General features: G+C 42.0%; 1 protein-coding gene across 1 annotated transcript; it reads right to left on the bottom strand.

Moving 5' to 3' along the window:
* Positions 1-20,688: 20,688 nt before the first annotated feature.
* On the bottom strand, positions 20,689-50,052 carry LOC126355268 (uncharacterized). Its single transcript, XM_050005554.1, has 3 exons — positions 49,966-50,052; positions 45,672-45,846; positions 20,689-20,945 (listed from the first exon to the last, which is right to left on the bottom strand). Exons 1-3 carry the CDS (start codon positions 50,050-50,052, stop codon positions 20,689-20,691), a joined length of 519 nt encoding a protein of 172 aa, XP_049861511.1.
* Positions 50,053-72,089: the final 22,037 nt, after the last annotated feature.

Below are 72,089 nucleotides of genomic sequence, written 5' to 3'. Positions count from 1 at the left end.
TTCGAGTCTCGGTCGGGCACACAGTTTTAATCTGCCAGGAAGTTTCATATCAGCGCACACTCCGCTGCAGAGTGAAAATCTCATTCTGGAACTAACAATAACACTAGGACTGACCGCTGTGAATGTTAAAATACACCTGGGTGAGTGAGCCCATGTCATGCTATTCACAAACTTCGGATTAAAGGTCTCATTCAATCTCCGCTGCAGTTGATGCCTGCCTTCATTTGAAATGAGTCAACACCGCGACTCGTCGAACTACGCTACACGACTACAGCTGTCCGTTGTATGCACCTCCCTTAGCAGTGTTCCCTAGGAAACTGGTTGGTTTGGACATGCGCTCACTAACAGCAGCGTATTCTGTATTATTTGAATGTGACTGTCATTGACATGGAACAACACTCGTCTCCGCCACCCGTCGATCGGGATTTTTTTTACGACCACCGTTGTTGCATCGTGTTACACGGCCGTAAGAGGTGTGCCATTACTGGTAGATACGCTGGACCAGGTGCACTGATACCCCAACAAATCGGACAGTTTCAGTCACGATGTGGACGTGTCCAAACACGAGCATGGCCTGTAGGTACCTGTGCTACCCCGCGTACTCACCTCTGCAGCAAATAGTTCACTCTTTTAATAGGATGACTACCAATTTGTGTGAAATGATCGTTTCTTAACCTCTTTGTCTGTTACGCTGCTTCCTTCCTCATGTGTACTTTTAAGAGTTTATACACACAACAAAAAATGTTTTGCATCCCCCCGATTCCCAGGACTCCTGAAGATAGACGTCGACTGTGGATATTGTATCACAGACACAGTCCCTTCTACGGTCCAGAGATGCCACTAAGCCGGCCGCGGTGGTCTCGCGGTTCTAGGCGCTCAGTCCGGAGCCGCGCGACTGCTACAGTCGCAGGTTCGAATCCTGCCTCCGGCATGGATGTGTGTGATGTCCTTAGGTTAGTTAGGTTTAAGCAGTTCTACGTTCTAGGGGACTGATGACCACAGATGTTAAGTCCCATAGTGATCAGAGCCATTTGCACCAAGATGCCACTAAACCCGCACAAAGATGTAAATAACCTTGCATGAGCAGCGCCTATTAGGCGGAGGGGGTCCGACACCCGATCACTTCCAGTCATTCCACCAGGAAGGAGGTACACGGTTCGTGTTCCCTGTAGTTCAGCCGTGCCTACACGGTCAATACCGCGGCTCGATCGCTTCGGCATTGTTACTTTGCGCCAGGAAGAGCACTCAACAAAGAAAGTGTCCAAGCGTCTCGGGATTAACCAAAGCGATGTTGTTCGGACATGGAAGAGATACTGAGAGACAGGAACTGTCGATGACATGCCTCGCTCGGGCCGCCCAAGGGCTACTACTGCAGTGGATGACCGCTACCTACGGATTACGGCTAGAAGAAACCCTAAAAGCAACGTCACCATGTTGAATAATGCTTTTAGTGCAGCCACACGACGTCGTGTTACGACTCAAACTGTGCGCAGTAGGCTGCATGATGCACAACTTCACTCCCGACATCCATGGCGAGGTTCATCTTTGCAACCACGACATCATGAATTGCGGTACAATTGGGCCCAACAACATGCCGAATGGGCCGCTCAGGACTGGCATCACGTTCTCTTCACTAGTGAGTCTCGCATACGCCTTCAACCAGACAATCGTCGGAGACGTGTTTGGAGGCAACCCGGTCAGGATGAACGCCTTAGAAACACTTTCCAACGAGTGCAGCAAGGTGCAGGTTCCCTGCTGTTTTGAGGTGGCATTATGTGGGGCCGACGTACGCCGCTGGTGGTCATGGAAGGCGTTATAACGGCTGCACGATACGTGAATGCCATCCTCTGAACGACAGTCCAACCATATCGGCAGCATATTGGCGAGGCATTCGTCAATTCGCGCCCCCAACGTGCACATCTCGTGAATGACTTCCTTCAGGACAACGACATCGCTCGACTAGAGTGGCCAGCATGTTCTCCAGACATGACCCCTATAGAACATGTCTGGGATAGATTGAAAAGGACTGTTTATGGACGACGTGACCCACCAACAACTCTGAGGAATCCACCCCCAATCGCCGTTGAGGAGTGGGACAATCTTGACCAATAGTGTCTTCTGCAATTCATCTGCACTTGCAGCTGAAAGCTGTCGAAAAGTTCATCCAGGTGTCAGGAATTTCCTTAAGCTGTCTCGACCTTACGACTGTCTTAGCAGTAACGAACAGATTGTAGAAACGTCTTGCATGATGAAGTATTTTTCGACACACATCAGTGTTTATGACGTCATATCTCTTAAACTATGTGCCGTACAATGATATTTTTGTCCAGGTACATTCAGCATATGTGGATACCATCTGTGAGTCTTGTTATGAATAGAGTTATTAGCAATATAAATTTATACGTCTTGCATGATGCGTCAGTTTTTCACGCATCTCAGTGTTTATTACGTCACATACAGGTAGGTGGCTCTTACCCCGACAGCGACTGTTGACTAACAGTAAGGGATATGTGTACCAAATGTGGTTGAAATCTATGCAGGAGGATATGTGGTGCTCACACGCACATACAAATACATAGATACATTCTTGTAATATGTATGCGTTACTAGTTTCTAGAATTCAGGCTCTTTAGCCATCAAAAATTAGAAGTATTGACAATTATAGCAAGATAACATCCGACTTTCATCATTCGAACATTTTATCACATACATTCGTAAATGTAGTTTCAGACTGAAATTATTACACGTGTTTCGTTAAATCACTAGATACAGTTTGTATTACTAGATACAGTCCGTACTGAAGCAGTTAATTCAGTTTGGTAATTAAATACTGTGCATTACTGCCAGTCACCCCTTCTCCTACCACAGTCGCAGTCGTAGTGGGGGGGGGGGGGGGGGAGGATGCTTGTTTGTTTGCCTCAGTACGAGCCCAGCTATCTCCTATTTCCACCGTATGGTGAACGATTGAGACTGCCGAGTTTGGTTTTCTAAGCTTCCTCAACGCTCAACAGCCTTTCACTGTGCGATTACCTCCCTCTCCCAAAGGAATCTGGCTTGTACTTGTAGTTCAGTACCACGGTGTGAACTATGAAGGCTAATCTATAGACTCAAAGATGTTCGTTTACAATAAACAAATACTTTATTCTCGTAATATCTGGCAACACAGAACAAAACGTTGCATTAGCCGTGGCGTCAGAAATAATATAAATTAACTTTTGACTACTGGAACGTATGTGGTAATGAGATTTCTAGTTTTACATAAGACAGACAAGAGTGAGATCAAGAGTACTCGAATACTCGAGTAACATTTTGACAATTATGCACACAAATTTCTGTTTTATTTGTCGCTGTTAATTCACAGTTAATGAAAGTATGCATTAAGCTGCGTTGAGAAGCGTTACAAACCTGTCTGCGTCTGTGTTCCCAAATTAGAAAATGCGTATAATGATGGTTTTGTAAATTTTAAAATAAATAAGAATGAAAAAGTGGATATAAACTCCAAAACAAATTGAAATGATAACTTAAATTTAAAAAGTGCTTCCATAAACGCTGTTTAATTAATCACCTGTCTATGTGTAGGTGCGAAAGACACGTTTCTAAATATGTTCAGTATCACAAACACGCAGAACTGTCACCCATAATGTCAGATGTTCGTCCCATACAGATGACGTATATTCAAAGGTTACTGTCAAAACTTTCTGATGAAATGAGTTGATAGATCGATACTTATTATGCTGCTTGATGCAAGCGGTGACAGCCAGACCTGCAACAACACAAGGTTCTATGATACTTATATATTTACGCTTATCACTTACGAACTATGATACAGAAAATTTAATGTAACATACACGGCTTATTTTTACACCATCAGAAATATTTAATTTTCATCTGCACTTTTGTGAATATTGGAAGTATAAAGGTATAGATGAACATTGTATTAATATAGGTAGTGTCAGGTCCACATAGGAGAAATTCTTTCCTATTCAGGTATTTTTATATTACAGCAAATGATACGGTAACTGATTATCTATCATTTAATCTTGGAGATAACCGGTCTCGGCCGTTACACGTCATCTAGAGATGTTTTCAGACTGATTACTGTGCAACACAAACTTCGTTTCCACGCTACACTGTAAAGGTTGGTGACTGTAATAAATAATTCTTCACACCTTTCCAATAGTTGCTGCATCTCTCGATAGACTGGAGTAGTTGGTATGAAATGACGACCCTACAAGATCGCTGAGGTACGTAACCGTGGACACAAGGTGTATTACACGTTTTATATTTACAATATGGCGGATGTCACAAAAACTAGTAATTATTATCGCTAAAAACATTCGTTATTACACGATACTTTCATTATTACTGGAATAAGCAGATGTCCGTTGAGACATTTTTATCCTAAGCATGTTTACAGGGTAACCACGAAACATGGCTGTTGCCGCTGAGGCATGTTTTCAGTGCCTCAGTGATACAAACAGGTGCGACCACGTCGGAGGTGAATGCCTACGTTTTACCTGAAGAAGAGCTGTAGTCAGTTCAGTAGTTGCGGGGCGAACAATCTGGATGATTCACTGCTGTTGCCTTGTAACATTACCAACACTGCCTTTGTAATGTTGGCACTGTGAATAGCTGGAAGCAAATGAACAGTAGGAGGTGAAGCTCTACTTTTTGGTTCAATGCTGATGATATCCAGTTGGGTAAAATATTTCGTAGGTAAAATAGCCTCCTATTCTAATCTCTGATCGGAAACTAATCACGAGGATGTTTTCATCACGAAAAACAAATTTCGTTCTCTATGCGTTGTAATATTTTTAGGGTTACAAAAGTTCCTTTTTTTACGAGTCGATCTCTTCAATTGCGTTCGTGAAGTAGTGTCAGTAAGTTCATTGTCATTTTCCAATGTGGAATTCGGTTAAACCACCCCCTATGACGGAGAAGTTGTTTAAATAAAGGTGATGTGTGTGCTTTTGTCTCATCCAGACTGGCTCCTTAATACATTCTTCTAATCACTGAGACCATCCAAAGTTTGTAAACAATTGCAACTTGAGAGATGGGAGAAATATCTGACAGAATGTTGTAAACCGTTTCAAGTAATGTGAAACAACTTAGTAGCCATATAGTGAATGACAGCAATATGTTTCAGTTGTATGAGTCAAATCAGAAAATACTCACTTGTTAATAAGCTCATGAGAATTTTTTACAAAGGACGTAACCGAGTTCAGAAAGTGTGGATTAAATGAATTTGCTGCTGGAGTGTTTATTGCTCTCAGACGTAGTTCAGCTTGCAGTGAAATAGAAGTAGATAGTTCCTGTGAGTTAGTATGGTAGAGGTTGTACTTGACAACCGAAAGAAATTAATGATTGTAATAACTGGTTTCTTTTACCGACCCCTGTCTCAGATGATATAGTTGCTGTTCAAAGAACATAAGAATATCATTACTAATCGATACCTCACTCATAGACTGCAGCTGGAGGTGACTTCAAGCTGCCAAGATATGTTGGTGAAAATACAGTACATGTTTATAGTCGGTGTTAGCTACTGAATGTCGTCCGAAATCGTGCTGAATGGCTCCCCCGAAAAATGTTTTGAGCAGTTAGTCCAGGAGCCCACGCTAAGTGTAAATAGCTGCACAATCATACTTGACACCTTAGCAAAAAATAATCCCGGCCAAATAGGAAGCAACACGATATATACAGGGATTTGTGACTACAAGGTTGTAGTATCCGGACTGATTAACTAACACCCAAATCCATCAAAAATAAAAGCGAAATACATCTATTTAAAAAAGCAGATAAAAATTCGCTTGACACGTTCCAAAGAAACAATCTCCTCTCCTTCAAATCTGACTATGTAAGCGTAGACCAGATGTAGTTTTAAATTAGAAGCAATATATATTACTATATATATCATATGAGTTAATTAGAGATAGTACTGATCCCCCATGGTACCCAAAACAGGGCAGAACACTATTGCAGGAGCAACGAAAAAAGCATACCAAATTTGAAAGAACGCAGAACCTACAACATAGGCGAACTTTCACAGATACTCGAAATTTGGCACGAACTTCGACAAAAGTTGTTTTCAATGGCTTCCACAACGAAACTGACCTCGAAATTTGGCAGGAAACGCAAAGAGATTCTGGTCGTATATAAAGTACAACAGTGGCAATACGCAATCAATACTTTCACTCCGCGATAACAATGGCAATGTTGTTGGTGAAAGTTTCACTAAAGCTGAGTTACTAAACATAGTTTAGCAAAATTCCTTCATCAAAGAAGACAAGGTAAACACTTTAGAATTCTAATCAAGACCAACTGCCAACATGAACCAACATGAGTAACTTACAAATACACTCCTGGAAATTGAAATAAGAACACCGTGAATTCATTGTCCCAGGAAGGGGAAACTTTATTGACACATTCCTGGGGTCAGATACAGCACATGATCACAGTGACAGAACCACAGGCATATAGACACAGGCAACAGAGTATGCACAATGTCGGCACTAGTACAGTGTATATCCACCTTTCGCAGCAATGCAGGCTGCTATTCTCCCATGGAGACGATCGTAGAGATGCTGGATGTAGTAGTCCTGTGGAACGGCTTGCCATGCCATTTCCACCTGGCGCCTCAGTTGGACCAGCGTTCGTGCTGGACGTGCAGACCGCGTGAGACGACGCTTCATCCAGTCCCAAACATGCTCAATGGGGGACTGATCCGGAGATCTTGCTGGCCAGGGTAGTTGACTTACACTTTCTAGAGCACGTTGGATGGCACGGGATACATGCGGACGTGCATTATCCTGTTGGAACAGGTCTAGGAATGGTAGAACGATGGGTTCGATGACGGTTTGGATGTACCGTGCACTATTCAGTGTCCCCTCGACGATCACCAGAGGTGTACGGCCAGTGTAGGAGATCGCTCCCCACACCATGATGCCGGGTGTTGGCCCTGTGTGCCTCGGTCGTATGCAGTCCTGATTGTGGCGCTCACCTGCACGGCGCCAAACACGCATTCGACCATCATTGGCACCAAGGCAGAAGCGACTCTCATCGCTGAAGACTACACGTCTCCATTCGTCCCTCCATTCACGCCTGTCGCGACACCACTGGAGGCGGGCTGCACGATGTTGGGGCGTGAGCGGAAGACGGCCTAACGGTGTGCGGGACCGTAGCCCAGCTTCATGGAGACGGTTTCGAATGGTCCTCGCCGATACCCCAGGAGCAACAGTGTCCCTAATGTGCTGGGAAGTGGCGGTGCGGTCCCCTACGGCACTGCGTAGGATCCTACGGTCTTGGCGTGCATCCGTGCGTCGCTGCGGTCCTGTCCCAGGTCGACGGGCACCTGCACCTTCCGCCGACCACTGGCGACAACATCGATGTACTGTGGAGACCTCACGCGCCCCACGTGTTGAGCAATTCGGCGGTACGTCCACCCGGCCTCCTGCATGCCCACTATACACCCTCGCACAAAGTCCGTCAACTGCACATACGGTTCACGTCCACGCTGTGGCGGCATGCTACCAGTGTTAAAGACTGCGATGGAGCTCCGTATGCCGCGGCAAACTGGCTGACACTGACGGCGGCGGTGCACAAATGCTGCGCAGCTAGCGCCATTCGACGGCCAACACCGCGGTTCCTGGTGTGTGAGCTGTGCCGTGCGTGTGATCATTGCTTGTACAGCCCTCTCGCAGTGTCCGGAGCAAGTATGGTGGGTCTGACACACCGGTGTCAATGTGTTCTTTTTTCCATTTCCAGGAGTGTATTATACAGTGTTTGAAAAAACTGTCATTATGTCATATAATTAATGAGAGATATGGAGTTCAACTTATTATTTCTATAGTCATGTTATATACGTAGTCAGTGATTAAAATTATTAATATTATGGTAGAACAAGAATGTTATTTAGGTCTGTTTTAGAGACTGAAATCCATGTGAAAGAGGATCATACATAACACGCCTTAAATCTGTTCCATTCACATTTTAAAGTACCTGTCTTTTTTATGTCAGACCAAATAATTTAATTAAAATCTTAAAGGGTGGATGGAAAATATGTTCTTGTCAATGTCTAGAGTAATTTTGAAAATAAAAAGTTATGATGTTGAGAATATTTTGTCAACAGTTGCGATAATATCGATATTAATGTACTTTGCTCGCGAAAATCTTAGATAGTAGTTATGAGGTAAAGTATCGAGAATTATTTTCAAGTAATAAGATTTATCGTGAAATGTTAGGATTCTTTGTTGATTATTCTGGGGTTTTGTGATCCTTCGTATACTGTTACAATGATGAGCATGAATATGTGACTCGAATCACTAGCAGTCGAGATGACAAGCATCTTATCCCCATGGCTGTACCGGATGGTGCAGCCACGTCTCGTTCCCTGAGTCAACAGATAGGGACGTTTGTAAGACAACAACCATCTGCACGGACAGATCGACGACGTTTGCAGCAGCATGTACTATCAGCTGCGGTTACCCTTGTTGCTGCGCCACAGACAGGAGCGCCTGCGATGGTGTACTCAACGATGAACCTGGGTGCACGAATGGTAAAACGTCATTTTTTCGGGTGAATCCAGGTTCTGTTTACAGTATCATGATGGTCGCATCCGTGTTTGGCGACATCGCAGTGAACGCACATTGGAAGCGTGTATTCGTCATAGGCATACTGGCGTATCACCCCGGGTGACGGTATGGGGTGGCATTGGTTACACGTCTCGGTCACCTCTTGTTCGTATTGACGGCACTTTGAACAGTGGACGTTACATTTCAGATGTGTTACGACCCGTGGCTCTGCCCTACATTCGATCCTGCATGTTGGCGGTCCTGTACGGGCCCTTCTGCATACAGAAAATGTTCGACTGCTGCCCTGGCCAGCACATTCTCCAGATCTCTCACCAATTGAAAACGTCTGGTCAATGGTGGCCGAGCAACTGGCTCGTCACAATACGCCAGTCACTACTCTTGATGAACTGTGGTATCGTGTTGAAGCTGCATGGGCAGCTGTACCTGTACACGCCGTCCAAGCTCTGTTTGACTCAATGCCCAGGCGTGCCAAGGCCGTTATTGCGGCCAGAGGTGGTTGTTCTGATTACTGATTTCTCAGGATCTATACACCCAAATTGCTTGAAAATGTAATCACATGTCAGTTCTAGTATAATATATTAGTCCAACGAATACCCATTTATAATCTGCATTTCTTTTTGGGGTAGCAATTTTAATGCATAGACGTATATAATAAAACAGGGTCGACACCAGGCTTAGCACTTCGTAAGTATTAATAATGACTGGACTGGAACATCAGTTGAATAATCAGTTCAGTGGTAAATATAAATTTCTTAAAGTAATCGATGTAACTGATGAACGTAATTGATATGCCAATGGCTTGAAATATTAGTCATTCCTCCTCAGCCGAACATGTTATTCTCATGAATTTATCTGGTCTCAGCTCTTCAAAGGCAACAGATTTGAGGACCATAAATTCACAATTTTAAAATGGGAAAGGCATTTAACCAATTGGAAATGAGCGAACAGGACACAGTAGGTTAACTACTTTCACGAATAAGGTTTATTCACTGAGGAAAAAAAACATTAAAATGGTGGGGGGCGGGGTTATTCAGTTAACATTATAACCTGGCGCCTGAACACTAAAGCATTAAGATGATACAATAAGGTGAAGCAACTCATGCTGTAACTTGGGTGAAGGAGCGAAAGAATAAAGTGCGGGAAACACTCACTCGTACACTCATATACAAAACAGATCAAGACGCAATTTGCCACCACTAAATGCACGTCCGACCCCGCAAAGAGATACATAAGTCATACCAAACCATTATGAATCGCGTCCGACAACCAAGAGTCGACCTTCCCATGTGGCAAGTTACCATACATATTTAAACAAAGTGAAACGTTTCCAAGAAAACAGAAACAGCAAGAATACCGGAAAGCTGACTAAAACCACAAGAAGATTAAACGATCGCGAATCACTAGGGAATGAACTAACCTCGCAAAAATGAATACTGAGAACGGGTTTACGATACACGTCACTCTCCACTCTCTCATAAAACGGCCAAATCTGAAAGTCCAAATAATCTACCGGCACAACTGAAATTTAAATCGAATCAAGTAACACAGTTACAAATTAGGAGCAGTACACGTGGTTCGTCGCCTTACGCACATGAAGTTCAAACACGAGCATGAACGAGATACAAAAATCATAAAGAAAAATGCCGAGAATCAGAAAAGTAAATGCACACAGGCATGTAGATCCAATCACATCACACTCACGCGCGATATTTTGAGTTACTGGCTCACATTAAACACCCTCCAATCGTGATTACTGTACCCCGCTGTTTGAAAGGAACAAGGGAAATTTTGCTCACTGATAAACTCCAAACAAACATATCCCAGTTCGAAATCTACAACGAACTAAAAAATAAATACGGCTCTTCAGCTAACTTGAGGGAACTTTAATTCTCAATGGAGAAGAAGTCTTCCGAAGTACGAGTGATTTGAGGTGTGCCGCAGGGGAGTGTCGTGGGACCGTTGCTGTTCACTATATATATATATATATATATATATATATATATATATATATATATATATATATATATATATATATATATATATATGACCTTGTGGATGACATCGGAAGTTCACTGAGGCTTTTTGCTGATGATGCTGTAGTATATCGGGAAGTTGTAACATTGGAAAATTGTACTGAAATGCAGGAAGATCTGCCAACGAATTGACGCATGGTGCAGGGAATGGCAATTGAATCTCAATGTAGACAAGTGTAATGTGCTGCGAATACATAGACGGAAAGATCCTTTATCATTTAGCTACAATATAGCAGGTCAACAACTGGAAGCAGTTAATTGCAAATATTATCTGGGAGTAGGCATTAGGAGGGATTTAAAATGCAATGGCCATATAAAATTAATCATCGGTAAAGCAGACTGAGATTAATTGGAAGAATCCTAAGGAAATGCAATCCGTAAACAAAGGAAGTAGGTTACAGTATACTTGTTCGTCCACTGCTTGAATACTTCTCACCGATGTGAGAAGTACCAGATAGGGTTGATAGAAGAGATAGAGAAGATCCAACGGAGAGCAGCGCGCTTCGCTACAGGATCAATTAGTAATCGCGAAAGCGTTACGGAGATGACAGATTGACTCCAGTGGAAGACTCTGCAAGAGAGGCGCTCAGTAGCTCGATACAGGCTTTAGTTGAAGTTTCGAGGACATACCTTCACCGAGGAGTCAAACAGTATATTGCTCCGTCCAACGTATATCTCGCGAAGAGACCATGAGGATAAAATCAGATAGATTTGAGCCCACACAGATGCATACAGACAATCTTTCGTTCCATGAACAATATGAGACTGGAATAGAAGGGGGAATCGATAGAGGTACTCAAAATACCCTCCGCCACACACCGTCAGGTTGGCTTGAGGAATATGGATGTAGATGTAGATGTAGATTTTTAACAATTTCTTGAGTAACTGCCCACATCCCGTGGTCGTGCGGTAGCGTTCTCGCTTCCCACGCTCGGATTCCCGGGTTCGATTCCCGGAGGGGTCAGGGATTTTCTCTGCCTCGTGATAGCTGGGTGTTGTGTGCTATCCTTAGGTTAGTTAGGTTTAAGTAGTTCTAAGTTCTAGGGGACTGATGACCATAGATGTTAAGTCCCATAGTGCTCAGAGCAACCATTTTTTTCTTTAGTAACTACAAAAGCGCTTCATACCATTTTCTAACTCAGCAGAAGGCTTACTTCTATGACCATACTCACCGGCGACCAGACGAAGGGTGCCGTTCTGCACAAAGCTCCCAGCTACCCCGGATTGCAGACGGAACTCACCAAAGGGACCGCTTCCGCTGCGAACCTAACAGTGAGCAACCCCCATGCATAAACAGTAGGCCTCTGTTCAGATAAGAGACTCTAGTTTGGGCATCCTGTACTCAAAGTAGACGACAAGGAACTTATCTTCTACTCCGAGCAGACGACACTCCACGCAACAACAGCTGCCCAACAAACCGGTAAATATACATAGAAACGCACATTCGTTCACATTCACACAACATACAGTAATATAAGGGAAGAACATGATAGGCAGATGTTCGGATTCAGGTTTCAACACTGAACTGCTGACACAAACACAGGCTGCTTGTATTCATGTCATGCAGGCTTAAAATCTGTCTGATATCTACTTCTCAGTCCTTTCAGGGGAGCTGAAGACCTAAATCACAAAATTAGGCGACACATGGTCACAGGAGGCAGTAGTCTTATGGAACGGCTCTATTGACAATTTTCAGACTTTCTGGATCGCATTCTTGGGGTTTGTACCATGCTCTGCGCACGGTAATTTGGTATTGTTCGTGGATCTTTAATGTCTATCAGGTGCAAGTGCTTTAATTATGTTGAGGAACATTGAGTTATGGTCACAAATATAGGGTTAGGGGTTAAATAGTGATGAAATACAGTGGTTTGCATTCATTGGGCACCAACTGAATCAGATATTAAGTAAAGAGAAGATGTTGTCAGTATCGCTGCAAAACTTTTGTTGTCCTGGAATACTTTCGATACTGTGATCAAACTTTGTTGATTAAGATTCATGCCGGCCGGTGTGACCGTGCGGTTCTAGGCGCTTCAGTCTGGAACCGCGTGACCGCCCTTAAGTTAGTTACGTTTAAGTAGTTCTAAGTTCTAAGAGACTGATGACCTCAGAAGTTACGTCCCATAGTGCTCAGTGCCATTTGAACCACTTTTTTAGAAAAGCTAATAATTTTGTAGCGCAAATTATCCTGAAAGACAATGCACAGCGTAAGTTTTTCTGGACTCGGGCTTTCCCACTGCTTTAAGACAAAATTAGCCAGTGAATTACGAGGGTGATCCCAAAATAAAGGTCTCTTATCTTTTTATAAGTACATAGACCTGCATATTTCTACAATGATTTACATCAGTTTACATCTTGAACATTTAGCTATTTTTCGACATAATCACCATTTCCGTTTATGCATTTTTGTAGACGCTGTGGCAGTTTTTGTATGCCCATCTCATACCAGCTCGCCGCCATGCTGTTCAGAAAGTAATATACCTCTTCTTTCACCTCGTCGTCGGAGCTGAATCGCTGGGACCACAATTAACGCTCACAGGTACTATGAGACTCTGAAAAAACTCAAACGGGCAATTCAGAACCGGAAGAGGGGAATGTTGGGCAAGAGTGTACACATTCTGCATGACAACGCTCGCCCACACATCGCTCGGCAAACCGTTGCTCTCCTGCAACAGTTTCAGTTGAACATAATGACCCACCCACCCTACAGTCCTGACTTGGAGCCCAGTGACTGTCACCTTTTCCCTAAGCTAAAAGAACATTTGGCCGGAAAGCGATTCAGCTCCGACGACGAGGTGAAAGAACTTCTTTAACAGCATGGCGGCGAGCTGGTATGATATGGGCATACAAAAACTGCCAATGCATCGACAGAAATGATGATTATGTCGAAAAATATCTAAATGTTCAAGCTGTAAACTGATGTAAACCATTGTAGAAATACAGTCTATGTGCTTAATAAAAATAGGAGACCTTTTGGGATTACCCTCGTAAAACAACGGTGTGATTGATCAGTGGCCAGGTCTATTGGTTTTGATGCGCAAGCCTTCTGGTCGCGTTCGCATTTCTCTTGACTTCAAAACTACAGTCAATCCACAGACAATAATTGGCACTTATCCATTACGTCGCCCTAAGGAACTTATGCACTTAGTAGATGTTATTTGATCGCCATTGACCACAGAACTTAAGATTGGACATCATTGAAGGTAAGTACTCAATTGCTTCCCGGAACAAAGTATATTTTAACCACGTGTGCATTTTGTGTAGTAGTGAGAGAAAACCTGCCACCCGCCTGTCATACCACGCTTTCCTCATCCAGCCAGGAACCACAGAAGGTTACAGGAGGGCACAGTCACAACAAATATACCGTCCTCAGTCAGCCACAGAAATATCTACATTTATACCCGTTACACCCTATAGACGATAATGCTATCTCTGAATGTTTTGCACTTTACAGACAACATTCGTCTCTGGTTGCTTTTACCTGTGATACACTAGTTTAATTTGGTTTATCAGTTTTGAGTCCATCCATCTATTAAAGTTTGCTTTCAGCTCAAAACAAGCGCGTTTTAAGCTGATTGATCCATGGAGGATGAGATGATAGTTAAGCCAAACATTTTATGATAAAGACATTGTTTCAGATACATTATATAATGGTAATATGGGCATTTAGAAACCAGATTTTAAACTTCATAGTATTTCCAGTGGCGTTCATGGACTCTGCTCATAGCTTATTGGTCATGGACTGCGAATTAAAATTGAAAAACAAGTGTAGAAATGTGAGGAACTGAGGAGATGAACCCTGGATAAACTAAAAGCGGTTACAGAGAAGTTCGAAGAAGCGTTAGGCAGCTATGACTAAAACGGGGAATGTAACACAACAGAAGGGAAACGGTTGCCTTTCAGAGATGAGATGCTGAAAGGAGCAACGTATCAAATGGATATAAATTCAGTGTCAATAAGAATTATCGGATAACATATGTGATACTGAATTTCACAAAGTGAACACTAAAATGCGGCAAATAAAGCAGAGAAAAGGATAGTGAAAGTCTAAAAAAAGACGGAAAGTGAAAAATCACAAAGAAAGAAATGTAAAAATTGTATATTAATGTGTGTATATTAAAATGATAGATACCGCGTATAGGAAAATTAAAAAGAACTTTGAAGAAAAGAGAAGCTGTTGTGAGAATATCATATACTCAGATGGCAAGGCAGTACTAATCAAAGAAAGGTGGTGCAAATGTATTCAAGGACCGTACAGGGGAAACGAACAAGAAGAGAATATTACAGAAACAGAAGAGGTAGTAAATGAATTTTGAAAGGGAGAATTTTTCAGGTCCTTGGGAGTACCTACCATGACAAAACTACTCCGTCTGATAGAAAAGACATATGAAGCAGGCGAATTGTCCTCATATTTCAAGGAGACTGTATAATTCCTATTCCAAAGAAAGCAAGTGCTGACAGATGTGAATATTATCGAACCATCAGTTATCAAGGTAGGGTTGAAAAACAATGACACGAGCTGTTTACAGAAAAATACAGGGTGTTTCAAAAATGACCGGTATATTTGAAACGGCAATACAAACTAAACGAGCAGCGATAGAAATACACCTTTTGTTGCAATATGCTTGGGACAACAGTACATATTCAGGCAGACAAACTTTCGAAATTACAGTAGTTACAATTGTCAACAACAGATGGCGCTGCGGTCTGGGAAACTCTATAGTACGATATTTTCCACATATCCATCATCATGCGTAGCAATAATATGGCGTAGTCTCTGAATGAAATTACCCGAAACCTCTGACAACGTGTCTGGCGGAATGGCTTCACATGCAGATGAGATGTACTGCTTCAGCTGTTCAATTGTTTCTGGATTCTGGCGGTACACCTGGTCTTTCAAGTGTCTCCACAGAAAGAAGTCACAGGTGTTCATGTCTGGCGAATAGGGAGGCCAATTCACGCCGCCTCCTGTTTGTTAAGGATAGCCCAAAGCAATCACACGATCATCGAAATTTTCATTCAGGAAATTAAAGACGTCGGCCGTGCTATGTGGCCGGGCACCATCTTGCATAAACCACGAGGTTTTCGCAGTGTCGTCTAAGGCAGTTTGTACCGCCACAAATTCACGAAGAATGTCCAGATAGCGTGATGCAGTAATCGTTTCGGATCTGAAAAATGGGCCAATGATTCCTTTGGAAGAAATGGCGGCCCAGACCAGTACTTTTTGAGGATGCAGGGGCGATGGGACTGCAACATGGGGCTTTTCGGTTCCCCATATGCGCCAGTTTTGTTTATTGACGAAGCCGTCCAGGTAAAAATAAGCTTCGTCAGTAAACCAAATGCTGCCCACATGCATATCGCCGTCATCAATCCTGTGCACTATATCGTTAGCGAATGTCTCTCGTGCAGCAATGGTAGCGGCGCTGAGGGGTTGCCGCGTTTGAATTTTGTATGGATAGAGGTGTAAACTTTGGCGCATGAGACGATACGTGGACGTTGGCGTCATTTGGACCGCAGCTGCAACACGGCGAACGGAAACCCGAGGCCGCTGTTGGATCACCTGCTGCACTAGCTGCACGTTGCCCTCTGTGGTTGCCGTACGCGGTCGCCCTGCCTTTCCAGCACGTTCATCCGTCACGTTCCCAGTCCGTTGAAATTATTCAAACAGATCCTTTATTGTATCGCTTTTCGGTCCTTTGAAAACTTCGTCTTGTTGCAACAACACTGTGTTCTAGGCGGTGGAATTCCGACACCAGAAAAGTCCTCTGTTCTAAGGAATAAACCATGTGAACAGCACACGCTTACAGCAGAAAGACGACGTACAGAATGGCGCACCCACAGACTGCGTTGTCTTCTATATCTTTCACATCACTTGCAGCGCCATCTGTTGTTGAAAATTGTAACTACTGTAATTTCGAAAGTTTGTCCGCCTGAAAATGTACTGTTGTCCCAAGCATATTGCAACAAACGGTGTATTTCTATTGCTGCTCGTTTAGTTTTTATTGCCGTTTCAAATATACCCTGTAGAAAGACTGCTAGAAGCTGACCTCGGGAAAGATAAGCTTGGTTTCCGAAGAAATTTACGAACATGTGAGGCCTTTCTGAGCCAATGACAAATCTAAGAAGATGTGTTTATAGCATCTGTGCATTTAGAAACAGCTTTCTACAGTGTTGACTGGAATACGCGCTTTAAAATCCTGAGAGTAGCAATAACAAATTACATGAAGATAAAGGTTTTGAACTACTTGGACAGAAACCAGAACGCAGTTATATGAGTAAGGAAGTGGGAATGAAGCAGTAATTGAGAGCGGAGGAAGACCGTTTTGTGATCTATCCTTAACGTTCTTCAATGTGTACGTTAAGCAAGAAGTAAGACAAACCAAGGGAAAACTGGAAAGGGTATAGATGTTCAGAGAGAAGAATTAAAACATTAGGTTTGTCGATGAAATTGAATGTCGGTCAGTGACAGCAAGGAATAGATGATACATTGAAAATACATCATGAGGTGAATAACAACGAAATTAAAAGAAGGGTAACGGTATATGGTCGAATTAAATCCTGTGATGCCAAGAAATATGAATAGAAAATGAGACGCTGAAAGTAGTAGATGAATTCTGCTATTTGACTACCAAAATAACTTAGTACGTCCGACGAAAAGAAGATGTAAAGTGCAGGCCGTAAATAATATGAAAAGCGGTTCTGCAAAAATAGAAAACTGGTGAATTTCAATATAAACTGAAGTGTTCGGGGAGTCTTTTTTCGAGGTATTTGTCTGTAGTGTAGCTTTGTATGGAACAAACTTCTACAATGCGCAGTTGAGAAAAGAAGAGAACAAAATCTGTTGAAATGTGGTGCTGTAGAAGAATGCTGAAGGTCAGACCGGTAGGTCGAATAACAAATGAGGAGGTGATGAATGGAACTGGGAAAAAGAGGAGTCTTGTGGCACAATATTACTATAAGAAGGGATGATGAGGCGTCGAGCACTAATCAGTATGATAACGAAGTGAAATATGGGGGTAAAAATAGTGAGATCTTGGCACCAATACAGTATGCACGCACAGGTGGTTATAGGTTGCAGTAGTTCTCCAGAGATTACGAAACTTGCGTAGGATAGAACAATTTGGTCCGCTGCATCAGTCTAGACCTCATGCTGAAGACCACAACAGAAACACGAGCTGTGAGCTACCTATTTCACTACCCTACAGTACATCTGACGTCACCGCACAATTGCTTTGTTAGGTACATCGCAGAGGTCGCTACTGTTTGGCTCTACTACTTAAACGAACTGTACCATGAACTAGCGCTGATCTGATCTCAGCAACATACGTACAGGTTCGTTTGTATCTTGTGGCTGAAAACATATTCCCTTGAATGTAGAGGACGATATGTCTTGTGGGCCCTGGTGCAGTTGTCTCGAATGATGATTGGTATGTCATTCACGGACAGTTATTCCAGGCACGAAATTGAAATAAACAACTCGTACAAAATGTTCATTTCTTTGCCTGTACCAACTACACATATCAAACGAAAATCAGTCGTGATGTAGCACAGCTTCCAAGTTCTTAAGGTATCTCATAAATCAAGAGTCGCTTAACTGTTCACAAAGTCTAAATGGAATAATAGTTTCAGCATAAGTGAAATAATATGTGTCCAAGACCAAATTAGAGTCAATACTGGCATCCTATCGCTTTAATTTTCCTTAAGACTCTAGGAACGGCCACCGTTGCTCCTCAAATGCAGTCTACCGTTGCTCCTCAAATGCAGTCTACCGTTGCTCCTCAAATGCAGTCCAGCTCACGACCTTTACTCTTTCAGATCTTAGAACTCGTGTCAAATTTAATAAAGGATAGAAATACACTAAATGTTCGGTACGTTGTGATGATGCCATAATTAGTGTACCGTGGTAAGTCGAAAATTCTCTGGAACTTCCATCGTCAACCTTATTTTTATATGTCACCCTTTTGCACTCATTTTTGACACCTGTCGTTAGATGTTCAAGTGGTATCTTACGCCCATAAATACTAAATCAAATGCGTACCAAGTTTTGTTCTCAAGGCGTTCAAGTTCTACGTATTAACGTAAAACATACATACAAATACATACACCCATTTTTTGTGTTGTAGTCTTCAGTAACAAGACCAGTTTCATGCAGCGCTCTACAGTAGTCTCCTGTGCAAGACCCTTCTTCGCTGTACACGTACTGCAACGAAATTCCATTTGAACAAGCTAACTGTAGCCACAGGTTCGGCTCCTACTAGAATTTTTATCCCTCACTCCTCCGTCCATTACCAAATTAGCCATTCTTTGATGTCTCAGTATTCGAGTTAACAGCATATCACTTCGTTCTGATTCATTACAATACTTCATTCGCCATTCGATGTATCATTCTGCCTTCTGTTTGTTACTTTGCCTGTTCACATTGTATTTCACCCTCAAACTGCACATGTTGTAGGTCTCTGACATATTTTCTCTGTAATTCTACCCTCTGACTGGCTGAATTCCCAATGCAAATAAATTTTCACCTTAAAGGGGGTTTGTGTAAAACTCAGCGGCAACTTAGTCAACCTGTATCCTCTTAAGACTATATATACCTTCATTGTGACAAACAAATTTTCACGACTTGGAGCATGAGAGGCACCACAGGACATTTTAATTTCCACTGTCTATACTTTTACAAACAAATTCATAAAACTTTAACGGCATGACCAGGAAGGAAGGATTCAGGATTCATAGTCATAGCAGTGGAAGCTCAAATACGCAACAAAACACTTTTTTTTGCATGTGGAATTTCATCATTTTTTCACTTCTTACTGGCTGCATTTGTTGCTATAGGTACACTTTTCTTCCTAAGTAAGAGAGATTCTTCGATGACTTTTGCACAGCATACAAACCATAGTTACAGGTGTATGAAACTCTAGAAGTTATTTAATTTATGAAAAATGAATGAACTGTTACATTTTAAACTTCATGTTTAGAAAAAATTCATTTTTATAGTTAATTATCTCAATTTTTTCCACAGTTTTTTAATAGATTTGGAAAATCCTAGTTTCACACACCTGTGACTACTGTTTGTATGCTATGAATAATTCATCGAAGAATCTCTCTTACTTAGGAAGAAAAGTGTACCTATAGCAACAAATGCGGCCAGTAATAAGTGAAAAAATGATGTAATTTCACATCTAAAAAAAAGGTATTTTGCTACGTTTTTGAAGTCCCACTGCTATACGTATGAGTCCTCAATCCTTCCTGGTCATGGTGACAAACTTTTATGAATTTACTTGTAAAAGTATTGACAGTAGAAAATAAAATGTCCTGTGGTGCGTCTCCTGCTCCAAGTCGGCCCGTTTGACGTCCTACCCCCCTTAAGGATTTTAACTTTTATGTCAGCAACGTTCGACACAACAATGAAGGTATATATAGTCTTAAGAGGATACAGGTTGACTCAGCTGCCGCTGAGTTTTACACAAACCACACCGCGAGATACCACCTCTCCCCTGTTAAACACAAATTATTACTCCTATAGAAAAAATGAACGGGACCTTTTAGTGGGAAATTAATGTAGTTAAATTTTGTACTGGAATAAGTTTTCGCTGCAGGACATCGTTTTCGAGTTACTGAAAAAAATGCGTTTAGGTCACTTTTGTACTTTCTTGACGACTAATTCGAAAACTACGGCCTCTAACGATAACGCATTCCAGTAAAAAATTAACTACATTGAATTTTCTACAAAAAGATGCTGCTCTTTTTTTTTCAGCGAGCGAGGGAATATGGAAATCTTGTTTGTGGTGCTTAAAAACGTTGCAGATTGCATAAAACTCAGCAGCAGAGGCAGCTAAATAGGAACACCAGTCAGGGATTAGTAAATAGTTTTAAGCTTAGCTTTACGCAAGCACTGGTGTCAACAAGACTTAAATACAACCAACTCATTGAAGTTCGTATTTAGAAAGAGTTGACATTCACTGTGCTTTAGTTGCTTATCCAGTAAAATCAGTGACGACCATGTGACGGAATTGCACTACAGCTCAACACCAGCGCTACCCTGGTGAGTAATGTCTGTTGCTGGAGCTCCCTTACTTGAGCAGACAGCGCAGGAGACTGCGTCCCCACTGTGCCCCACTCTTCTCCTCCTGCTTCTCCACCTTGTGCTCGCCGCCCTTCAGGTCTTGCAGTCGACTCTTCCGGGCCGGCGTGTCAGCCGCCTCCGCGCACACCCGCTCTCCCCTCTCGCCCTCTACTCCGTGGCCATCTTCCTCCTCCAGCAGATCCCGTTTGTTGGCCACCATGTCGCCTGCCGCTCCTTGCGGCCACTGTTGGTCAATCTCGGCACCTGTCGGGCAAGAGCGAATGTAGCTTTGTACAGGGTGGCGCAGGCAAACGGGAAATTTCGAAATAACGTCATTTCCATCAATAAATTCATAAAACTAGTAATTTATTAACGAAAGTGAATGTATTCAGTATGCCTTTACAATCAAAATGTCCAAAAGTGTCTCTTTACTTTTTAAAGATGACATCGGAAAGATGAGCTGCCATTCGGCCTTCACACTCTAACAGCCTGCTATGAAAACTGTGGAATGCGCGGTATAGCAAATCTTGGGGAATGGCAGTGATTTCGTTTTCAATGTTCTCCTTAAGTTCATGGATTGTTGCAGGACGTGTACGGTACACCTTGCCTTTAAGATATCCCCACAGGAAGAAGTCGCACACACTAAGATCAGGGGATCTCGCAGGCCATGCAATGTCGCCGTTACGTGAAATAATGCGTCTTCCAAACAACTGAAGAAACTGCTGCCATCTATTGTCGAGCAGTGTGTGATGTGGCTCCGTCCTGCTGAAACCACGTGTTTTCGACGTTAAGATTAAGCTCGTACAGTCTCGGTGTAAAGAATGTTTGAAGCATTTCAACATATCGAGCGCATGTTACTGTCACTGCACTACCATCCTCACGTTCAAAAAAATAAGGGCCGATAACACCATGACATGATACAGCACACCATATTGTGACCTTGGCGCTATGTAGTGGTCGCTGGTGAAACACAAGGATTGTCCTGTGCCCAATAACGAAAATTCTGTTTGTTCACGAATCCGTTCAGGTGGAAATGGACTTCGTCTGAAGTTACCAAGGAAATTCGCGTCCTCGTTGATTTTAGCCAATATCTGGCTACTAAACTCCATACGTGACGCTGGGTCTCGTTCATGTAAGTGTTGCACAATCTGCAACTTATAGGGATGGAAGTCTAATTCGAGCAGTATTCTTTGTAATCTTCGTCGCTTAATCCCTAGCGAAGATGCATGCTGTCGAACGGAGCGGCGAGGACTTCTCTCGACTGCAGCTCCAGCAGCTGCAATGTTCCCTGGAGTACATACCGTTGGAATGCCACCTGGAGGTTTCTTTTTCAAGGCAGATTCTGTTTCTTCAAAATTACGCACCCACGTTATAATCGCATGCGCTGATGGGACACGTTCATGACGTCCAAGCTGGTAATGCTGTCGAAATGTTCTCTGCGCGGCGGTCGCACTATTTTCGTAAAACGCTCTCACAGCTACTGCACATTCCGCAGCAGTCCAATTCTCCATGAATACTCAATGGCAATGCGTTCACATCAATTGCGCAAAGTTTCGAACATCTGCCGGCGCTACAGTGCTGCCAACCGTAACGTTCAAAATTTCCCGTTCCCCTGCACCACCCTGTAGAAATTCTTTATCTCATGCGTTTGAGAAGCCAGAAAATTCAACAACACTGATCAGCCAAAACATTACGGCCACATCTCCAGTAGCAAGTTGGTCCACATTTAGAATGCAATACGGTAGCAGTTCTGCGTCGCATGTACTTGACAATACCTACCGAGGTATCCGGAGGTGTGTGGTACCAGATGTCTAGGCAAAGATCATGCTATTTACGTAAATTACTGGCCGGTAGTTTCCGGGTACGAAGCTAGTGGCCAGATGTGTTCCAGCGAGTTCATATTAGACGCTTTTAGTGACGGAAACATCAACTGGATTCCAACATCACGCTCCCCAAACCGACGCAGCACGATTCTGGCGTTGTGATACAGTTATCGTGGCGGAAGATGCCAGCGCCGTCCTGGAAGACATCAGGATGAAGGAGTGCAAATGGCCCAAAGTATCTTTCTCTTAGTCTAAAGCTGTCAACGTGTCTTATATTACTTCATTGGAGCTCAGATCAATGTCCTCCATAACGTAATACTGCCCACAGTGGTCTTTTTTCGTGGCGCACTGCATGTTCCCAGCGCCTGTTCTCTAAGATGACGGCGTATCCGCGCACAAACGGTCAATCTACCTCAACAAGAAAGTTGATTCATTTGACCATTGATCCACGGTCCAGTCTCGATGATACCGCGGTCAATGCGATTGTAATTGACAATGTCGTTGGGTCAACGTGGCAACTGGTTGGGGTTTTCTGTTTTAGGAGCCTATGATCAACAATATATTCTGAACTGTGTGCTCCGCAACACGTGATTCTGCACCAGCAATGTACAAGGTGACCTAAAATGTTGTCAACATTTGAAAATTGAATACTTCACAGTATAATATAGATAGGAAAGTAAAAATTGACACACGTGCTTGCTGAAACCAAAACGTGCACAAAATGGCCAACAGTGGCGCTTCATGTGATAAACAGCAATAACTAGCGTAACAATTGATTTTTAGCAAGTCGTTTGTAACAAATACTCAGCGTGTAGCCCGTCATTAATTATGTTTGTAGTCGAGGGACAATGTTTTGAATAGCACTGTAAAACATATCAGTAGGAATAGTGGGAAACTGCCATCAGATGCTGTCTTTTAGCATCCTTGATGAGGTCGGACGATCGCAGTAGACTTGCGACCTTAGGTAACCCTAACACCAATATCACACAGACTAAGGTCTTGGGAGCTGACAACCAAAGCTTGACGGAAGTGGTGGTGTTTGTCAGCCAGGCTAGAGATGAAGCGATTCTGTAACATATCGGCATACCTCACGCTGACAACGATGTTATTGGCGTGTAGGGGCCAGTTTTTGGACTCATTTTCGGTTTCATTAAAACATGTCATTTCAGGAACGTGTGTCATTTTTTACATGTTTATCTACATTATTCCGTGAATTAATGCACTTTCAGATGTTAACAGACTTTTAGGTCCCCTGTATTTTTTGGCGGTTTCGCCAGTAGTCACAGCATATTCTGCTTTAGAGAGCCTATTCGAGTTTTCACCGGTCTACACCCACTTTCCATAGATGCTGAATCGTTGGCACTCGAAAAGTCATCCATCTTCGCCATTTCCAAGATGCTCGTTCCCAGGCGGGCCATAATAATCTGCCCGTTGTCGAAGTTGCTTATATCAATGGATTTCCCCGTTAGAGGCCCGTATCATCGCTAGTATGATTCCTCATTAGTCTCTGCTCCACATATATTCTCGTACTGTCTTTACTGCATCATGTGCCCACATCAACAGTAGATTGTATTCGGTATCGTGGTGGACAATGGTGGTAAAGTTTTGGCACATCAGTATACATCATTACAGGGCAAATGAGTAATTGTTACCAAAAGCTTCTTCTGAGTGTTCCTTTAACTATGACAGCAGAGTATACAATTTTCAGTAGTAACTGTATACCCACTACACAGAATAAAATATATTGGCCTCCTTTTATACTGATGTGCATAATATCTCCTTCTATATTGTGCTATGTTGACTCAGTATTCCACACAAACAAGTGGGAACGCACCAAGAAAGTAAGAGAGGATCACAGGTGTAAGACGTCGTCATCTCCTGGCCTTCATTGGTTACATATTCCGCCCTCACAATCATAATCCGCACATCTTGATGCTTCAGTCGAACCCAAACTCGATAAGATAAAGCCAATGTTGTATGAATTCATCTAAACGACATGCAAATAACTAGTAAATCGCAATTGTGCACCGAGATTGGAATACTCGAGACTGCCGTACACACACACATTCAAGACATGACGGTCACAGGGGCTTTTAGTTCGGGAGATGCAGACTGCACACCAGGGCGCCGGTCCCTTCAGAGGACAAGTCAACCTGTCTACATTGGCTGGGGACCGCCCATAGAGCAAACAACGTTTGCCCGAGTGAAAGGACAAACGACCCCATGTTCAGCATAAAAGCAAATTCAGCTACATTGTGTGGGAGCGCCCAGCCTACACATTCTTTACAAACATAGCACACAGTTTCAGAGGTTATCACAGGGCAACAGCAAACGCCAAACGCCGATGCTACAGATTTCCAGATTGGTCGCCTTAAACAAAATGTCATTAACCTGTTTTAGAAGAGCAATGCTGATTGGCAGAAGATATTCCTGAAGCCTTGAGCTGAAGGAGTAATGGAAGAGACCGAAAGATATACCCCTTCATGTCTGGCGTGGAGAGGGACCGCTCCGTTGTCGCTCTTGGAGCAAGAACACGTAACGAGAGCATGTGCGCTCGTAAGTGTACTCAAGACCGAGGAACAAGTCTCTCCTCAGTACTCCACTGGGAGAGCACCTCTGTCGAGAGTGCGACTCTATATTTAGTCCTTGCGATTAAGCGTTGTTCACTGTGTTGACCGCCACACTTATTGTGTAGTGTGAACGGACAGAGTTATAGTTAAACGCCTGCGAGCGAATTTTTGAGTGGCATCGTGGTGGGCTGGTTATCTGACAGGCGTACCACGCCAATAGTTAGACTAGGGGCGAATAGGAGTCCTTGACTTCATCAAGGCGTAGGGAGAGTTTGATAGGCAAAGGTCAATCCAGATAGAACCAGAGTTATATTTGTCAGCAGCGAGCGGCGCAGACAGCAGTCATCGCAGCTTACAGTATTGTGCGCTACAGCTCTTGCGAGAGCCATATTTCCTCCACAACAGTACACTTCACTGCATTTTACAATCGACAGCCTTGACCGTGCTTAGCAACATTCTAACGGATAATTATTCAAGTTGAGAAGGCGCGGCTCTCAGCCATTCTTCCAAGTCAATAACAATCTTAAACTTTGTGTAGAAATTTCATTAGCGAATCCTATTCTTAAGAGATAACTTCACATTCCGAAAATAACCCGGAAATAACTTGTTCAGTTCATAACTAAAAGTGTCATTGTGATTTTTCAGAATTTTTGCAAAATAAGTAATAATTTTCGTTAGTTTCATGGTTTTCTTACACTAATTAGCACTACTCCAGTACCCAAGTATCCCACTAGTTACGTAAGAAATTGTGTGAATTTTTGTGTCATTTCCTTGCAGAGGACGACTCCAGAAGATATTTATTGCTGAAAGTTTTTCAGGTATTTCTCTTTAGAACGTTAGGAGCGTCTGTCTAACTTCTGCAGTAGTGTGGGGGTGGAAATTGCATGTTGTAGGAGCCACAGGATAAAGGGTACATCCCAGATTAATCCATTGTGCAGAATGACAGAATAGCACCCACACGCTCACAGAAAATGGCGAACCTGCCAGATAGGTAAAATAGGACATTCTTTCATGTATTAAATAGCTATTTGCAAAGATTGGGATCAGAATAGGTACAGCTAGTGAAGAAAGCAGAATTTTAGGGAAAAGGGCGTGTGTTATTGTTTTGGAAAATTTTGCACTTTTTACTGTTTTTGTGTAGCATAGGTTTTTCGAGTGATAGGCACAGACGCAGAGACGCAGTGTGACGCAGCATCATATAAGTTAGAATTAAGAAATTACATTTGTCTCCCTTTGCAAGCGCACAGTTGGAGATTGGAGACTGTAGCAGAGCAGACAGAACATTACCCAAGAAGTCACGACGTTGTTGTTGTTGTTGTTGTTGGTTCAACCAACTCGTTAAGTGGTCGTACAGTTTTGTAGATAGGGTTGTGGTGTGTTGAAAGAATTTCCATGTTAACGAGGGCAAAAGCCAAATGGTTACGTGAGAGACAGCAAGTAGACAAGATGGGGGAGAATCAACCAGATAGACAGCAAGTAAACGAGCTCATTGAGAATAAGACAGAAGGTGAACCTGAGAATAGGACATGCGGTGAATCGGAGAATAGGACAGTCGGGGAGCAGCAGAATCAGCAGGCTCAGTTAGACTGGGATAAAATTGAGACAAATCAGACAGATGGGAATCGAAGGGACGAGAACATCGAACATCCAGAATATGAAATTCCAGGTAGGACACATTCTGAGCCAGAAATAAACAGCCCACGTTGGAAATGGCAAAGATTAGAAGCGAAACGAGCACAGGAAACGCGTTTGTTTGTCACATATTCAGGGACAGGATACGCGTCAATACAGTCAATGAACCGGCAGTTAGCTAACGTTAAAAGAGAAATAGACAGTGAGGAAGAGGGGGAACCTTTAGAATACGTCAAACCTATCGTACACATTCTAATTATGCCCCAACAACAGACACAGAATTTTGCGGAGTTACGAGCGCCACGAAAAGGTTCCGTAACAGACGCAACTGTACCTGCAAACACAAGACATACACAATAGAGAGGGCAGAATGCGGAGTTGTTTGCGCCACGTAATGGTTCAATGACAAACGCAATTAGTCCTCAACACGGGTTATTGCAGTTATCAAACTTAGAAACGCCACAGCATAGCCCAGTAAACGACGTAACTGGCCTAGTGGAAAACAACAGATCGAGAATGCATAGTTCAGCAGAAGGTAGTGTTACAGGACAGGACGCGATCATGGAGATGTTACAATAAATGAACGCTAGTATGTCGAAGCAGAATCAGGATATTAATACACAGATAACGAAACAGAATCAGGCTATTAATACACAGATGACAAAACAGTATCACGAATTGAAACAGGATAATCAGGCTATTAAGACACAGATCCAACAAATTAAAATCAAGATGGAAGAAGGGATCGCCAGAACTGATAGTCACATCACTCAGATAAACAAAGACGCGAAAGCATCTAGAGAAAGAATTCAAATACTAACACAAGGGCAGTAGCAATTACGCACTGACGTGGACAAGGTCCAATTGGACATCGTAAACGTTGACAAAAAGGTGGAACGTTTTACGAAAAAAGCCACTCGTACAGCAATACAAATTTCGGAAGAACAAGCAATTCAAAGCAAGGTGGCAAAGGATGCACTGGAAAAATATGCTCAGTGGATCAATAAAATAGAACTTAAAAACAAAGATCAGTCTGAAAAGCTTCGAACAGAGTTGTTATGAACTATCAAAGAGAAGATCGAGAACGACTACACATGTAGCGAAACAACTGACACGTCAAGCATTTATTCAGTACACGAACATGCACCGTCTAAGAAAGTTCAAGGAGAACCAAGGCTAGACATAACACTCGCGCTGAAATCGAAACAGAAAACACCGATTTAAGTAATACATGACATGCCGTAGGACCAGGCACAGTATCCAGAAAAACGGAACACACACATTCAGCCGATACCCATCGAAAGACAGGCAACTAAACCAGTAAATCCAATGACACAAGATAATAGCAGCACGGGTACTATACCACGAACGACGAGAGTAGAAACACACGAACAACACTTTTGTTCACCAATGATACGATATGACGCGGATATGAGCCAGGAAATTGAGAATAGGCAGACAGGCAGTAGATTACCAGAGAATAAAGACGATGACACAAGCAGTGGCAGATTATTTGAGTCCATGAATCAGCCACAAACCGGATTTGTGAGTAGGTATTATACAGACAACTTCCTTACAGTTATATAATTTCAACATTTCAACGAAGAAGGCGGTAACTCGCATTCACGCACACTCATCGATCAGTTTCAAGTAGGCTTACCAAACCACTGGAGCGTAGCTCACATGTCGGGGACAGTAGCAGAGGTGACGCAGAAGATCGCGGCTACCTGTACGTCTTACCTACAGTTCATAACAGCATTTCTCGAAAGATATTGGTCCAAGGAGGCGCAAAACAAAATTAAATACGAGTTACTTCAGATGACACCTTATGAAACCTCAGGAGAGAAAAGCGTGGTAAAATTCTTTGATACAACGGACAAAAAGAATCAATGCCTAGACAAACCATACAGTAACGGAGAGCTGATACGTCTATGTAGAATGAAATTACGGGTAAAATATCAACAGGCGACAGTAGGAAAAAATGAAGTATTCAAAGAGGTTTTGAGGGAACTTGAATTTATGTTTAAAGAAGACGAGGTGAAAGGAAAAAGAAAGGAGAGGGTACAGCAAAAGGAGAGGACTAGGAACGAATATTCCAAAAATAATAATCGTAATCCTAACACCAATAATTTCAGGCAGTTTAACAGACAAGGACAGTGGCACAATGGGGAAAATTCGCATAGAAACGATAACCAGAATAATTGGAACCGAAACAGGAACGGTAATGGACACTCATACAGAGGTGGATATGGGTTTGGGAATCAAAATGCCAACGGTCAAGGGTACTTTGAAACAGGTCAAGATGTCAGAAACAGGAACTGGCGAGACTAGGGCGCGAATAATTACAGACGAAATTATGGTCTACAGAGACAAGAACAACACAGCAAAGAGAAACCAGATGTAGAAGTTAGGCCACCGAATACTGCAAAACGTAAAGATTGAATTGAAAAATGGAGACGTTAGGCAAACTAACGTCCACCCTATCTTATACTAACCACTAAATAAAAGTTAAATTAATAGATCAACAGAACAACATAAGTAAAAGAAAGAGCGACACAATACACACCAACAATCTCTTGTAGTATCAAGTACACTACAACATGCACACAAACAATAAATGGTACACAACAATTAAAAGAATGAAGAAGTGGTAGGCTGTAAAAATGATAGATATATGCTTTAATTAAATTATAAGAAGTAAATAATAATTTTCTTCATTTTTATAAATATTGCATTGTATAGAGTCAAAATCTCACCACCAACACCTATCACCAGCTCTCTTAACACCAGATACTTCGAGATAGCGACGGAGAGGGACAGACATGTTGGGAAATAAGAACAACACGAAGACCAACGGCACACTGGAAATGCAGGTTGCAACCAGGTTAGACTTCAAAAGGACAATGCGCAGCATGGACATTTCATATGTCACGACACTGCTACACAACAGAAGAGCGTGGGGAGAATCATAATATGACGAGACGAGAATGAAGGTACCGAAAATTACTAAGATCTACAAACTCATCAAGTAACAGTTGGAAAGGCAGCCATATCCTACAAATCCTATATTACTCCTACACTAAAATTCACATATTCCTAGCCCAAGAAGAACAGAAGAATGCAAGAAAGAAGAGAAGAACAGTAGATGCATGCAAGATGAAGAAGGGCAGAAGACAGCAAGATACCTTTCTTTCCCATCCTACAAAGCAAACTGCTACAAACATCTGTCTATGAACTTTAAGGCATGGCAACTACTACAACCACCTCTCCAAAAATAAACCTTGAATCGTCAAACAAATGCAAGCGAACGGCAAACGGAATATTAATTAGTACCAACCAACATTATCTAGAAATAGATTCAGCAAAATGAACAGTATTCTCTCTACCACATCATCAAAATTGCCATACCGAACCAGGTGTGAAGTACCAAGACATCACAGCACAATACTGGGTGACAATCATCAATAGTCAACTACAATCATCGAACCGCCATACCCTCCCAGGTGTGACAGCAAAGGAGTACCAAGACATCACTGTTTATGCTGTAAATCACTGTCATCATCATTGGTTAAACGTACCACGGTGACAATGTCAACAATTAAGACCCGGCAGCGCATGCTGGAGTGCTTCTCTCATGATTTGTGACACCCATACAAATGAGTCGATGCCTACCAGTATTTCAGTGGGGATCGTCGAGCACAGAAACTGACGCAGCACAAAACGAAAAGACTGATAAAATACAAATGTAGAGTTACGAAAATGATATATTTATAAAAAAAAATCCGTCTTGTAAATCTAATTATTTTATCATATATGTAAAGCCCATAATGTGATAGAGACCTTAAAATATAATGCAAAGAAAATTAATTAGTATACGTAGATAATCTCAAAAATCCCTGTAAAGCCAAGTTAGCTTTTTATATAAAAAAGGTTTTGGTTAATCCTAGGTTGAAAGAGGATAGAATAAAGATAAAAATCACATATTCACTCTTAAAGCAGTGACACAAATAATGCGTAAATAAATAAAACAAAGTCACGCAACAGTGCTTTTGTGAACATTCAAGCAAAGCTTAACTAAAGAAAAGATATAACCACACTGAACATGATACACTGTACACTAACGAGTTTAAAAAAATTAACATTGTAAAAACAGAGACACGTACTGGCAATGACAAAGAATAACAACCTTTGAAAAGTCTATATTTGCCTAACAACAAAACATAAATTGCAGAATTAAAAAAATAGAAACAATAGCTATAAAGAAATCATTAGAAAAAAATTGTTAAAAATAGCTGAAAAACGTTTATTAGAAAATCTGAAAGAACAATTTTTGCCTCACTGTATCAATGTTTTTCTCGGCACTGACAAATCCCAGACAAACATTTTGTCAGAAGGAGGGAGGTATGTAAGAGGTCGTAGTCCCCTGACCTTCATTGCTTACATATTCCACCCTTACAATCATTTTCCGCATGTCAAGACGGTTTAGTCGACCCCAACTCGATAAGATAAAGCCAATGTTGTATGAATTCATGTAAACGATATGCAAATAACTAGTTAATCACAAGTTTGCACAGAGATTGAAATACTCAGGGCAGGCATACACACACACACACATTCAAGACACGACGGTCGTAGGGGCTTTTAGTTTGGGAGAAGCAAACCGCACGCAGAGGCGCCGGTCTCTTCAGAGGACACGTCAACCTATCTACGTCGGCCGGTGACCGCCCCTAGAGCAGACAACGTTTGCCCGAGTGAAAGGAAGAATGACGCCGTGTCCGGCTTAAAAGCAAATTCTGCTACATTGTATGGGAGCGCCCAGCCTACACATTCTTTACAAACGTAGCACACAATTTGAGAGGTTTTCACAATGAGACAGCAAACGCCAAACGGCGATGCTACAGATTTCCGGAATGGTCGCCTTAAACGAAACGTCATTCTCCCGGTTTAGAAGAGCAATGCTGATTGGCACACAATATTTCTGACGCCTTGAGCTGAAGGAGTAATGGAAGAGACCAAAAGATATACCCCTTCATGTCTAGCGTGGAGAGGGGCCGTTCCATTGTCGCTCTTGTAGTGAGAACACGTAACGAGAGCGTGTCTGCTCATACGTGTACTCAAAGAGCGAGGAACAAGTCTTTCTAAGTACTTCACTGGGAGAGCACCTCTGTCGAAAGCGAATCGGAGTGCGATTCTATATTGAGTTCTTGCGATTAAGCATTGTTCACTGTGTTGACCGCCACACTTATTGTGCGGTGTGAACGGACAGAGTTATAGTTAAACACCTGCGAGCGAATTTTTAAGTGGCATCGCGGTGGACTGGTTATCTGACAGGTGTATACCACGCCAATAGTTAGACTAGGGACGAATAGGAGTCCCTGACTTCATCAAGGTGTAGGGAGCGTTTGATTGGCGAAGGTCAATCCAGATAGAACAAGAGTTGTCTTGTATGTCAGCAGCGAGCGGCGCAGACAGCAGTCATTGCAGCTAACAGTATTGTGCGCTACAGCTCTTGCGAGCCCTATATTTCCTCCACAACAGTACACTTCACTGCATTTCAAATGCGACAGCCTCGATCGTAACTAGCAACATTCTAATGGATAATTATTCAAGTTGAGTACGTGCGGCTCTCAGCCATTCTGCCAAGTCAATAACAATCTTAAACTTTCTATAGAAATTTCATTAGCGAATTCTATCCTTAATAAGAAGCTTCAAATTCCGAAAATAACCCGGAAATAACTTGTTCAGCTCATAACTAAAAGTTACGTAAGAAATTTTGTGAATTTTTGTGTCATTTCCTTACAGCGGACGACTCCAGAAGACATTTATTGCTGGAAGCTTTTCAGGCATTTCTCTTTAGTACGTCAGGAGCGTCTGTCTGACTTCTATTGTAGTGTGGGGGTGGAAATTGCATCTTGCAGGAGCCACAGGGTAAAGGGCACATCTCAGATTAAATCTTTGCGAAGAATGACAGAATAGCACCCACACGTTCACACAGGTTTCATTTCGGACCTATGGTCACAAAATAGCGTGTGTGTAGAGTGTGCAGTGAGCGTAATGTGTACAGTGACTTGAAATATGAATAAATAGCACAGTTAGAATATTTTTTTAGATTTAGAGTTATTTTATATCTTAAGGTGAAATGTCTAATGCCATTAAAACGATTTAAGAGTGAATAAACAATTTACCAATTAACTGATAAAGAGGGAGAAGATTAAATTAGTTGGAGAAGGAAGACAAGGACAATGAGACTTTGGTACATTTCGATGTTATCTTAAATCAGTAACTGGAACAATGCCTTCTGTCCAGACACTGAATAACTGCAGGGTTACTAGAAAGGAGAATGACAAAAAATTGCCAAAATACTAAATTCCATTTTCTAAAACAGTTTCAGTGAGGAAGGCCATACTGCGGTTGCTCCTTTCAAACGTCGCATGACCGCTAAAATCACATGTGGCAAAATAAGTGACAGCGAATTATAACACCAAATAAAATCACTAGTGTCCCATTGGCCGCCTTCCTAAGTGATAGAGGAATGCTTACCACATATAGTGAGTACTGTGGAAATAAAATACCTGGAGTGGAACAAAACTAGTAACTGCCTCGTAGTTGGATATCAAAGACTTAAGAAATTACCCCTCTCCTCTAGGTTGGAGGTTCATGCGAAAGGCCAGCTATCCATACATCGAAAAAAAATTTAATGTTAAAAGAACCAAGAGAATGCAGCCAGATATACAAAATGGTTAACGGAAAAAGCTATGGAAATGGACAATTAGAAGTGAAAAACAGAATATTCGATAACTAAGGAAAAAAAAGAGTATTGCAAAACAAGATACAAGGCATCATTAGGTTATCACAAATAAAGATGAAGTTATATAGCACAGAAACTGAAGGATAATATGTACATTTAAATAGCGTAGGGCAAAACCATCACAGAGCAATGCAAGGAGTGTCAATAACGATAAGGAAAGAATTTCAGATTTATATTACAGACTGGGGACTACCCATGAAAGTTTAATTAAAGCAAACAAAGAACTAGTGTAATAGTAGCCTATGTTATAAGTGTAAATGAAGCATATTATATCAAAGATATCTTCTTCAAAAAGCTGAACGACATATTGAAAGAAAGAAATAGAAAAGAAATTATTATTGCTGGAGATTTCACTCGCTGTGGAGAGAAATGTCATTACACGTATTGCCAAATGCATTGAGGTTGACGGACATCATTTTGAGCATTTATTTCATTAATGTGGTATTTACAGGTAATCATGCTGTAACAGCATCCGTTCTCAGAAATGGTAAATTCACAAACATACATGTAGCACATATGAATAACCGTAATAAAATGTTCAAACGCACTCACGTTCTGTATTTTAATTTTAAAAACCTACATGTTACCAACTGTTCGTCTAAAATTGTGAGCCATATGTTTGTGACTATTACAGCACGATCTATCACAAAGCGAAAAAAGTGGTCCAACTAAAACATTCATATTTCTTTACGTACTACACGAATATGTAATAAAAAAAATGGGGTTTCATATTTTTAAAAAAGCAGTTGATTTCCGTTTGACCTATGGCAGCGCCATCTAGCGGGCCAACCGTAGTGCCATCTGGTTTCCCCCTTCAAGCTAGACGAGTTTCGTTCTTCGTAGTTTTTTAGTTTGATGCTTATTTCGTGAGATATTTGGCTCGGTTACTGTCAATGGACCACCGTGTATATACTACAATTTATTCATCATGAGCTAATTGTGGCACAAGTTGAAGCTGACGTGGAGCACATCACAGGAAATTAATACAATGGAAAATCCCGGATGGAATAATGACAATGTTATGGAAAGGATTGATTGTTACTCACCATATACAGGAGAAACTGAATCGCAGACAGGCAGAACGAAAAGACTACTAAACACGTAAGCTTTCGGCTACAAGGTCTTCTTCTAGACAACATACCACACACACACACACACACACACACACACGCACACACGCACACGCACATTCACGTACAGTCAGCTCACACACACATGACCACTGTCTCAGGAACTGATGACCATAGGTGTTAAGTCCCATAGTGCTGCTACAATGGCAGGTGATCAAAAGTTAAGTGAGTTTGGACGTGGTGTTATAGTCGGCGCACGAGCGATGCGACACAGCATCTCCAAGGTAGTGATGAAGTGGGGATTTTCCTGTACGACCATTTCACGAGTGTACCGTAAATATCAGGAGTCCGGTAAAACATCAGATCTCCTACGTCGCTGCGGCCGGAAAAAGATCCCGCAAGAACGGAACCAACGACGACGAAGAGAATCGTTGAACGAGACAGAAGTGCAACCCTTCCGCAAACTTCTGCAGATTTCAATGCTGGGCCATCATCAAGTGTCAGCGTGCGAACCACTCAACGAAACGGCTCTCGGAGCCAGAGGCTTTACGCCTCGCCTGGGCCCGTCAACACGGACAATGGACTGTTGAGGACAGGAAACATGTTGCCTTTTCGGACTAGTCTCGTCTCAAATTGCATCGAGCGAATGGACGCGTACGGGTATGGAGAAAACCTCATGAATCCATGACCCTGCATGTCAGCAGGAGACTGTTCAAGCTGGTGGACGCTCTGTAATGGTGTGGGGCGTGTGCAGTTGGTGTGATATGGGACCCCTGATACGTGTAGATACGACTCAGGTCACTTGCATCCATTCGTGTCCATTGTGCATTACGACGGACTTGGGCAATTCCAACAGGACAATGAGACACCGCACACGTCCAGAACTGCAAGAGAGTGGCTCCAGGAACACTATTCTGAGTTGAAACACTTCCGCTGGCCGTCAAATCCCCCCAGAAATGAATATTGTTGAGCATATCTGGGATGCCTTGCAATGTGCTGTTCAGAAGAGATCTCCATCCCTTCGTTCTCTTACGGATTTGTGGACAACGCTGTACGATTGATGATGTCAGTTCCCTCCAGCACTACTTCATACATTAGTCGAGTCAATGCCACGTCGTGTTGCAGCACTTCTGCGTGCTCGCGGGGGCCCTACACAATATTGGGCAGGTGTACTAGTTTCTTTGGCTCTTCAGTGTATGAAAAGTGGAAATATCAGACGTTCTAAGGACCAAATCTCACATTTGACATGAGAGTGAAAAACAGTGTGCACAATGTGTCTCAGTTCCTTTACGACAGGTTGTGTGAAATTTCAAACTGAAACACTCGTTATGGTTTTTGAAGTTTCAACAGGAAACAGCCGTGTAGAAGGTCGAAGCGCCAGTATCACTGCAGCAGTCGTCCTGGAGGCGAATGTAACAGTGTGTGTCTGAACATTCGTTGGAAAATGGCGGTGTAACAGCGAGACAACATGAAGTTTTGTATTTGTGGGCGACAATTTGTCGAATTCGACCCGAATACCGAGAGACGGTTTCTTGATCTCTCCTCCGCGATAAAGTCCAAGTGCACAGAGTGATGATCGTGCGCAAGCTTTGGGCCAGCAAATGGATCACAGTCCTGGATCGCATGCCATATTCGTAGAGTTTGGTGCCAGCTGACTTCTGACTGCTCCTCAGATTGGATTTGGTAATGAAAAAGACACCGTTAAGAAGTTAAGGACATCCAAGCAAATTGTGCTGCAGCACTAAATGCATTTCCGAAAAGGATTACAGTGATTGTTTCAAAGTATTTTTAAAACTATTTCAACTGTGAATTGATTCAGGTGAAGGCAACTTGGAATAAATTCAGAGATTTTCTGAACTTAACTCACGACGTTTATTTTTCATAGCCTCAGTCCTTCTGGAACTAGGATAAACAGTCCATCTCATCTTATACGTTTTTATAAGGTAGTCTTATACCACAGAATTATGCTGCTCACCTCGTCACTGCAAAAATAATAGGAAGGTTCTGGATGGTAAAGTAAGAGCGTTTTTGTTTCAAGTGACACAAGTGAGGCGCTACATTTTATTTGTGATAATACAAGTACAGAAATACAGCAATATTGTTCTATCTAATCGAACTGTTACAAAAAAACATTTCTCCTATATCTTAAATTTGTCACAACAAAATAACTTCATAAACTTGGCTGATGCTTCAGATGAAGTACAGTATGGCATACATCAGACACGGCCTTTACTCTTTTGAATATAATGCCATTTTTCCGTTCTTTTTTCAGTATAAGAAATTTTAATAGCTATTTGAGATGGATAAGAGACATTTTGCATTAGGAGACCTTACACACCTGACAAATTTAAAACATTCTTTGAACTTAACTATCCTTTCGAAACTGACCATGAGTGAGAAATGTGGGAGCTGTTATAGGGTAGTGAGTAGAGGGATTTGTTGCCAATCTTGTAGGAAATATTTTCACTGGAGGGGATGCAGTGGGGAGAATGTTGGGAGAACAGAAGAGGCTCTCTCCTGGAACTACAGAATATGCAGTAGGAACATTTTGATTGGGGAGCAGGAAAGGAAAATCTGTGCCCTTCAGGCACAGTTGGAGGAAGCAAGGAAGGAACTGATAAGGATCAAGGGAAATAGGGGGGAGGAGGATGGTTGGGAACTGGCAGCTGGTAGGAGGATAGGAAGAAAGAGAACGCGATCTGATAGTTTTATCATCAACACCAAAAACAGGTATCTGCCACTGCCAGAGTTAAGTGGAGAAGAGCCTCAGGTAGAACGAGGAGCAGGAAATGTGCAGCACACTTCAACCGAGGCCAAGAAGCCTAGGAATGTACAAAGTGTTAGGAAGAAGAAAGTGCTGCTGCTAGGTAGTAGCCATGGGCGAGGTGTAGGCCCTCAGTTACAGGAAAGTTTAGGGGCAGCGTACCAGGCCACCAGTATCTTCAAACCAAATGCAGGGCTAAGTCATGTGATAGAGGACCTAGGGTCTTTATGTAAGGATTTTACAAAAGAGGACCATGTAGTGATAGTGGGTGGGGCGGGAAACAGTTTGGACAGGGATGGGGCATATGAAATAGGTGGTGACCTGGACAAGATAGCTTCCCTGACTCATGGCACCAATGTACACTTTGTTGAGCTGTTCCGGCGTCATGATCAGCCGCGCCTTGATGGAGCTGTGAGGCGAATCAATGTGGGGCTGGGGATGGCTCTGAGGACGGCCAACTTTGCTCATGTTTCTCTGGTGCCCGTCGGGACTATCAACAGATGGGGTTTCACTAGGCATGGCCTACACCTAAACAGGACTGGGAAGGGAAGATTGGTACAGCTGAGTCATGAAAGTATAGGGGGTGGATCTCGGGCCACACATGGTCAAATACCTGTTGTCATAGGTAGGAAAAGTAGGTCTTTTTTAGGATAAATCCAGACAACAGGTTCCCCTGCCTAAAGAGTATCTCTAGCAGTTCAAAAAATACTGAAACAATCACTCACAAGACAGATTATAACACTTCAAAAATCACACATACCAGATGTCACAAAGAAAAACAAACCATCGGAAAGAGTAACATGGGGCATTTCACAGACTTAACAATCCTCCATCAAAACATGCAATCAATAAAAAATAAAATACAAGCATTAGAAGTTGAGCTCCAATCTTTGAACTGCACAGTAGTTTGTATTACTGAGCACTGGTGTAGAGACACAGAAATCCAACATGTAGTATTATCATTGTATGAAAGGGCAAACTCTTACTGCAGAACTACTTCAAGGGGTGGAGGATCATGCATTTATATCAGAAAAGGAACACAGTTCAAATCTAGACATGACCTCAGTACAGTAAGTGAAGACAAACACATTGAAATATCAGCTATTGAATTATCAGGGCTCGATATCACCAAGAAATTAATCATTTTGTGTGTGTATAGATCTCCCAGTGGTAGTGTGGACACTTTTTTCAATAAATTAACAGAAGTTCTAGATAAAGTCTCAAGTACAAAGGTCAACATAATTCTGTGTGGGGACATAAACATCAACACTAATATCATAAATGAATCCAGCAGCACCTTCATAAATATCCTTCAAAGTTTTGGCATGTCCCTATTGGTCAATAGTGCAACAAGGGTTACTACAATGACTGCATCAGTAATTGACCATGTGGCCACAAATATAGACAGGGAAATATGTGATGTAGCTGTAAAAGATCTCGGACTATCAGACCATCTCTGTCAAATAACAACAGTAAAATCAGGCATCGAATCATTCCCTAAACTACAAGCCTATAAACGACATCTATCAGAAATCAAAATAAAAGATTTTTCAAAAGAACTAAAAAAAAAAAACTGGGATGAAGTGTATAAGGAAACCAATGTGAATATGAAATTCTCCAAATTCTCCACATTGTTTAAATTGAACTTTGAAACAGCATTTCCAAAAGTATGCATGACTGTATCAACATCTCACAAAAACAGATGGATAACAGCAGGTATTAAGAAGTCCTCCCAAACACTTAAACACCTCAGTTCCATGAAAAAGATTCACAATGATCCAGAATTCTTAAATTTCTATCATAGATACAAAAAGATTTATAGGAAGGTGCTGATTGCTGCAAAAAAGTCATTTAATGACAAAATAATATATAATGCAAAGAATAAAAGCAAAGCAGTCTGGGATGTTATAAAAAAGGAAACGGGGAGAGGCAAACAAACGCAGAATAACATACTGCTAAGGGAGGGGGATAAGGTAATAAATGATCCACAACACTTAGCAAACTATGTAAACGAGCATTTTTCAAGTATTGCAGAGAAGTTACAGCAAAAATTCCCCAAAACAAATATAACACCTGCAAAAATTGTTGCACTAGATACAATGATGTTACTTCCAACCACAGAGAATGAAGTCAATAAAACTGTTCAAAAAGCTAAAAAATAAAAAGTCAGAAGGCTTAGATGATGTACCAATGTGTGTACTGAAACAATGCATAGGGATTATACAAGGCCCATTAACAAATATAATAAATGAATCCTTCACATCAGGGACATTTCCAGAGCAGCTAAAACAGGCAAGAGTTGTACCTTTGCTTAAGAAAGGTAATGCAGAAGACATAGAAAATTACCAGCCCATTTCCATGCTGTCAGCATTCTCAAAAATAATAGAAGCAATTATGAAAGACAGATTAATGAATTATCTGAATAAATACAATCTTTTAAGCAAATCACAGTTTGGTTTTCGAAGTGGCAAAAATACGGAGTCAGCCATAGTATAATTCACAAAAGTTGTACTTAATGCTCTTGATAAAGATGAGTGTGTCACAGGCATATTTTTGGATCTTTCTAAGACTTTTGATACAGTCGACCACAAGATTCTATTAAATAAATTAGAAGCATTAGGAATAAGAGGGGTAGCTAATGACTGGTTTCGATCATACCTAACAGATAGGGTACAAAGAGTAGAGATAACACATACTTCAAATAGATCTAAACATTTAGTAAAATACTTATCAGAACCAAAACATATTAATATAGGGGTTCCACAAGGTAGCATATTAGGACCAATACTATTCCTGATATACATCAATGACTTTCCCAGTAGTGTTACTCATGGTGAGAAAATTCTCTTCGCTGATGACAGCAATATTATAGTCACTGAGAGAAGAAGAGAACTCCTTACCGAGAAAGCAAATGAAACTCTCAAGGAAGTTTACGATTGGTCAATAAGCAACAAATTGACATTAAACATAAAGAAAACTAATGCCATGAACTTCAGTTTGAAGAGGAAAAATGACAATGTTAAATTAAATGTAGATGGCACCTCTGTAGACTGTGTAACAAATGCAAAATTTCTAGGAATGAATATTGACTCTCAGCTGAAGTGGTGCGAACACACAAAGGTACTTGCAAACAGAATGTCATCAGCATGTTATGCCCTTAGAATTCTATCATCTGTGTGTAACATGCAGTGTCTTTTAGTTACATATTATTCATATGTACACTCAATTCTTAGCTATGGCATTCTTTTTTGGGGAACAAATCCACAAAATATGAACACAATTTTCAAACTCCAGAAAAGAGCCATAAGAATAATAACCAGAAATAGTAGTCGAGCTCATTGTAAAGATCTGTTCAAAACACTGGGAATTTTAACTGCTCCATGTGAACACATTTACCAGTCAGTTGTACACATCAAAAGTAACATTGGCAATTACTGCACAAACAGCTCTGTCCATGACCATGCAACAAGAGATAGACTCAACTTACATTTACCAAGAAAAAATAAACATAAAACTCAAAACAGCATTTTCTACCAAGGAATAAAACTGTACAATAAATTACCAAAAGAGATTAAAGAAATTTCAAAAATACACTTATTTAAGAAGGCAGCTAAAAAGTACCTGTTATGCAATACATTTTATACATTGAAGGATTACTTAGATAAAGCAGAGTAGGGATTTGATAAAAAAATGTTATACAAACAAATAATAATAATAATGATGATTATAAAACATCCAATATTCCACATAACACCTTCACTTTATTATTTTTCTTCTTTTTTCCTTTCTAGAGACACTCTCCCCTCAAGCTATGCATAGCACAATACTAACACCTCTTCCTCTTTCTGAGCTCAACATCTCACTCATTATGAAGGGATGCTGACTCAGTTTTTCAGGATAGCAAATGGGAACTTGCAGTACAGAAAATGGCCCAAGGATCACCTGTGTGTGTGTGTGTGTGTGTGTGTGTGTGTGTGTGTGTGTGTGTTTGTGTGTGTGTGTATGTAGTGAGTGAAGTGTTATGAAACAATGTGTGTATAGTGTGTGCAGTGACTGATAGTGAAATATGAGTGAATAGTGTGGCATTACATTATTTAATGAGTTATTTGTAAATAAATTATTGTATACCAGGAGTAAAATCTAATGATTGTCTCTAACTAGAAGTCTGTAAATATATGTGTATACGAATTAGCTTATTGTAAATTGATCTAAGCTTGTAAATACTTTGACATGTCCTATATCCTTGTAAAAAGAGATCTACGGATGAATAAAACTACTACTACTACTACTATACTGACAACAGTGCTAGGACTTAACTAACCTCATTGTTCGGTAGCTGTTTTTTTTTTTTTTTTTTTCAGAAACTCTACGTCTTGTCGTTCTCTGTTCATAACATTTTCCAGACTCACGCTGCTTTGTCTGTTCATTTTTCTATCATTTTTTACTATTTTTGAAACGCAAATTATCTCCTTACATTACAAGGAGGGTTCATTCATACGGACACCAACCTATTACACAAACTGTGGATTAATTAAATAGAAGAAACTTTGCCGCATTACACTTGGAACTCCAGGGGGAAACGCCTCTTTGCACAAAAACCATGCGCCATCTAAGTAATGAATGTCTGAAACGATTTCTCTATGGTTTATCACTTGCAATAACTCTACATATATGCAGCAGAGTACCGATAAAATAGAGACACATAAACGGGTTCTTTTTTTATTGGCGCTTAGCACGTCTGACATTTCCACTCTTCGTACGCAAATGGCCTAACGGCTAACGTCGGGAGCTCCATGTGGCTATTCACGAATGCTGCTGGTGTGTGTTGATAAGTCGCGACGACAGAAAGTCGTACTGAAATGTGAGAAAATCTGCAGAGGATTGGCAGCTTGGAGATGAGCAATGGCAGTTGATCCACAACATAAATGTAACGTATTACACATAAACAGTCGGTGAGACCCGTTATTATTAAGATCACATGATTGCCGAACCATCACTGAAAGTAGTCGCACCCCTCAAATACCTGGGAGAAAATGTTCGGAATAATTTAAAGTTCAGCGACTGTATTAAACTAGTTTTAGAAAAGGAAGATACCAGTCAGATTCGTCGGAAGAATGTTCAAGAAGTGTAATCCACTCGCGAAAAAGTTGGTAGACAAGATTCTTGTTCGTCCATCACCTGAATATTGCCCGAGAGTTTGGGATGCTTACCAGGTAATATAGACAGATGATACGCAGAAGTTACAAAGAAGAACTGCACAGTTTGTCACACGTTCGTTCAGAAAGGCAAAAACGTCACTGAGGTGCTTATCCAACTCCGGTGTCGAACGGTACGACAGGCGTTGTGACGCACGATGTGGTTTGCTGTTAAAATTCTGAGAGCATACATTCCTAGAAGAATCATCCACTACCTTCTTCCCATGTATACCTGGTTAAAGGACCTTGAAGATAAAATGAGAGAGGTTGGAACTAACACACTGTTTGCCAGCAATCATTCTCTCTGGTTTCGCGACTTGGAGACGAAATGTAGGAGGGGGCAATGGTACAAAACGTACGCCATACACCAAAGCTGGCTTGCGGGGTAAAGATGAACATGTAAATGTAGATTCAGATATACAGGGTGGTCCATTGATAGTGACCGAGCCAAATATCTCAAGAAATAAGCGTCAAACGAAAAAACTGCAAAGAACGAAACTCGTCTAGCTTGAAGGGGGAAAGCAGATGGCGCTATGGTTGTCCTGCTAGATGGCGCTGTCATAGGTCAAACGGATATCAACTGCATGTTTTTTTTTAAATAGGAACCCCCATTTTTATTATAGATTCGTGTAGTACGTAAAGAAATATTAATGTTTTAGTTGGACCACTTTTTTCGCTTTGTGGTAGATGGCGCTGTGATAGTCACAAACGTCTAAGTACGTGGTATCACGTAACATTCCGCCAGTGTGGACGTGGGCGGTATTTGCTTCGTGATACATTTCCCGTGTTAAAATGGACCGTTTACCAATTGCGCAAAAGGTCGATATCGTGTTGATGTATGGCAATTGTGATAAAAATGCCCAACGGGCGTGTGCTATGCATGCTGCTCGGTATCCTGGACGACATCATCCAAGAGTGCGGACCGTTCGCCGGATAGTACGTTATTTAGGAATCAGGAAGTGTACAGCCACATGTGAAACGTCAACCACGACCTGCAACAAATGATGATGCCCAAGTAGGTGTTTTAGCTGCTGTCGCGGCTAATCCGCACATCAGTAGCAGTCAAATTGCACGAGAACTGGGAATCTAAAAAACGTCGGTGTTCAGAATGCTACATCAACATCATTTGCACCCGTACCACATTTCTATGCAGCAGGAATTGCATGGCTACGACTTTGCACGTCGTATACAGTTCTGCCACTGGGCACAAGAGAAATTCCGGGACGACGACAGATGCTTCGCACGCGTTCTATTTAGCGACGGAGCGACATTCACCAACAGCAGTAATGTGAACCGCCATAATATGCACTATTGGGCAACGGAAAATCCATGATGGCTGCGACAAGTGGAACATCAGCGACCTTCGCGGGTTAATGTATGGTGTTGCATTATGGGAGTAGGGATAATTGGCCCCCATTTTATTGACGGCAATCTAAATGGTGCAATGTATGCTGATTTCCTGCGTAATGTTCTACCGATGTTACTACAAGATGTTTCACTGCATGACAGAATGGCGATGTACTTCCAACGTGATGGATGTCCGGCACACAGCTCGCGTGCGGTTGAAGCGGTATTGAATAGCATATTTCATGGCAGGTGGATTGGTCGTCGAAGAACCATAGCATGGCCCGCACGTTCACCGGATCTGACGTCTCCGGATTTCTCTGTGTGGAGAAAGTTGAAGGATATTTGCTATCGTGATCCACCACAACGCCTGACAACATGCGTCAGCGCTTTGTCAATGCATGTGCGAACATTACCAAAGGCGAGCTACTCGCTGTGGAGAGGAATGTCGTTACGCATTGCCAAATGCATTGCGGTTGACGGACATCATTTTGAGCATTTATTTCATTAATGTGGTATTTACAGGTACTCACCCTGTAACAGCATGCGTCCTCATAAATGATAAGTTCACAAAGGTACATGTATCACATTCGAACAACCGAAATAAAATGTTCAAACGTACCTACGTTCTGTATTTTAATTTAAAAAACCTACCTGTTACCAACTGTTCGTCTAAAATTGTGAGCCATATGTTTGTGACTATTACAGCGCCATCTATCACAAAGAGAAAAAAGTGGTCCAACTAAAGCATTCATATTTCTTTACGTACTATACGAATATGTAATAAGAAATGGGGGTTTCTGTTTTTAAAAAACGCAGTTGATATCCGTTTGACCTATGGCACCGCCATTTAGCGGGCCAACCATAGCGCCATCTGGTTTCCCCCTTCAAGCTAGAAAAGTTTCGTTCTTTGTAGTTTTTTCGTTTAACGCTTATTTCGGTGACATATTTGGCCCGGTCACGATCAATGGACCGCGCTGCAGATCGGTACTCTAACCCGTATTATCCACTTACTGAGATCTGTCGCCTTAATGATTAACATATGTGAAAACGCCTCGATGCATAACTACAGCTTTTATTATAACCTATAATTTCCCAGGATTTCTTCCACAGGTTTCCCCACGGAGTGTGTGGAAACAGCATCACTGCGAGAACAAAGTGAGTGGAGTACCGTTATTTACAGTTCCCCAAGGGATGCACATGAAATTAATTAAATGCACGGATATGAAATGAACAGCGTGAAGGGGATAATTGAATATGATTCAGTGACATGCAAAAATGTCAATGCAAAGACTTCAGATACATTCACTTCATTAAATCTGATTTATTTAATAAATCCCCGCGTAGCAGGGTAAGTTACGGTTACCCGCTAACTCCGTTCCCTCAGAACTGCTGTTCCCACAAATCCTCCGTTAATGGTGTTCCAAAGTCATTGGTGGAAACACCATTGACAATGAAATTTTGACTCATAGATATGTGCACAAAGAGTTAATGATTAACCCTACTGCTGGCAACACGCAGGAAAACGGGCTACTTCCAAGGACTGGCACAGATTATCGTTTGTTACAAAACGTAATTTCAATGAGCTTCTTATAATTAAATCTTTAAGTCTTATGCGATTGCAAAACATGATATACCTTCTTGCCTGCACGAAGTATGCCACAAGAATCGATGAGGCAGCGTTGCATTAAAGCTGCCGCAACTGCATGATGGCATAATACAACGGAGAGAAACTGCTGTAGACGTGCTGTGGAACTGTACTTTGGGATGTTGCAGATACGTACGGTCAGCATGTTTCAGGAATCTCGGCCACTGGAGTCCACACGGAGTCTGGGCTCCTCTGACAGGATGCACGTAGTAACTTGAATAGTGCTCTGCGCGGAGGAAGGCGTCCACCTCTTCTCTAGAAACAGGCCGTACGACCGGTGCAGAACAGCACTCTTGCTCTGGAGTTAGTCCCTAAAACCATCACGTTTTCGTGTCACATTCAGTACTATATGTTATTTGATAAAAATCCTTCATTAAGCAGACATGCCAACTTTCGAAAGTGAAAAATCAGGAGAATTTTAGCGGTGTACTATTGTGAATTACAACACGTCCCTGACGATTAAAGTTGCAACAATTCAATAAATGTAACAATTCAATTACACTTGCTTTATTATTTACATGTAAATACTAAATAATGGACATACCTGAACCTTCCGGCTGTATAATTTATCATTCAACATGCTGAACAATATGAATGATGAGCTCTGCAGGTTTCACACACATTCAAATGAAGCACTCTCGAGGGAACTACAGTTCGAAATTACGATCCGAGGAAACAAATTAACATACATTAGATTTCTGTTTTGACATTAGCACTGTTTTTGCATGAATGAATCACTGTTAAATGATCACACGTTTTCATTTCATAATGCAACCCACATTTGCTGGCATCTTATATCCGTAAGACATCTTTCCCAAATTTAAATCAATTTTATACCGTATGTACATGTTAGTCTTAGCAAATAATCTGAACAGCTTATCAGTCTGAATTTGTCTGATTACGGTAGTTACTTATTCAGCACACCCGTAGCCTACTTAGCCTCCTTCAAAAACTCTGAAGTAAATTTCTGCTCAAAGCACTTGCCATTTTGAAGTGATTTTAAAATAAAAAATTTCTCCAAAGACGTTTATGAAAGCATGGACCTGAACTGAGTTTTGTTCTTTGCAACTGCGCTAAAAATTCTCTCACATTCCGCATTACTATGTGGAATTGACAAAATAGCCAGCATCATCTTTTAAAGTTTATCATATTGAAGAACCCCATCAGCCGATTTCTTCTGACGTACCAACACCCACCGAACATCAGTTCTCTCTGCTGCCAAGTTGGTTTCTTCCAGCTGAAAGTTACAGAACTGAGAGTGAAGAATATCAACTTCTGCATCTAAGTGTTCACTTTCGCTAGTCAGAATATTAGGAAATTTGTTTATGAAAAATCAAAGGCTGGAAAATGATGTGGGGGGGGGGGTAGTAACCCTAAATATTTTCCCCCCTGAAACATTTATCTCTCTAACGTCCCGCTAGGCAGCTTAATTCCCCCTCAATTTTGGGGAAACCCCCTAAATTGGCAACACTGCCTTTTAGACCCAACAATGGTAATCACTTCGCTTGGAACAACTACCGACTACTCCTTGTCGACGATAACTTTGCGACTGCGCTGGTGCTACCAGAAGCGGAGGAAATCGGCATATTCATGTGTCTCCGAACGCTGCCAACGATAAGTTCCTTACCTCCTCGTAGATACGAAGCGCGAGCTACGCCTACTGCCGCTCCCGACAACCACCGCACCAATCTACCAAGTTAACGTGGACAAGCAGCAGCCACACCTTGTCATCCACCAATATATCGAAGGAGCAGGATTTTCAAATAGTAACGAAAGAATTGAAACTGCTCTGAAAATCGGGAGATCGTTCTTCACTGTCGGGAGATCGGCCGGAAGAAGGAAAAATCGGGAGTCTCCCGCTTAAATCGGGAGAGTTGGTACGTCTGTAAATGGAGGGGTAGATCGCACACGTGAAATGCTTCAAAACTTTTTTTTTTATTGAAGTGACCTGTCCCCGATTAAAACTGTAACTGGAAGACTTTTAGGAGGCGACTTAAATGTTCTCAATATTTAGACGAACTTGTTCCGGCGTAACGACAAGGGCCGGCACGAAGATCAAGAACGATACAGCAGACAGGGCTGTGAGACAATGTCATCCAATAGCACGCTGACTAAGACGTCACCACGACAGGAAATTGTATCTATCGAGGGACACTGATTATTTGCATGTAGCCAATTGATTGCGACCCACCTTGTACCTACGCAAGTTAAGTGGTGTCAATTCAATTACTGCAATAAACTCCCTTAATATGAATTGCTTGTATGTTGTCTTACTATCTGAGAAAGCAGCTGCCTAGGCACCCTGTAAGACACAGGTGGGCTGGATTCCATAGATCTGACGATCATGTTCTAGATCTCCCACTTCAATGAATGTAAATAGGCATGCGAGCGAAAATTCCGTAGCCATTATAATAATATTAGGGGGAAAATGGGCAGGACTGATAGGTGAACCCGTCATCAATAGCAAAAACAAGCTATCATTTGCCCAGTTTATATTCAAACGTTCGAAGTTTGTCAAGTTGTCACAAGTTTACAATAAACTTGTTGCTTCTCGTGTCTTACGATATTATAGCTGTAATTCTAGAAACACTTATGTAATTTTTCTGAAAGAAATAACCGTCATTTTAATTTTACAGTCTAGATTTCGGCCTTAGGCCGTTATCGAGTGTTACAACTCCAACAGATTAAAGCACAATAAAAGTACAAGTGTCAGACAAGGCAACAGAAAAATATCAGGGCAGACAGTTAAATCAATGTATGGGCTGCATGGTTTGTTCTCTGAATTACTTATTATAAATCATTAGACTTGAGTAGAATGATTTGTAATAGGTAAGTAAGTATAATAACCATACCTTGATTTGCCCTCATATTACTCGGGTACTCTGTCTGATACTTGTAGTTTTATTGCGGTCGAATCTGTTACAGTTGTAACACTTGATAATGGCCTAAGGCCGAAATCTAGATTGCGAAATAAAACCTGTTTACAGTCAAATGGCGGTTATATCTTTCAGAAAGTTTTATATGACTGTGGCTCCATACAAAAATAAAATCACTAATATAAGTATACAGTCTATTCTTACACTTGGTCCGCAGCTCGTGGTCGTGCGGTAGCTTTCTCGCTTTCCCCGTCCGGGTTCCCGGGTTCGATTCCCGGCGGGGTCAGGGATTTTCTCTGCCTCGTGATGACTGGGTGTTGGGTGATGTCCTTAGGTTAGTTAGGTTTAAGTAGTTCTAAGTTCTATGGAACTGATGACCATAGATGTTACGTCCCATAGTGCTCAGAGCCATTTGAACCATTTTCTTACACTTGACATTAACTAATAGTACCACCCGTTTCAATTTCAGAAAATTATTCACTACAATCTAGTCTGACACAGTTACTAATACCAAAATAATTAAAAATAAAGAGTACACACACACACACACACACACACACACACACACACACACACACACACACACACACACACACACACACCCGTACGCACGCATATATATGTAAACGCTGGTCGTGGTTGTCGAATGGTTCTAGGCGCTACAGTCTGGAATCGCGTGACCGCTACTGTCGCAGGTTCGAATCTTGCCTCGGGCATGGCTGTGTGTGGTGTCTTTAGGTTAGTTAGGTTTAAGTAGGTCTACGTTCTAGGGGACTGATGACCTCAGAAGTTAAGTCCGATAGTGCTCACAGCCATTTGAACCACATACGTAAACGAAAACGGAAATATCTGTGTAGTTCCTCTTTTTTTGAAGCGCAGCACAGCACGTATTTCCGAGTAATAATAACTGCCCAGTCTAGATATTATAGCACACGAATCAACTTTGTCACAAATCGGATGTAAGCACAACTGCATGAAATAACACGAACCTAAAAAGATTTATAGAAAATTTTAGGCGGACAGCGAAACAACTACTTTCGAGTAATAACGACTATGTACTCCAGGTACTGTCGCATACGAATAGATTTCGTAAGAACTTCATTGTAAACACTACAGTGAATAGTAACGTCAGTCTAACGTGGCTTAGTCAAAATTCCTGCCCTCATTAATAGGTAAAGGGAGTTTCCTGACTCGCTACTTTACACGCAAATAGAGAAACGTGGATATTATAGGTAAATAACTCCTTATACATCAAATGTGTCCGTAAACGTGGTGCAATGATCACCTAAAGAAGCAAAGATCCTCACACTGATTTACAAACTGAGTCGTGATATGACTATGGAGCATGCGTAATATCGTTAAATGGAAAGCGTAAAAGGCTGACCGGATCGTACGTCGACGCAGTTCATCACTTTCTGAATGTCTGCTTTAGAAAGTATGTTACGTGCAGGTCAGCCACTGCGATGTGAGACACGGCAGTGTCGTAATTGCAGCTCTAGCCGTAACTGCCTGTTAGCGCGTCCAGCTACGCGCTGAGTTCGACTCACGGCTTACCTTCCCAAACTGCCGCCAGGGGACATAATACTCCCGTCGCTTTCGCCGCGGAATCGGAACCGGATGGCTACACACGACATTACTCATCATTAACCAACAGACGAGGGATACTTCCTCGGAAATTACATTATCGATCGTCAGCTGTCTTGAAATTCATATGGAACTTCTCCAGTTTCATGAAGTTTCAGCATTTTGTACAGATATTTGTCTGCCAGTTGGAATTGTTTCCGTAAGAGGTCCGCTTGTACGTCATAAACACCCTAAGCAATCGCCTATTCCTAGCTGATACACACCTTTTTGGAATTCAGCAATAATAATATTGAAATTCCCTCTGATATATCTATACCGTGACTTTATTGATTACGGTAAAGTAGTTTCAACGCTACGCTTGGTCTGAATTCCGTTGTACTTTCTAGTCATTGTACTATCAGAGTTGATACGCTCGCTCTCTCCTCCAACCGTTGAAATCTATACGAATGGCGTTGTAAGAGTACCTACGTGGAAAAAGAAACTTTGCGCAGCTTGACACTTTTCGGTAGTTCAAAACATTGCCTGAAGTTGAAAAAAAAGATAAACCTTCGGATTATTAGTTTGATAACCATTTATCTCCTGGATCGCACTGTGTCACAAAATACGTTTGGCAAAAGCTTGCTGTATATTGATTACGCCCCGTTTTGGTTGGTGAATGAAGTCACCTACCACGCTTAGTAGTCTCAGAACATTCTGCAGTAACTTCGAGGGGCCCTACACATTATTCCTTACTTATATGAGCAAAGGAGGTTTTTGCAGCGTAGTTGAGTACAACAACGAAAGAATATCACGAACGGCCTGTTGACAACATCGTTCCTAGATAATTAAAATCAATTAGCATACCGCTCACACTACACAGAATTTCTCCCAGTTCATGCGCGCTCTCTCCCTCTATCTGTCTGTCTGCTGTCTGTCTTTTTAACTGGTCTTCCGGGCGTGCCTGTAAAGCCGTCTCAACACTGGAAGATACGAGAGTGTGTTTCGAAAGTTCAGAACGTTAATTACGGCCAGACAGTACCCTGATATGAAGTTACATAGGCTTAGACTTGTCCCGTGACGCCTTTCGCATCAGTTATGACGGTAAAAAGATAAGGACGACACAGCACTCGAACCCCAGACCGGCGACCCGGCCGGAAATCGAACCTGGGACCCCGTGTTTGGCAATATGCTGCCCTGACCCAGTAGTTATTGATGCGGAACATGCACATGTTCACATTTTAGGCTCCCTATAATTCATAACACCGAGCACATGCATTTCCTAAGGTGGTCGTAATTAACTTACAACTAATGTATGAAACTTTCCTCACACTGCCTTACAGGATTTTTACATGTGCCAACAATTAAGCCTCTCAATATTGCTCTTGATCCTAAAAATAATTCACGGACGAGAACAGCCTGTTATGCCTTACGATCCAAAACTTATTCTAGCGAATCGCACAATGCCTCGTGCCTCAAATATCAGTCGATGGGATGATGCTGTGTCGGAAGCCTATTCGAACTCTGGAGCGGAGCACGGTGACACAGTGGTTAAGGTACCGGACTCACCACCTGGAGTAGTAATGATACAAACCTCAGGCCTGCAACGTTTGTTTACATTTTCTATAGCATTTCGAAAACTGCTTGAGGCGATTTCTGTTCCTCTAATGATAAAAAAACACACTGAGTGCCTTGTTTTTGCTTACCTAATGTAACTTTGTCTCAACGTCTTGGTCCTAACATCCAGGATCTACATCTACATCTACATGGATACTCTGCAAATCACATTCAAGTGCCTGGCACAGGGTTCATCGAACCACCTTCACAATTCTCTATCATTCCAATCTCGTAAAGCGCGCGGAAAGAATGAACACCTATATCTCTCCGTACGAACTCTTATTTCCATTATTTTATCGTGGTGATCGTTCCTCCCTATGTAGGTGGGTGTCAACAAAATATTTTCCCATTCGGAGGAGAAAGTTGGTGATTGAAATTTCATGAGAAGATTCCGTCGCAACGAAAAACGCCTTTCTTTTAACGATTTCCAGCCCAAATGCAGCATCATTTGTGTGACACTCTCCCCTATATTTCGCGATAATACAAAACGTGCTGCCTTTCTTTGAACTTTTTCGATGTACTCCGTCAGCCCTACCTGGTAAGGCTCCCACACCGTGCAGCAGCATTCTAAGAGAGACGGACAAGCGTAGTGTATGCAGTCTCCTTAGTAGGTCTGTTACATTTTGTAAGTGTACTGCCAATAAAACGCAATCTTTGGTTAGCCTTCCCCACAACATTTTGTGTGTGTTCCTTCCAATTTAAGTTGTTCGTAATTGTAATACCTAGGTATTTAGTTGAATTTACGGCTATTAGATTAGACTGACTTATCGTGTAACCGAAGTTTAACGAGTTCCTTTTAGCACTCATGTGGATGACCTCACACTTTTCGTTATTTAGGATCAACTGCCACTTTTCGCACCATTCAGATCTTTTTTCTAAATCGTTTTGCCGTTTGTTTTGATCTTCTGATGACTTTATTAGTCGATAAACGACAGCGTCATCTGCAAACAACCGAAGACGGCTGCTCAGATTGTCTCCCAAATCGTTTATATAGGTAAGGAACAGTAAAGGGCCTATAACACTACCTTGGGGAACGCCAGAAATCACTTCTGTTTCACACGAGGACTTTCCGGCAATTACTACGAACTGTGACCTCTCTGACAGAAAATCACAAATCCAGTCATATAACTGAGACGATATTCCATAAGCACGCAATTTCAATACGAGCCGCTTGTCTGGTACAGGGTCAAAAGCCTTCCGGAAATACAGAAATTCGGAATCGATCGATCAGGATGAAATAATATTGCTTATCATCTGTACCTGACACTTACGAGTGCTGTGAAAAATGTGATCGGAGTTTCACGGAGGCGATGCTCAATTTTCGTTCGACAGATCGCAGTGGCGTGGCACCGGCCCTGCCGCAGTACAGACCATGGATGTGACAAGTGGCGCCGCCACCGCATCCTCCTCTCTCCCAGAGAGCGTCAAATTAGATCGCACCTGCTGCTGGAATCTCGCAAAAAAAATCTATGATAACCAGAGTACCCCACTTTTCGTAACTTACATTGCTACGACAGATCCAGTATGGCAGGAATAACCCAGTTATGCTGAATTTAAATGGAGGGCACAGAAATTTTGAATCAAAATTATAACTAACTCAATTTCATGTAGTGGTAAGACGATTTGTGGTACGGAAAGGGGTGGGGGACCAATTCTACATCGTCTCTCTACACTAGCTAAAGCCGTCGCACACGGACCGTGCATCCGAACGTTGAGCGTTGAGCGCGCCTAGTTTCTGATGTCATGGCGTGGAATAGCACGTTCCGGAGTTTTTCCGAACGTGCAGAGCACTATCTGGCATCTCAGATATTCTGAGCGTGCGTCTGAGCGTTGACCAATTAGGTGGCACAACGCCACCTACCTCACACGCACGCCGTCTTCCTTCAGTACAGAGTTGTGAGGCGCCATATTGGCATTCATTTCAAGCCTATATGTATATATGCCGTTTATGACCACTATCAAATTGAGAATGACTGGAAAACCAGTTGTTAACTGTGTGATTCGTTCTAATAAAATAATGAGAAACATCATATTCGTGGCAAAAGAATTATTGTAACTTGCGTATTATGAGAGTAGGCTATTTGAAGGCAGCGACACACTGAAGATCCGCCCAAAACGCATTGTTCTTGGTACAGTTTGTTGTTATTAAATTTCAAGTAATAACATAATTATCTACGATTAACGTTCTTAGCAAAGTTTAATATACTATGACAACATACCTAGCGCGTGTTGTTGGATTAGCGTAGTAAGTAGTACGCCGGCACTGTAGCTCAGCGCGGTCGGTCAGAGGGTTAGTAGCCCTCTGTAATAAAAACACTGAGTTAATCGGTCAACAACGAACTTAAACGGGTGTCTTGCGACGTCCGCCCCGAGCAGATACAACGAACAAACACGAACAAAATTAGATTAAAAAAAAAAATGTTTTGTTGCTATCCACTAATCATTGCGTCATTTCGATGGTGGTTCGCGTCCAAACACGACCAAATTTTCTTTGCTAACATTCGCGTTTTTATTAGGTTCTGATACTTTATTATTTGTTTAATAGAAGTTTGTGCTATAATATGTGATGTTACGTAAATATAAGTTCACCTTTCTTGAGGGGTGACTTTGTTCGATTGGCTTAATTTACAGGACAGCTTGCGCTACTTGTATAGAGATATTTTGTTCCTTTTTCTTTTACGCTTCATAATTCACATGTTGCAAAGATTCTGCTACGGGGTAGGAACAGTGATCAAGTAAGACTGACCTTGGGGTTTTGCTAAAATGTGGGAAAAATGAAATAATGTTTATCTTATGCGGCGCAGTATTCCAACTTTGTACCACACTGTTTGTAATGGAACTTCTATAAGCCTGTGTCCTTATTGATTGGACATCGTACTTTCCTTTTCGCGGACGTTGGAGAGAACGTGCGTTTTAATAGAGCTAACGTGGGAATTTTACGCGCGCCCGTTGAGTAAACAGTGTGATTTACGAACTAGAAACATCCCTCAACTGCCGTTGGAGTGCGTTGCGATCGCGTATACCACGTTGGGGCCCACGTACCATATGCACAAGTCGCATCGTTCCCGATCGTTCAGCAGCACGTTGAACTTGGCACGCTAATCGTCAACTTCCGACAGCTTAACCGACACCAAACGTCCGAAACGTTCCGTGACAGATTCTGCGCATAAGCGACGTCAGTGCAGTAACTGACGTAACAGCTCTAAGTGACAGCTGTAAACGCCTGATGTGCAGCGCGAACAGGCGGTTGTGAGCAGGCAGCGGGTGTTCGGCCTTAAGTCGTCGGCACACGGAACGTTAAAGTCGGGCGTGCCAAGTTCAACGTGGTGCCGAACGCTCAGGAACGATGCGACTTGTGCATACGGTATGTGGGCCCCAACGTGGTATACGCGATCGCAACGCACTCTAGCGGCAGTTGAGGGATGTTTCTAGTTCGTAAATCACACTGTTTACTCAACGGGAGCGCGTAAAATTCCCACGTTAGCTCTATTAAAACTCACATTTCCTCCATTGTCCACGAAAAGGAAAGTACCATGTCCAATCAATAAGGACACAGGCTTATAGAAGTTCCATTACAAACAGTGCGGTACAAATTTGGAATACTTCTCCGCAGCCGACCGCGGTGGCCGAGCGGTTCCAGGCGCTACAGTCGGGAACCGCGCGCGACTGCTACGGTCGCAGTTTCGAATACTGCTGCAGGCATGGATGTGTGTGATGTCCTTAAGTTAGTTACGTTTAAGTAGTTCCAAGTTCTAGGGGACTGGTCACCTCAGATGTTAAGTCCCATAGTGCTCAGAGCCATTTTGAACTTCTCCGCATAAGATAAACATTATTTCATCATTCCCACAATTTACTTAAACCCCAAGGTCAGTCTTACTTGATCACTGTTCCTATCCAGTAGCAGAATCGTTGCAACATGTGAATTACGAAGCGTAAAAGAAAAATGAGCAAAATATCTTTATACAAGAAGCGCAAGCTGTCCTGTCGATTAAGCCAATCGGACAAAGTCACCCATCAAAAAAAGGTGAACTTATATTTACATAACATCAAATATTATACTGTGTACTTATATTAAACTAATATTAAAGTATCATAACCTAATAAAAAAGCGAATGTTAGGTAAAATAATTTGGAAGAGTCAATACGCGAACCACCGCCCCAACATCCAACTCAATTCTAAACAGCGATGCTACCCCATTGCGCTAACCCAACAACAGTGTCGCGGTACCTACTCATATTATCTTACCCTTCCTGAAAATCTTAATCGTAGATATGTTACTAATTGAAATTTACCAAGAACAATGCGTTTTTGGTGGATATTCAGTGTGTCGCTGCCTTCAAATAGCCTACTCTCATAATACGCAAGTTACAATAATTCTTTTGCCACGAATATGATGTTTCTCATTATTTTATTAGAACGAATCACACATTTAACAACTGGTTTTCCGGTGATTCTCAGTTTGCTGGTGCTCAGAAACGGCATATATACATATAGGCTTGAAATGAATGCCAATATGGCGCCTCACAACCTTGTATTGGAGGGAAACGGCGTGCTTGTGACATAGGTGGCGTTGTGCCATCTCATTGGTCAACGCTCAGACGCACGCTCAGAATATCTGAGATGCCAGATAGTGCTCTGCACGTTCGGATAGACTCCCGAACGTGCTAATCCACCCTATGATGTCAGAAATTCGGCACGTTCAACGTTCGGATGCACGGTCTGTGTGCCGGCGGCTTTAGTGTATCAACGGTGTTAAGTCACAAATCGCAGTGGATCCACATCTCGACGTGTTTGAAACATTCTATACGATGTTTTGAAGATTAAAAATGTGTGTGCATAGTTTGATCCGCACACCTCGACTCCCAAACGAAAATAACGAGACGTAGACGCCTGCTGAGACTTGCTTGAAATGAAAAACGCTGAAAATTATTTTCTGAAAAAAATCATCAGGGTTGAAGAGACTTGGTATCATCAATATGAACGTGCCACTAAACGAGAAAGTACAGAAATTTTCATGAAAGATCAATGCTTTGATGACAGAACCGACATTCAAGGCAATGTGACGTGCGAAGTCAACAACATTCCAGGGCAGTACTTTTCTCACAATTTCACATAGTTTTATGAACGTTTTATGCATTCTTCTCACGTGGGGGAACGAAGAACATTAAAATCGCCATGCTAAGTTTTCTCTATTCCTTATAAATCCGATCTCGAAACGTTTTGGACTGACGGGGTATATAAAAACGACAGGTAATTTAGTATGTAATGATTGAGCTAAGTTCAGACGACGGCTAGATATCGCTGCAGTTGTATTGAGGGAGGTTTAAGCATCAGACACTAGGATTTTCCATCATTTTGTGGCGTGTAACCGGGACAGTACTACTTCAATTTACGATACATCAGCTGTTAACAGACTATCTTCGAGGTGAGTCGACGACTGAGTTCTGAGCATCTAAGCGTACCTATTTGTACATTGAAATGGTAAAACAGTGTGATTCAGTGATGGTGTTTGGAATTAAATGCGACATAGATAAGACTATAGGCACAAAAACGCGACTTCAGAATAACGCCAGGCAGCGGAGACAAGATCAAAAACTCCTCTAAGAACACAGACGGCAAATGAGTGATTTCTATGAGTTGTCGAGATTGAATCTGATAAAATAATAATAATAATAGAAACTGGTAACGTTTCACCCCGTATTTTAATACTACTCCTGAAATTTCCTTTAATTCCGTCATTGGTTCTTCGATTTTCATCCAAGCACTTAGTTATTGATCTCCCATGCTTAACGTTCCCACTCAGTTCATTTATGTGCCGTGTATTACCCATCTTTCCTTAACGCTAACACGAATTTTTCTGAGAATTTCGAACATCTTGTACTATTTCATATTGTCGAATACTTTTTCTAGGTCGAGAAATTCCATGATAGTGCTCTAATTCTTTCTTAAGTGTTTGTTCCATTATGAAGTGTAATGTCTACGACATGTAAGCAGTCGTCACAGGAGGAGCTTATAAAAGGAAAACAGGAATTCATCCCTAAACGAGCTGCTGAAAAGAAGAAGCGGAACGACAAATTACTGCGTACGATCACATACTGTGTGGACGGTTGCGATATTGAGAATGCACCGTAAATCGTCGAAGAGTGATCAGTAGATTAGCAAATGGTTCTGAGCACTATGGGACTCAACTGCTGTGGTCATTAGTCCCCTAGAACTTAGAACTACTTAAACCTAACTAACCTAAGGACATCACACACATCCATGCCCGAGGCAGGATTCGAACCTGCGACCGTAGCAGTCGCGCGGTTCCCGACTGCGCGCCTAGAACCGCGAGACCACCGCGGCCGGCATTACCAAATTTATTACTACTACAAGTGACTATTTCAGATCACCTAACTTGTGCATCGTAAAAGTCATAATCTTGACAATACTGAACATCACAGCTGTATTATTGCACACCGTTTGTGTTACGGCGTGTTTCGTTCTTAGAATGTCTTCAGCTTTTTGAAAAGATCTCTGACCAACTTCTCAACATTTTGTACAAAGTAATACTTACGGTCCTGATCTTCTCTTCGGTACTGCTCCGTGTAGATTTAGTATTGCTATGTTTGCTTCTAAAACCCTGAGTCGTATATTGACATTCATGGCATGCACTACACATTTTAAGTAATGACTAATGTAATATGGTGACTTAAACCATTTTAAGCATTCATGTTACTTTTCACTTCTTTGTAAAGAACTGGTAACATTTCCTGTATACTACATATAATTATTTGTATCTTTTGATAGTATACTTGAAGGTGGTCGAAGACTGAAACAGGTTGATATTTGGGTTTAAAATATAAGCAGCTGATGCTTCAAATATGCGTTTTATAACATTTCATTTATTTATGTAATGCTCTCTGTGAAGGAAAACACAAAAAGGAAATTATTTGTCCACACGAGTCTTCCTCTACACCGACAACAACACCCTCATACTCTGTGGATTGCGTCCGTGCTGCAGATTACTTCCTTATGAATTTACGAATAATGTTTTAAATTTTCAGCGTATAATTTTTTAGAGCTATAGACCTATTACATCAACAATTGTACTTCAAAATCCTGTATGTCACGTAGCGTACTTTGTGTACCAGTGTCAATTTCAGCCGGCCAGAGTGGCCGAGCGGGCAGTGTGTTGGTAGATACATGGGAACATGTTCGAGGAAATAGACCAGGATACATCCATTTCACGAGTCACTCGTCTCGTCGCATCGATAGAATTTACGTCTCCCGTTCTCTCGCGGCAACGGTGAGTGACGCGGAGGTGTGGCCAGTAGCCTTTTCTGATCACGAGGCCTATATATGTGCCGTCACCCTTCGTTGCCAACGGGTGTGGCGTAGCCGACATCCCTGGAAATTAAACCCTGCTCATCTCGCTTCTCCGGATTGTCGACGCGCCATCGAAGACACGTGGAGTTTGTGCGTCCGCCGCCTCCCAACGTATCCTACGTCTTTGCAAAAACAGACATAATGTCTTATGGGACAACAGCAATCTGTGAAATTATAATGTTCGTGACTGAGTGCTTTGTCGCAGCCATATGCGCCCCAAAAGCTGTTTTGTTTTGAGAGTGTGCTCCCTGAATCTGGTTTCAAAGTTCCTACCAGTCTGTCCTATATATTGTTTACAGCAGTCATTACATTTGATCTTATATACACCTGAATATCTTATATACACCTGAATCCTGAATGACGTGCACTCTGCCAACCAATTTTATGTGACGTAGCATGTGAAAACTGCTGGATTTGGACGGGTTACTCCTGTAACTGAAATATCAGGTACGCTCTAGTACATTTGATGTTGATTAGATAGAATGAAAAAGATTTGCTTCCGTGAAATAGTAAATTAGTATCATTATTTTTACAGATCTGAAGATGGTTCTGAATGAACCGAAACCGGTCATATGAATAAAAATATTTGCAATCAAGACGGTTTTTAAGTAACAGCATCCTACGTCGATTAGTTGGTGGTTAACCTGCGCCAAGCCGGCCCTACGGCGCCGCCACCTCGAAGGAACGATCGTCCGAGCGCGAACACAAGACAGACTCGCAACGGAACGACCCACCATGTACCACGTCATCCGAGAACGTACACTGCGAAGACGGGCGCTGATACATGCCATCACCACTGAGGACGGCCGTCATCACACCACACAACGCGATATTGCTGCAGCCTTGCTCAATGTTCCGACCCGACGACGGTGACAGCAGTCTCACAACTGGTTTACGGCATTGTCCCACAGGATTTACAAACTGAATTATTGAACGACATTACGGAAGACGAAGTTATCGACGCCATCGGTAAAGGAGCGGCGAATAAATCTCCTGGCCCGGACGGGCTCCCTGTGGAGTTTTATAGAACTTTCCATTATTTACTGGCTCCCAAGTTAACAGACATCTGTGGGGAGCCTATGTCTCCCGCGGTGCCGCTCCCTGCGACCTTCGTAGAAGGAATAATTATACCGGTTCACAAACCTAAAGGTGGGGCTCGAATACAAGAGTACCGCCCGCTAACACTCGTCAACTGCGAGATGAAGATATTAACCAGACTGTTAGCAAACCGTCTACGACCGACCCTAACTTACGTCATCTCGCCAGATCAGACTTCCCTAGGGGTATCAACAACATCCACACAGCACTGTGTCGATACCGTGACTTAATAGCCCTAGCCAGGGCACGCCGCATCCCGGGAGCGCTGGCATCACTAGATTTTAGCCAAGCTTTCGATCGAGTGGATCACGCGTACCTAACGTCCGTACTCCAGCATATGCAGTACCCGCAGCAATTCACAGACGTCGTGATGCGCCTCCTCCGAGGGGCGACTTCCAAAGTGCTCGTTAACGGGCGTCTCTAGCAGTCCCTCGCGATTTTCCGCTCCGTGCGTCAAGGCTGCCCCTTGTCGACGTTACTATATGCTCTGGCACTGGAACCGCTCCTCTGTGGCCTCCGTCAACGCCTCACCGGTCTTACCCTACATGACGTCACATTTCGCTGTACAGCATATGCAGACGACCTGGCTCTAGTGTTCCGCAATCGCGACGATGTCAACAGAGCACTAGAATGGATTACCACGTACGGTGTGGCTTCCGGCAGCTGTCTCAACGTCGCCAAATCCGTCGCCATGGCCATAGGAGACGGGTTGACCCCAGCGTGTGTCGAACCCCTACAGCTTCGTGGCACTATCAAATGTCTCGGAATAGAGTTTCACAACGACATACGGTGCACTGCGGCTCTGAACTACCGCCGCTTATTACAACAAATTCAGGTCCAGATCTTCAACTTTCGTCTGCGGACCCTGGACATATTCCAAAGGACACACTTCGTCAATGTTTACCTCGCATCGCGCCTTCCACACGTAGCGCGTGTTCTCCCAATACCGTTACTGATGGTTCGACGTCTATTAGCGGCATTCGGAGCCTACGTCAGTACAGGCATGCTCTTCAAAGTCAGTTATGAGTCACTGACCCTTCCCCCAGAAAGGGGAGGTCTTGGTCTAGTCCATGTCCACGACAGAGCTGTGGCCCTGTACGTCAGCTCACACATCAAGCTGTGGCGCCACCACCCGGAAAGTTTGACAGGTTTGCTATTGGAGTCCTTAGCTCCGCCCTCCCTTATTCCCCCACTGACGACGCAAGACATACCCCCACTCTTCTACTACTTCGAGAACTTTTACATTGAACACATCTATGTCCGTATCGCAGTAGCACCGACGAAACAGGCGTCGGCGCGGGATATATATCATGTCCTACAGCAGAGGCACCCACCAAACATCGTGGAGACCGAAAGCTCTCAGATTAATTGGAAGGTGGTGTGGAAGACGATTCACGCAGTTACACTGGACACAGCAGTCCGATCCACATGGTATATCACAGTCAATGGTAAACAGATCACCCGATCACGCCTCCACAAGATAAACATGGCGGAATCGCCTCTCTGCGTAGACTGCGGGATACCAGACACGGACGAACACCGTCCCACATGTGGCGCGGCAGAAGACGTATGGCGCTTGGTGCGACAAATTTTGTCGTATTTTCTACGAGTGACTCCGCAACACATTAAACCTCGGTTTCTACTATTTCGGGATCAACAGTATTTCCCGCGCGCCAAGACCAACGCTGTTACGTGGATCCGTGCGCACGCGGTACACTACTTATTTCACGATGTATCTAAAGATGTATTCGACTTTTGGAACTACCTACAAGAACGTCATTGCAAGATCGTACGGAACCCAAAATACAGAGAGTATTTTTCTAATTACTTAGGGAGTGCCCTACGCGACCCTCCAAGCAGCTGGATCATCCACAGGTATGAGAAGACACCCATTGAATGAGCTGACAAGACTAAGTTCGAATCTCGGTGGAATAACATGATATACGTGAAGACGTACCTGGATCAAGAAGCGAAAGGAGAGTAGCGACACACCCTTCTGCATCCTGTATGAAGCACTCTTTTTTTTCGTTTTCCCCATATACACTACCTCGGTGTAGGAACGTGCCGGTTTTTTTCTTTTTGTTGTTTTTTTTTTTCGAATCCTGCCTCGGGCATGGATGTTTGTGATGTCCTTAGGTTAGTTTGGTTTAAGTATTTCTAAGTTCTAGGGGACTGATGACCTCAGAAGTTGAGTCACATAGTGCTCAGAGCCATTTTTTGTCAACTTCCCATTTTCCTGTTCCAGTCGCAGATGGTTCGCGGGAAGAAGGATTACTGGTAAGCCCATTGCTGGTAAGCCCCCATGTGAGATCGAATGTCTCTAATTTTACCTTCATGGTTTTACCGCGAGATATACGTAGGAGTAAACAATATATTGAGTCACTCTCCTAGGAACGAACGCTCTTACAACTTTAAAAGCAAACCACACCGTCATGTAGAACGCCTGTTTTGCAGTGTCTGTTACGGAGTTGACTGAGATCCGTTACGCTTTCGCGGTTAAATAATCGTGTAACGAAACGCACTGCTCTTCTATCGAACTTCTCTATTTCCTGTATCATACCTGTCTGGTACGGGTCCCAGAACCACGAGCAGTATTCAAATCCTGGTCAATTCAAATACCGGTCTCACTAGCATTTTGCATATTACCGCCCATGCGGGTGAACTTCATTTCCTGAGGAGATGGCATCTGCCTTACTTGCGCTTACTTTTAACTGGACGTTCCAGTTCAAATCCCTCCGTGCGCATACTGCTAGATATGTTATGAATTCAGCCATCGTGTAACCATACAACAATGGGTCTCTTTTGCTTATTTATGAGCAAAAGTTTACGTTACATTTGTCTGTGTTGAGGTTCAATTAGCGGTCCTTTCGCCGAGCGTCGATCCTGTGCAGTTCTTTCTGCATTCCGCTAGAATCATATAGCGTTGCGATTTCTTTGGTTAGATATAAACTGAAAAATAATGGTCCTGTAACACTTTATGGAGAAGAAGTAAAAACTTTGAGGTTCGCTAATGACATTGTAATTCTGTCAGAGACGGCAAAGGACTTGGAAGCGCAGTTGAACGGAATGGATAGTGTCTTGAAAGGAGGATATAAGATGACTATCAATAAAAGCAAAACGAGGATAATGGAATGTAGTCGAATTAAGTCGGGTGATGCTGAGGGAATTAGATTAGGAAGTGAGACACTTAAAGTAGTAAAGGAGTTTTGCTATTTGGGGAGCAAAATAACTGTTGATGGTCGAAGTAGAGAGGATATAAAATGTAGACTGGCAATGGCAAGAAAAGCGTTTCTGAAGAAGAGAAATTTGTTAACATCGAATATAGATTTATGTATCAGGAAGTCGTTTCTGAAAGTATTTGTTTGGAGTGTAGCCATGTATGGAAGTGAAACATGGACGATAACTAGTTTGGACAAGAAGAGAATAGAAGCTTTCGAAATGTGGTGCTACAGAAGAATGCTGAAGATTAGATGGGTAGATCACGTAACTAATGAGGAGGTATTGAATAGGATTGCGGAGAAGAGAAGTTTGTGGCACAACTTGACTAGAGGAAGGGATCGGTTGGTAGGACATGTTTTGAGGCATCAAGGGATCACAAATTTAGCATTGGAGGGCAGCGTGGAGGGTAAAAATCGTAGAGGGAGACCAAGAGATGAATACACTAAGCAGATTCAGAAGGATGTAGGTTGCAGTAGGTACTGGGAGATGAAGAAGCTTGCACAGGATAGAGTAGCATGGAGAGCTGCATCAAACCAGTCTCAGGACTGAAGACAACAACAACAATACTTCCTTTTGCTGGCCTGCCGTTCTTTTTACGCCTGAAGGTTTCTCTACGTTAAAAATGACATGCTATGTTCCGTTTGCTAGAAACTCTTTAGCCTAGTCACAAACCTGATCCGATATTCCGTAATCTTTGTTCATTGGACGTCAGTACGGAACTGTGTCGAACATCGTCCGGAAGTCTGGAGCCATGGCATCAGCCTGCCCGTGGCATGTGCTGCTTTCTGGTTCTCGTGAGCGAAGAGAGTGATTTGGGTTTCACACGACGGTTGTTTTGGGAAACCACGTTGATTCCTACAGAGGTTTTCGGTCTTAAGAAATGGGATAATACATGTGCCTGCAACATGTTCGAAGTTCTGCAGTAGACAGATGTCTGAGACACCCATACTAATATTATAAATGCGAAAGTAACTCTGTCTGTTACGTTTTCGGACTAAACAGCTTGAACCGATTTAAGTGAAATGTGCTGTGGAGTTAGCTTGAACGCTGGGGAAGAACACAAGCTACTTTAAAAAGTGTTTAGTACAAGAAATTCATTAATCTGAAGGACATAACGATGAACAATGATCAGTCTTTGATTTTCAAACTTTGTCACATTTACGAATATGCTTCTATTGTTGGATATGTTCTACATAAGACGATTCAACGTAATGAATACAATATTTATAGAATCTTCAAAGTGTTTAATCCAAACTTCTACTCTAATTTCAGACAAATTTTAGCTGGTGAGCGTGACAAGTCTCTAATAGCTCCTGAGACACTTGAAAACTCATAACTACGTCCTTTAAATGGCGTACGACAAACGGAGAGACGTTGTGCCTTTAGATGTAGAACGTGGGACGCTTTTAGTGAGGCTGCGTTTGATTACGTTATGCAAACGCAGTAGCGGGTAACAGGCAGAAACTTGAGGGCTTTCCTGTTCCCTGATATCTGGGTCCCGGGTTCGATTCCCAGCCGGGTTGGATGCTCTACGCTAGGGACAGTGTGTATGTGTGTGTGTGTGTGTGTGTGTGTGTGTGTGGGTTGTCGTCATTTTATCATCATCGAGGCCCAAGTCGCCGAATTGGTGTCAAATAAAAAAACTTGCACCAGGTGGCCGAACATTCCGAACGGTGTCCGAAGATTCCGAACGGCGTCTCCTGGGTAATAATGCCATACACGCAAATTTCATTTCATTTTACTGGCATTTAAGGGCAACTGCGGGTAACAGCTAGAAGGTTTATAGCATTCTGCGTCTGTTCGACGACCCTTCTTCAAAACGAAAATGCCCTACGGTTTTTTTTTTCAGTCTTTAGAAACGTCTTACTCCTCCACCAGTATACGGAAAACTCCTGTTAGAAGATGGCCAAGTTCTTTCGCATACACGTTGTAGACTCGTTTTGGTATGCCATCATGTCCAGTGGCTTCTCCCATGATGAGCAATTTCAGTTACTTTTCCATCCAATGGTCACTTACTTCGATATCTGCCAGCTTGATGTTCGTCCGACGATTGAAAGGCGGAGCTATAGCGCGATCATTCTCAGTGAAACAGTTTTGGCAAAGGACGTTTAGTATTTCGGACTTCTGTGTGTCACAACTTCGTTTCGATACAATTGTGGTCAGAGAGTGTCTGGAAAGATGACATCGATTCGGTTACTAAATAAACGTAAGGCAAAAACTTCTTAGGCCTTCCTGGTAAGTAGATACTTTAGAATTCTGTGAATGTTTCATGTATGGTTCTCGTAACGCTAATTTTTATTTCGTAGACTTGTTGTTTCGAGGTTTTGGCAACGTTCAGATTTGCAGTGAAGCTCCCACTCCTTCGTAGCAGCTTTCTAACACAACTGTCGAACCATGGCGCGTCTTTCCCATTCCCCGCAAGTTTCTTCGGCTCATACATGTCTAGAGCATATTGTACAATTTTCTTAAACTTTATCCATCGATGCTCAACAATGTCAGTTGTGGCGTCGCAACTAGTGCGAGCGCACAGTTTTCTATCAAATATTTACTGTGAAATGTAGACAGACTGTAAAGTAGCCATCAGATTAGCATATGTGCTGTAGCGGGCAGATTACCGGTGTCCGTTCGTCTGACGTCACGACCATATGGCATGTCTGTACCGTGAGAATGTAAGACCTGTGCGCTAACTAGCCGCGTGTATAACGTGGAACTTTCATCTTTAATAACTTCTAACTGAGGAACCTGAGGAAATTAAAAGTTAATATACTAGTTTCTGTTATGAATAAAAATAAGTCATCCAAATTTGAGCTTTGAAACCTGTATATTTTGGAAATTAGAAAAATCTTACAGAAAACGCAAATTTCTACAATTTTCGAGTCTAAATAAATACCATTATGTATAGATCACCTTCAGTGACCATCCAACTATGAAACAAAATCACCTTCCGTGCTTTTGTATTTATTTTGAGAATTTTACTTTTAGAAATTCACCTATAACTTTGTTAAAACCATAAATGTTTTGAATTTTTGTGAACAGTTATTTTATATGAGTAGGTGAGAGTGAATGAGTGTGCCTGAGTGAATGAAAGAGGGACATTCGCCATTCTTTGCAAGTGTATAAAATCTAGGTTGGAACTCGCAAGTGTTCAGACGATGTAACCGTGGGAACAGAGTCGCCAGTGGTTCCCCATCTTAGTGAATGTCGGATGTCCAAGAGTGTATGGTATTGTACAAGCAGCCAGAACGTTCGCGAGTATTTAAATAATTTCTGGAAATAAAGTAAAGTCTAGTTTTCCTTTCGGTTTGTTAAATTATACAGTAAATTTTGTGTAACAAGAAATCATGACGTAAATGATTCAGAAGTCATGACTGGTGCGTGCTAGATTTTGGCGCGAGGCGCACCCAAAGAGTTAATTCTGATTGGCTGTGTGATGTGTGAGCCAATGAGATGCGAGGACGGTTAGCAGACTAGGAGAGGGAGTCGCGAGTGGATGAGGAGTCGCGAAGGAACTGTGATCGAGAAGAGACATGCTTGATGTGTCCTCGCGAATAATGTGTAAAATGAAGTCATAAAACGGCTTCATCGGTTCGGTACTGTGCGATTTGAGACTGGAAGAGTCCAGTAACGCGTAGTGTGAGTTTGAGCGAGTTGTGACTTTTCGTTCCGCGAAAGACGCGAGTAACTTCAATAATTAAAAGCGTGGCGGTACTTCGTAAACTTTTACTAAGTGCTTATGGCGAGCATTAACGTTAAAAAACGAACTATTATTGAACATCGACTGCAAACGTGTATGTTAGAAAATCGTCTGTGTTGCAGTTAAGTAAATTCCGTAACTTTGAAAGCTAATTCTGGCGGGGTTTGAGTGTGGATAGAATTGTGAACTGAACTTTCTTCAAACGTAGATTAGCGGGCTGATGATCAGGCTTAAAGACAATAAAGAGCTTAAATAGAATTACCAACTTCGCGTTCTCGTTTGAGTAAACAATTACTATCATTCCAATAACTCAATTTATTTAGGAAGATTGCGCATAGATTGTATTTCAGCAGACATGTATCGCGGCCTCCGGTGAGCGGCTATTAAATTGCAGTTTCTTCAACACTGCTTTTCTGCAATTTTTCCAGTAGCTGCTATCAGGAGAGGCGAGTGCAGCAACTACCTAAGAAACGAGGTAGGTGGATTTTCTTTCAGGGAAAGGAAACTGCGCGATAAGAGCCTGACCCGTCGCAAGTGGTGCATCGGCCGGGAAATAAAAATAGTAAATTCCAGTGAATTTCAAAAAAAAGCAGTAGTGACAATTACCGGACAATACAGAAGTGCTCGCTATGTGTAGGAACTGTGTAGCGTACAAATTGATATCGCCACGTGAATAGGAAGGACAGTGAAAGTGTCCGTGAACTGTAATGTGTTGTACGGAACGGAAGAATTTTTCGGTGACTACGCGCCGATTGGAATAGCAGTCTACGACGGCGTCTGGCAGACGACGAGCTACGGAGACTACGCAGAGGCGACGACAGCAGTGGCAGTTGGCAGCGCTGATTCGAGCGGGGGCCCGGAAACTGGTACAGCATTGCAGTGTATGGTGAACGGACCCGCAGTTTCATCTAGCAGCAACGCAGCACGCCGAAGCACAAAGTTAAGTACAGTGCTTTTGAAAACTTTGTGTGTTTGTGGAGTCAAACTGAGAAAAATGGCTGAGTTTCAACCAAGTGACAAAAAGGCGGAACTAAGTTGTGATAGTGGGATGGAGACAGGGGAAAATGACCCCATGAATTTTAGTTTAGACGTGTCTCAACCCAATTTCAGTAGTAGTTTGACTGATTCATCCTATGTTAATTATAGTTTGGAGTCAGATCCAAATATGTCAGTGCCCAGTGAGTTACAGTTACCCATGCCGGTAGTTAATGTTAATAGGGACATTGTATCAGCAAATAAGGGGGCGAAGGATAATGTCGCCAGTATGCTGATGAATCTATTAACTAAGATGAACGTGTTGGATTCCAATATGTCAAGTAAGATGGATTCCAGTATGTCAAAAATGGATTCCAGTATATCAAAATTGGAAACTAATATGTCACAAATGGAAACTAATATGTCAAGTAAAATGGATTCAAAAATGGTTAAATTAGGATCTGATTTAAGTAATGAGATGACTAAAATGGGCGCTGATTTAGATTCCAAAATATCCGATCTCAGAGACTGTTGGAAGCAAGATTTAGCAGTGCTCAGTAGTAAAGTAAATGTTGAAATACAGCAGGTTAAACTAGAATGTACAGAAAATATTGTTCAAGTGCAAAGTGAATTGACGACACGAATCGAACAGGTTACTGAGGATCAACAGCAATTTAAATCCCATGTTGATGCAGAATTAGATAAAGTATGTGAGCACATAAAAGTGGTAGAGAATTCCAATGAAATTAATCATGCCGCCTTAGAATGTAAAGTAAATGATACCAAAATTCGGTGTGAGAAACTTGGAGAGCAAGTTGTAAATAAGGTCAATAATTTAGAGACTCACATAAGCCATTTCAGTGAAAGTGTGAATGAGCAACTTTGTGGGCATGAATGCAGACTAACCAAAGTAGAACAGTGTGTTTCTAACCATAGTGGTAGTATAATTTCCAGTGGAATAATTGAATCTACCGAGGTTGCGTATGTTACCCACAGACAGTTTTTAAAATTTGACCCAAGTAAGAACATGCACCCCAGAGAATTTTGGAACGATTTTGAAGACGTTTTGCCGAAAGTATGGAGCGATAAACAAAAGATAGGCTTTATCACTTCAAATTTGATGGGAGAGGCCAGAGTATGGGGGAATTTAGCCTCTGAAAAATACGCGAAATTGTCAGAATTTAAATTAGCGTTCTTTGAGGAATACTGGGGAAAGAGAAAGCAGATGGATGTTCTTAATCGGTTCTGGTCGGGAGAGAAGTATGACCCCAAGAGAGAGGGCATCAAACGATTTGTTCAAAGGTGGGTAACAACTCTGTCCTACCTTAGTAATAAGTTAGAAACAGAACAGATCATATTAGGGGTAGAAAATAAGCTACCGTGGAACTGGAAAAATAAGATCATATCTGCGCCCCGAGATAACATTGACAAGTTCGTACAGTATTTAGAAAGGGTTGAATCCGTCCAAAAAGAAGAAGAAAACATGAGGAGGGAGCATCGCCCGCCTGCTAGGCAGAATGACAATCGCGCGGATGTAAACATTAATAGGATGGGTGTTCAGAGAGGCGGCGGATACCGTGGCAGTTCACGTGGTAGAGGAAGAACATATGTTAACAGGTTCAATGAACGCGAGCAGTATGACAGCGGCCGACAGATGTCAGGAGGTGAGGCGGTCAGCTGGAGGCATAGTGATGACGCACCGCGCTCGGAAAACCATTAATTGTCTACGAGTGTGCTGGCGATCGTAGGCAACAGCGTTTAAAGTTAAATCCGCTGGCAAAACCATTCATAAGAAAGCAGCCTGAACGACCACCTAACATAAATGTTGTTGCTACAAAATTTAGGGAGGATAACGTAAAACAGACAGAGATAGTAGCTTTAAGTCAAGTGGAGGTTAATGAACCAATTAACTGTAAGAATAATCATAAGAAGCCACTTATTGAAGAACTAAGTACTAGTTATAAGGGTAATAATCAGAAAGACATTATGCACAGTAAAACTAATGAAGAGCTGTCGGATAGGGGTGAGAACAGTAATAATGGCAGGGTTGTGACTGTGCTTGATAAGATAATTGATGTTGTAGATAGTTACGAAGAAGAGGATAGATTAGAGGAGGAGGTAGAGGTTAATGACGACGCCTTGGATAGGGTCGTAGAAAAGGAGGTTAATGAGAAAGAGGGGGAAACATTGGAAAAATGTTTTGACTTAGCAATAGTGGATAGGCTAATAGGAGCTGCCACTAGAATTGAGGGTGATAATAAGCATGAAATAAACCCTGTAAGTGTGAATGTGATTGCCACCCAAAAGACAGGCTTCGAAAGGAGAGAAATTGTGCAAGATTTATTGGAGGAAGCAGAACCCAAAATAAATAAAGAGTACTTAGGGCAACCGATAGTAGAGCTAAGAGTATTAAATGAACCAGTTAAATGTTTGATAGATACTGGATCGGAAGTCTGTGCAGTATCCCAGAACTTGGTAAATGAACTCCCTAACAGTAAACAGATTGTTAAGATGCCAGTAAGTGGCTTGAACATTGTAGTAGCAACCGGTAAGACTAAGAAGACAGTAAAACAGGAAGTGTTTCTACCCATAGCATTTAAGGAAGTAGAAATAAGACAGAACTTCTTAGTTATAAATGGACTGAGTGTAGACATATTGGTGGGGGCTGACTTTTTGAATAAATATGAAGGATGGGTGAATTTTTCTACCAATGATGTTATGGTAAAAATTAAGGGTAAACTAATTACTATACCTTTCATCGGTAAGCAGCTATGTGAGGATCCTGAGCAGAATGATTTTCCTATATGTATTTGTAAAACAGAGAAATTCTTGGAGGGCTATAATGAGTACGGTGGCAAAAAAGTAGAGGATCCGTCTGAGCTTGTGAGTGTCAGAAATAGGATCGAGGAGAAATTACTAGAATTAATTGATATTGATGAAGCAAGGAAAAACGATTTAAGACAAATACTAGTCAAACATGCCGAGGTTTTCTCAGATCAACCAGGGCTAGTAAAGGATTATGAGTGTTTTTTGACAGTGCAGAAAGACGCTCATTTCTTCAAAAAACCATTTGCAATCCCAGAAGTACATAAGGAGGCAGTACGTGACTTAATTCAAAATATGTTAGAGTGGGGAATTATTGAAAGGGCTGTTAGTGTGTACAATAACCCGCTAGTCATAGTTCCTAAGAAGGATGGCTCAATTAGACTAGTGTTGGATGCTCGAGCATTAAACAAAATAGTACTACCTGAGAGTGACCGTCCGGAGAATATTGAAGAACTGCTACAAAAGTTTAAAGGTGCTAAGTTCTTTACATCCATGGATGTGACCTGTGGATATTGGAACCTACCGTTAGCAAAGGAATCAAGAAAGTACACGGCATTCTTATTCGAAGGTAGATGTTATCAGTATAAGGTGTTAGGGCTTAGGAACATTGTGGATTTGAAAAGATATGTTCAAAAGAGAGACGTGGCCAGGAGTGAGTAGATACCTCAGAGAGCTTTGCACTCTTTGCAGAGCTAAGTGCGTGACGAGCACTAGGTCTCGAGTCGTTTGACAATATTTCTTCCACTTTCTTTTCCGTATTGTCAACCTACCTCTTCTTTCATTCAGAACTAAAATTCTATCGTCTTTCCTTCTTCTCTATCGTAGTTTTTAAGTGATAAAGTGTTTAAGTAATGAGTAGGAAAGAACCTCAGTGCAGTATAGGTTAAGCGTAAGGAATGAGTGTAAGAGAAAATCAAAAAGGATTAAGATACCTCAGATAAGTAATAAGTCTCAGTAAAGTAAATGTTTGGCCTAAGGTGTGAGTAATGCCCTTAGAAAGGTAAAATAACTAAGAAATGTAAGAGCCTCAGAAAATATGGTGACGAACATTGAAGCTGTTTGTTAAGTAACAGAACGATATGTTAAGACGTAGCATTAAGCTAATGTTTAGGAAAGGAAATGGAGCAGTACAGCAAAACTGCCTGTTCAATGAAGTCAGAGCCTCAGGAGGTGATTTAGTGGTAAAATGAGTAAAGGTACAGTGCAACAAGGTTGACTGTCAAAGGGGTAAAGGAAGTTAAGTTAAAGGGACAGTGCAGCAGGACTGACTGTCAAATGAAGAGAAATATGTGAGAAAAGGAGAAAGAATGAGCATAGTGT

Source organism: Schistocerca gregaria, chromosome 3 (genome assembly GCF_023897955.1).
Source record: "Schistocerca gregaria isolate iqSchGreg1 chromosome 3, iqSchGreg1.2, whole genome shotgun sequence".
NCBI lineage: Eukaryota > Metazoa > Arthropoda > Insecta > Orthoptera > Acrididae > Schistocerca > Schistocerca gregaria.
The sequence above is the reverse complement of the archived record's forward strand: the minus strand, read 5'-3'. Positions and strand labels throughout refer to the sequence as shown.

Coding starts and splice junctions, on each gene's coding strand:
- LOC126355268 (XM_050005554.1), bottom strand. CDS start 50,052: ATGAGTAATGTCGTGTGTAGCCATCCGGTTCCGATTCCGCGGCGAAAG. Junction 45,847..49,965: donor CCTGGCGGCAGTTTGGGAAG/GTAAGCCGTGAG, acceptor TGATGGTTTTAG/GGACTAACTCCAGAGCAAGA. Junction 20,946..45,671: donor ATTCCTGAAACATGCTGACC/GTACGTATCTGC, acceptor CTTGCCCGACAG/GTGCCGAGATTGACCAACAG.